A 72089-nucleotide genomic window follows, 5' to 3' on the forward strand; every position below is an offset into this window, starting at 1 on the left:
AGGTACAGTAGGGTTGAGGGTCAAGTCAATTGGGAGGTGAGTTTGAATGGAGAAAAACTGGAGGAAGTGAAGTGTTTTAGATATCTGGGAGTGGATCTGGCAGCGGATGGAACCATGGAAGCGGAAGTGGATCATAGGGTGGGGGAGGGGGCGAAAATTCTGGGGGCCTTGAAGAATGTGTGGAAGTCGAGAACATTATCTCGGAAAGCAAAAATGGGTATGTTTGAAGGAATAGTGGTTCCAACAATGTTGTATGGTTGCGAGGCGTGGGCCATGGATAGAGTTGTGCGCAGGAGGATGGATGTGCTGGAAATGAGATGTTTGAGGACAATGTGTGGTGTGAGGTGGTTTGATCGAGTGAGTAACGTAAGGGTAAGAGAGATGTGTGGAAATAAAAAGAGCGTGGTTGAGAGAGCAGAAGAGGGTGTTTTGAAGTGGTTTGGGCACATGGAGAGAATGAGTGAGGAAAGATTGACCAAGAGGATATATGTGTCGGAGGTGGAGGGAACGAGGAGAAGAGGGAGACCAAATTGGAGGTGGAAAGATGGAGTGAAAAAGATTTTGTGTGATCGGGGCCTGAACATGCAGGAGGGTGAAAGGAGGGCAAGGAATAGAGTGAATTGGAGCGATGTGGTATACCGGGGTTGACGTGCTGTCAGTGGATTGAATCAAGGCATGTGAAGCGTCTGGGGTAAACCATGGAAAGCTGTGTAGGTATGTATATTTGCGTGTGTGGACGTATGTATATACATGTGTATGGGGGGGGTTGGGCCATTTCTTTCTTTCGTCTGTTTCCTTGCGCTACCTCGCAAACGCGGGAGACAGCGACAAAGTATAAAAAAAAAAAAGAATATATATATATATATATATATATATATATATATATATATATATATATATATATATATATATATATATATGTGTGTGTGTGTGTGTGTGTGTGTGTGTGTGTGTGTGTCTGTGTGTGTGTGTGTGTGTGTGTGTGTCTGTGTGTGTGTGTGTGTGTGTCTCCATGGTTGTTTAATTTGTTTATGGATGGGGTTTTTAGGGAGGTGAATGCAAGAGTTTTGGAAAGAGGGGCAAGTATGAAGTCTGTTGGGGATGAGAGAGCTTGGGAAGTGAGTCAGTTGTTGTTAGCTGATGATACAGCGCTGGTGGCTGATTCATGTGAGAAACTGCAGAAGCTGGTGACTGAGTTTGGTAAAGTGTGTGAAAGAAGAAAGTTAAGAGTAAATGTGAATAAGAGCAAGGTTATTAGGTACAGTAGGGTTGAGAGTCAAGTCAATTGGGAGGTAAGTTTGAATGGAGCAAAAACTGGAGGAAGTAAAGTGTTTTAGATATCTGGGAGTGGATCTTGCAGCGGATAGAACCATGGAAGCGGAAGTGGATCATAGGGTGGGGGAGGGGGCGAAAATCCTGGGAGCCTTGAAGAATGTGTGGAAGCCGAGAACATTATCTCGGAAAGCAAAAATGGTTATGTTTGAAGGAATAGTGGTTCCAACAATGTTGTATGGTTGCGAGGCGTGGGCTATGGATAGAGTTGTGCGCAGGAGGATGGATGTGCTGGAAATGAGATGTTTGAGGACAATGTGTGGTATGAGGTGGTTTGATCGAGTAAGTAATGTAAGGGTAAGAGAGATGTGTGGAAATAAAAAGAGCGTGGCTGAGAGAGCAGAAGAAGGTGTTTTGAAGTGGTTTGGGCACATGGAGAGAATGAGTGAGGAAAGATTGACCAAGAGGATATATGTGTCGGAGGTGGAGGGAACGAGGAGAAGTGGGAGACCAAATTGGAGGTGGAAAGATGGAGTGAAAAAGATTTTATGTGATTGGGGCCTGAACATGCAGGAGGGTGAAAGGAGGGCAAGGAATAGAGTGAATTGGAGCGATGTGGTATACCGGGGTTGACGTGCTGTCAGTGGATTGAATCAGGGCATGTGAAGCGTCTGGGGTAAACCATGGAAAGCTGTGTAGGTATGTATATTTGCGTGTGTGGACGTATGGGGGTGGTTTGGGCCATTCCTTTCGTCTGTTTCCTTGCGCTACCTCGCAAATGCGGGAGACAGCGACAAAGCAAAAAAAAAAAAAAAAAATTATATATATATATATATATATATATATATATATATATATATATATATATATATATATATATATATATATTGGAAAGGATCACAATTTTGCGTGTGATCAAGATATTCCTATGAGTCCACGGGGAAAATGAAACACGAAAAGTTCCCAAGTGCACTTTCGTGTAATAATCATATCATCAGGGGAGACACAAGAGAGGAATATAACAGTCAGTTGATATACATCGAAGAGACGTAGCTAGGACGCCATGTGGTAAACATGCATGTTTACCATATGGCATCCTAGCTACGTAAATGCGTCACGGTTAGGATCGCTAACCGTTACACCTTAATGAATCTTTATGTTACATCTACGTTGTGCGTCTGACCCAGGCATAATATGCAAACCATGTTGAAGATAGTTTAATGCTGTGAGCGTAGAGAGAAGAAAAAGCATTTACAGTCGAACTGTCTTTTCATTTGAGACTTGCCTTCACTGGTGATGGACGTCAGTCGTAAGTACGGACGTCACGTTTGGCTCTCAGCCTCACTCAGGCTGTAACCTGAGCAGGCGCTGAGGAAGCTGACATTGACGTCAAAGTGATTAAATTTCCATGGGGCAGGAGAGACTGTGTGTGTGTGTGTGTGTGTGCAGCTGCCTTCTAACATGGTGAAGTTCGTGAAAAACCATGTTATTGTCTAAGTTCATGGGTGAATTTGTAAATCCATTTAGAAATATGTATCTCTCTGAAGAAGATATTTTGTAAAGCTTTAGAGTATTAAACTGAGAGGTGTATTGTCAAGTATTTGGATACCTGCAAGAAAAAAAAATGAGTTATTTAGGCTGACAGGAAAAGACTTATGAACTCGTGAAGTCTTAGCGTTTTTGGTAAAGCCAAGGATCAGTCTCACAACTCAGATGTAAATCCCTTCAAGCCTTCTATCAGGTATTAGGTTAATCAGAGGTGGAGGATGATCATTCGTACAAACAATAATTGCATGGAACATAAGTATGGTTCCCTACATAGTGATGTCAATAATGTCTCCTTATATGTGCTTATAAGCCAGTATAATGAAACCCTTTTTATATTCAGTTTCTGATCCATTATTTATTTAGACTGAGAAGAAACCACTTTTTTTTTAATATATATATTAGGAATAAATCAAGATGGATCATTTCGAATCAAAATCCTGACTCGGAATGTACATACGACCACTCCAGTAATCCTATTCATGTAAACTGTATGTTCGCCCACTTGTAGTCAAAAATGATATGTTTGTATTGATGTATATATGTATAGATATATGTGTACATATCATTCCAATTATTTTCTTATATATTTCAGGTTGTGTCAATGTATATAGATTCAATATTCTTGAAGATATGGTATTAGTATACGCTAGAATGTGAGCGGGATGTAAAGATGAAAACACACGCGAGTGGTCTTAAATCAGGCGAGTGTGACGTGCACAGCGACGCAACATGTAGTTTTAAACGTTTAGTACAAGACATTGGAGGAGATATTAGACATTAGAAGAGATATTAAGCATATATATATATATATCTATCCTGCACAGTAAAGACGAGAGGAAAATAGATGTAATGGCAGCAACGCTCTTGAAAACGAGCCTCCTCTGCGTTGATTTTCATCCTAGAAATCTCCTTGGAGTCACCTGTGATGGGCACGGGAGCGTCTTGATCACTTGTAAAGGAGTCGTTAAGCTTTTCAACGTAAGTGTTATTCTTATAGTTTGATACCGTAAGGATGCCATATCATTGCCTTCTTTTATGTAGCTTTGCTATTGTCTTGACTCTTACATACTCTCCTGTAGTGATTAAGGTCATAAGGATCCCGGTAATTGATCAGTTTAGCTCCGCATCGCTGTTAGCTCCTCAAGCTAGAAGCTTTTTTTGTTCTTGGCACGTTCTGTGTTTAGTGAAATACAAAAAACTGTTGTGAAGTCCGAGATGGTGTGTTACATTTTATGCATAGCTTGAAAATGAATATTCTATGCAGTAATTGCCGGCGGGATCAGTGTATTTTAGCTCTTCATTAAAACTAGCTTTGGGAAATGGCCACTCCGTTTTGAGGCACTTTAATATAATTCGTCGTGTACAGGACTGATGTATCTATTGTAACGAATGATATTTAATGTAGTAGTTTATCAGGGGAGCTGTGGGGTTTGATTGATGGGAAGAAGGTGATACACTTGTGGAAAATGAATAGATCATATGAAAGCCTCTTCTAACCTGCCTAGCAGTTGAGATGTAATTTACTGCCATGCATTCCAATTGAACTATGCCAATAACTCATGAAACTGCACCACCTACTAATTGAATAAGGTTGATTTTGCTTTGCATTGTTCTTGTAGTTTTAAGAGAGTACTAAGACATTTATAGAGCATGATTTGGAGCATTGTATTGAACAGTTACGTAGGTAATAGTGGTATATTTGACAAATTGTGTGGTTAAAATATAAGCAAGTAAAGCAGAAATCAGTAGGACCACTGAAAACATTGTCCGACCTTCCAAGCAGTCAAGGTTTATCATGCTGTTCATTATTCTAACTGAAACATACTAGTTACACCATTGATTGAGGGCTGTGAAAATGGTGCCAGATGTCAACAATCAGACAAAACAGCAAGTGCCCATGCAGTCCCTAGTAGCAGTTGAATGCAATCTTAGTATTTTTTTTTTTTTTTTTTTTTTTTTTTTTTTTTTTTGAGATGCTGTCAGTAGGCTGAACTAGGACATTTGAAGTGGTCATGGAAAACCAGAGAAAGATCTTGAAGTTTGGCTGTAGATGGGGCTTCAGTTTGCCAGTGCATTACACATGACAGCCAGGGAATAGTAAGTAAGTGAGCAATTCCTCTTCTTGGCACTGTCTTGCTCACGCAGAAAACTGTGAATAAATATGAAAAGAAATACTTCAGCTATCGTTTTGGCACTAGGTGAGGATTTTATAGGTTATTTCACTAGTGTATTACCTGCTTGTACATTATTTAATCACACATTTTCCAGATATACATAACCCTCACTACTGTAACTTTATTGAGTATTTTTTAGTAAGATATAATGCTTCACATCATGCTCTTCAGCTGTTATTTTATTCTTTAAACACTACTCGGTTTTCAAAGCTAATTGTGATGTTGACTTAGACTGGTAAAATACGAGCAATACACTATTTGAAAATAATGAATAAGAAACAACACTAGTAACCATCTTGTAACGGACTCTTATTGCTGAAAGTGCTTTTTTGATGCCTGATGCAGTGTTTGCAGAGGCTCCTACTTAAAGTTCCTCCTAACTACTACATCCTATGTTCCTACCTATTACCTCCACCTAATACTTCTACATAATGCTTATGCTTTTCACACCAGCCTTCAGTTTGGGGATTAGCTGACATGTGGTGGGAGGATTTTGAAGGAAGTGTCTTTCTTTCCTCTGAACACTCTCCTATTTCATACATGAATTTATTTCATATATTCGTGATATACACACTTCATGAAATGACTGTCATCAATGTTTTGAACTTGCCGTGTTTGTCCCATATTGCTGAAGATTTTTTTTATATATAATTTCAAAGAACGTAGCATAAGGAAGGGATTTTGAATTTGTTAGTAGTACAACAGATAATCAGAAATACCAGTCTTACTGAAACATTTAGAAAGTAAAATTGCTTATTTCAAATTTCACTAAACCTGTTGGAAACAATACCTTTTTCTTGCCAGTACGCTTGTAACTTTTATGTTACTGTATCCAATAACCTTTACTATTGTACTGATATTTCCCAGGTTCTTGATTGTAGAGAGCTAAGGAGTTGGACGACAAAAAGCTGGAATCCATTTACCGCACCAGCTGTGTGTGATCCATCATCAAACAAAATTGTAGCTGTCACCAACAACTCTACCCTATCTAAATGGAATCAAGATGAAGATGATGTTGACAAAGTCAAGCGAATCGTTGTTAGTATAATTTGTTAGTGGTTATGCTTGAATAATTTTGCTTTTAATTAGTCACTTTTTGTCATAATTCATGTTGGATAATTGTTTGCATTACCCATTTATTTCTTTGTGTATACTGTTGCTTTGATGAGAATATTACAAGGATTAATATACTGTACTGTCATAAAACTCTCTGTCCATGGTGGTTTTGATGTAGTAGAATGCAGTGCTTGATATTTTAATTTTGTTACAGAACTGTATGTTTATTGTCTTTTAACTCAAATACCACTAGAAAGTGGATGGTAATTTTGCCATAAGTGAGAACTTTGTCCCTTGGTGAGAGTGTTAGTACATTGTTGCAAATTGTGACAATTGAAATAAGTTTACAAGTACTTCAGATTTATTTTTTTATTTAGTATGCAGAGCAAATGACTGAGCCTTTAAGGAAAAATATACACTTAATTATTTTTTCTTTTACACAGTTATGATATTCTGTGGATAACTATCTAATAAGAATGTTTCTTCATCAGTTTGAAACATCAATTCTTCAGTTGTTGGTTTGTGGAGATACTGTGTATGTTGTTTTCACAAGTGGCCAAGTGGAAAACCTTAACACTGCTTTAGAGTCTCGGAAAAAAGCAAAGCCAGGATTCCTTGGTGAAGAGGAGTCTCTCAGCTATGTTCAAATTGTCAAGGATGCTGGGCTGATTGTAATGTTGGTGAAAGATAAGGTAGGAGATTTATTCACATGTATGTACAATCTCTTAAGAACTGGTTTATCTAAATGTAGGTAGGTATAATGTAGATGATGTGATGTAATGATGTTGAGAATCATTAGAAATTTAATGTCCTTGATCTTTCATGCATGTTTGATTATTCAATTTAGACAGATGAAGAGGGACTTTTATTGATAGTAGGGTCTTTCGTATCTTAAAGTTTCTAGAATTTTTTATGCTCTCCGCATACCTTGTTTTTTTGGTTTTTTACTCAACTTGTTTCATTTATCATCTTCACTATTACTATAGAGTTATATCTTCATATCTCTTTTGCATACATTGTTTCTTTACTCAACTTTTTCAATTATCAACTTTCTTACTGTAGAGTTATATTTTCATATCTCTTTTGCCTCCACTTGCTTATTTTCTTGTTTGTCCTCTTGTTAATTGGCTTCATATTTATTGATGAAATTCTGAATCATTGTAATGTCTTTCTTTGTTCTTCATTTTTATAATGGTGGCGGATCATTTTAGCTCCCATAATTGAGGAATAATTTATTGTTGCCTACCATTGGACCTTCAGTGAATTATGTCTCAAACAGCATGACTAAGTTGATGGTGCATATTCTAATTTAGGTCTTACATTTCTTGATAATTTTTCTGAGTATATTTTCCATATTATCCCTGGGGATAGTAGAGAAAGAATACTTCCCATGCATTCCTCATGTGTCGTAGAAGGCGACTAAAGGGGACAGGAGCCAGGGGGGCTAGAAACCCTACCCTCCTTGTATTTTAACTTTCTAAAAGGGAAAACAGAAGAAAGAGTCACGCGGGGAGTGCTCATCCTCCTCGAAGGCTCAGATTGGGGTGTCTAAATGTGTGTGGATGTAACCAAGATGAGAAAAAAGGAGAGATAGGTAGTATGTTTGAGGGAAAGAACCTGGATGTTTTGGCTCTGAGTGAAACTAAGCTCAAGGGTAAAGGGGAAGAGTGGTTTAGGAATGTCTTGGGAGTAAAGTCAGGGGTTATTGAGAGGACAAGAGCAAGGGAAGGAGTAGCACTACACCTGAAACATGAGTGGTGGGAGTATGTGATAGAGTGTAAGAAAGTAAACTAGATTGATATGGGTAAAACTGAAAGTGGTTGGAGAGAGATGGGCCATTATCAGTGCAAATGCACCTGGGCATGAGAAGAAAGACCATGAGAGGCAAGTATTTTTGGAGCAACTGAGTGAATGTGTTAGTAGTTTTGATGCACTAGGCCGGGTTGTAGTGATGGGTGATTTAAATGCAAAGGTGAGTAATGTGGCAGTTGAGGGAATAATTGGTGTACATGGGGTGTTCAGTATTGTGAATGGAAATGGTGAAGAGCTTGTAGATTTATGTGCTGAAAAAGGACTGGTGATTGGGAATACCTGGTTTAAAAAGAGATATATATAAGTATACGTATTTAAGTAGGAGAGATTGCCAGAGAGCGTTATTGAATTACGTGTTAACTGATAGGCGCGTGAAAGAGAGACTTTTGCATGTTAATGTGCTGAGAGGTGCAACTGGATGATCTTGTGAAGGCGAAGGTGAAGATTTGTAGGGGTTTTCAGAAAAGAAGAGAGAATGTTGGGGTGAAGAGAGTGGTGAGATTAAGTGAGCTTGGGAAGGAGACTTGTGTGAGGAAGTACTAGGAGAGACTGAGTAGAGAATGGAAAAAGGTGAGAACTAAGGACGTAAGGGGAGTGGGGGAGGAATGGCATGTGTTTAGAGAAGCAATGATGGCTTGTGCAAAAAATGCATGTGGCATGAGAAGCGTGGGAGGTGGGCAGATAAGAAAGGGTAGTGAGTGGTGGGCTGAAGAAGTAAGATTATTAGTGAAAGAGAAAAGAGAGGCATTTGGACAATTTTTGCAGGGAAATAATGCAAATGACTGGGAGATGTATAAAGGAATGGGGTAGGAGTTCAAGAAGAGGTAGTAAGAGGTGAAAAAGAGGGCAAATGAGAGGTGGGAGTGAGAGAGTATCATTAGATTTTAGGGAGAATAAAAAGATGTTTTGGAACGAGGTAAATAAAGTGCGTAAGACAAGGGAACAAATGGGAACATCAGTGAAGGGGGCTAATTGGGAGGTGATAACAAGTAGTGGTGATGTGAGAAGGAGATGGAGTGAGTATTTTAAAGGTATGTTGAATGTGTTTGATGATAGAGTGGCAGATATAGGATGTTTTGGTCGAAGTGGTGTGCAAAGTGAGAGGGTTAGGGAGAATGATTTGGTAAACAGAGAAGAGGTAGTTAAAGCTTTGTGGAAGATGAAAGCCGACAAGGCAGCGGGTTTGGATGGTATTGCAGTGGAATTTATTAAAAAGGGGGATGACTATATTGTTGACTGGTTGGTAATGTTATTTAATGTATGTATGATTCATGGTGAGGTGCCTGAGGATTGGCAGAATGCTTGCATAGTGCCATTGTACAAAGGCAAAGGGGATAAAAGTGAGTGCTCAAATTACAGAGGTATAAGTTTGTTGAGTATTCTTGGTAAATTATATGGGAGGGTATTGATTGAGAGGGTGAAGGTATGTACAGAACATCAGATTGGGGAAGAGCAGTGTGGTTTCAGAAGTGGTATAAGAAAAGCAAATGGATTTGTATGTAGCATTTATGGATCTGGAGAAAGCATATGATAGAGTTGATAAAGATGCTCTGTGGAAGGTATTAAGAATATATGGTGTGGGAGGCAAGTTGTTAAGAAGCAGTGAAAAGTTTTCATCGAGGATGTAAGGCTTGTGTTCGAGTAGGAAGAGAGGAAAGTGATTGGTTCTTAGTGAATATTGCTTTGCGGCAGGGATGCATGATGTCTCCATGGTTGTTTGATTTGTTTCTGGATGGGGTTGTTAGGGAGGTGAATGCAAGAGTTTTGGAAAGAAGGGCAAGTATGCAGTCTGTTGTGGATGAGAGAGCTTGGGAAGTGAGTCAATTGTTGTTCGCTGATGATACAGCGCTGGTGGCTGATTCATGTGAGAAACTGCAGAAGCTGGTGACTGAGTTTGGTAAAGTGTGTGGAAGAAGAAAGTTGAGAGTAAATGTGAATAAGAGCAAGGTTATTAGGTACAGTAGGGGTGAGGGTCAAGTCAATTGGGAGGTGAGTTTGAATGGAGAAAAACTGGAGGAAGTGAAGTGTTTTAGATATCTGGGAGTGGATCTGTCAGCGGATGGAACCATGGAAGCGGAAGTGGATCATAGGGTGGGGGAGGGGGCGAAAATTTTGGGAGCCTTGAAAAATGTGTGGAAGTCGAGAACATTATCTCGGAAAGCAAAAATGGGTATGTTTGAGGGAATAGTGGTTCCAACAATGCTGTATGGTTGCGAGGCGTGGGCTATGGATAGAGATGTGCGCAGGAGGATGGATGTGCTGGAAATGAGATGTTTGAGGACAATGTGTGGTGTGAGGTGGTTTGATCGAGTAAGTAACGTAAGGGTAAGAGAGATGTGTGGAAATAAAAAGAGCGTGGTCGAGAGAGCAGAAGAGGGTGTTTTGAAATGGTTTGGGCACATGGAGAGAATGAGTGAGGAGAGATTGACCAAGAGGATATATGTGTCGGAGGTGGAGGGAACGAGGAGAAGAGGGAGACCAAATTGGAGGTGGAAAGATGGAGTGAAAAAGATTTTGTGTGATCGGGGCCTGAACATGCAGGAGGGTGAAAGGAGGGCAAGAAATAGAGTGAATTGGAGTCATGTGGTATACAGGGGTTGACGTGCTGTCAGTGGATTGAAGCAAGGCATGTGAAGCGTCTGGGGTAAACCATGGAAAGCTGTGTAGGTATGTATATTTGCGTGTCTGGACGTGTGTATGTACATGTGTATGGGGGGGGGGGTTGGGCCATTTCTTTCGTCTGTTTCCTTGCGCTACCTCGCAAACGCGGGAGACAGCGACAAAGTATAAAAAAAAAAAAAAAAAAAAATATATATATATATATATATCAGTGATGGATTGCGCAAAAGATGCTTGTGGCATGAGAAGAGTGGGAGGTGGGTTGATTAGAAAGGGTAGTGAGTGGTGGGATGAAGAAGTAAGAGTATTAGTGAAAGAGAAGAGAGAGGCATTTGGACGATTTTTGCAGGGAAAAAATGCAATTGAGTGGGAGATGTATAAAAGAAAGAGACAGGAGGTCAAGAGAAAGGTGCAAGAGGTGAAAAAAAGGGCAAATGAGAGTTGGGGTGAGAGAGTATCATTAAATTTTAGGGAGAATAAAAAGATGTTCTGGAAGGAGGTAAATAAAGTGCGTAAGACAAGGGAGCAAATGGGAACTTCAGTGAAGGGCGCAAATGGGGAGGTGATAACAAGTAGTGGTGATGTGAGAAGAGATGGAGTGAGTATTTCGAAGGTTTGTTGAATGTGTTTGATGATAGAGTGGCAGATATAGGGTGTTTTGGTCGAGGTGGTGTGCAAAGTGAGAGGGTTAGGGAAAATGATTTGGTAAACAGAGAAGAGGTAGTGAAAGCTTTGCGGAAGATGAAAGCCGGCAAGGCAGCAGGTTTGGATGGTATTGCAGTGGAATTTATTAAAAAAGGGGGTGACTGTATTGTTGACTGGTTGGTAAGGTTATTTAATGTATGTATGACTCATGGTGAGGTGCCTGAGGATTGGCGGAATGCGTGCATAGTGCCATTGTACAAAGGCAAAGGGGATAAGAGTGAGTGCTCAAATTACAGAGGTATAAGTTTGTTGAGTATTCCTGGTAAATTATATGGGAGGGTATTGATTGAGAGGGTGAAGGCATGTACAGAGCATCAGATTGGGGAAGAGCAGTGTGGTTTCAGAAGTGGTAGAGGATGTGTGGATCAGGTGTTTGCTTTGAAGAATGTATGTGAGAAATACTTAGAAAAGCAAATGGATTTGTATGTAGCATTTATGGATCTGGAGAAGGCATATGATAGAGTTGATAGAGATGCTCTGTGGAAGGTATTAAGAATATATGGTGTGGGAGGAAAGTTGTTAGAAGCAGTGAAAAGTTTTTATCGAGGATGTAAGGCATGTGTACGTGTATGAAGAGAGGAAAGTGATTGGTTCTCAGTGAATGTAGGTTTGCGGCAGGGGTGTGTGATGTCTCCATGGTTGTTTAATTTGTTTATGGATGGGGTTGTTAGGGAGGTAAATGCAAGAGTTTTGGAAAGAGGGGCAAGTATGAAGTCTGTTGGGGATGAGAGAGCTTGGGAAGTGAGTCAGTTGTTGTTCGCTGATGACACAGCGCTGGTGGCTGATTCATGTGTGAAACTGCAGAAGCTGGTGACTGAGTTTGGTAAAGTGTGTGGAAGAAGAAAGTTAAGAGTAAATGTGAATAAGAGCAAGGTTATTAGGTACAGTAGGGTTGAGGGTCAAGTCTATTGGGAGGTGAGTTTGAATGGAGAAAAACTGGAGGAAGTGAAGTGTTTTAGATATCTGGGAGTGGATCTGGCAGCGGATGGAACCATGGAAGCGGAAGTGGATCATAGGGTGGGGGAGGGGGCGAAAATTCTGGGGGCCTTGAAGAATGTGTGGAAGTCGAGAACATTATCTCGGAAAGCAAAAATGGGTATGTTTGAAGGAATAGTGGTTCCAACAATGTTGTATGGTTGCGAGGCGTGGGCTATGGATAGAGTTGTGCGCAGGAGGATGGATGTGCTGGAAATGAGATGTTTGAGGACAATGTGTGGTGTGAGGTGGTTTGATCGAGTGAGTAACGTAAGGGTAAGAGAGATGTGTGGAAATAAAAAGAGCGTGGTTGAGAGAGCAGAAGAGGGTGTTTTGAAGTGGTTTGGGCACATGGAGAGGATGAGTGAGGAAAGATTGACCAAGAGGATATATGTGTCGGAGGTGGAGGGAACAAGGAGAAGAGGGAGACCAAATTGGAGGTGGAAAGATGGAGTGAAAAAGATTTTGTGTGATCGGGGCCTGAACATGCAGGAGGGTGAAAGGAGGGCAAGGAATAGAGTGAATTGGAGCGATGTGGTATACCGGGGCTGACGTGCTGTCAGTGGATTGAATCAAGGCATGTGAAGCGTCTGGGGTAAACCATGGAAAGCTGTGTAGGTATGTATATTTGCGTGTGTGGACGTATGTATATACATGTGTATGGGGGGGGGTTGGGCCATTTCTTTCGTCTGTTTCCTTGCGCTACCTCGCAAACGCGGGAGACAGCGACAAAGTATAAAAAAAAAAAAAAGATATATATATATATTTGTATGTAGCATTTATGGATCTGGAGAAGGCATATGATAGAGTTGATAGAGATGCTCTGTGGAAGGTATTAAGAATATATGGTGTGGGAGGCAAGTTGTTAGAAGCAGTGAAAAGTTTTTATCGAGGATGTAAGGCATGTGTACGTGTAGGAAGAGAGGAAAGTGATTGGTTCTCAGTGAATGTAGGTTTGCGGCAGGGGTGTGTGATGTCTCCATGGTTGTTTAATTTGTTTATGGATGGGGTTGTTAGGGAGGTGAATGCAAGAGTTTTGGAAAGAGGGGTAAGTATGAAGTCTGTTGGGGATGAGAGAGCTTGGGAAGTGAGTCAGTTGTTGTTCGCTGATGATACAGCGCTAGTGGCTGATTCATGTGAGAAACTGCAGAAGCTGGTGACTGAGTTTGGTAAAGTGTGTGAAAGAAGAAAGTTAAGAGTAAATGTGAATAAGAGCAAGGTTATTAGGTACAGTAGGGTTGAGGGTCAAGTCAATTGGGAGGTGAGTTTGAATGGAGAAAAACTGGAGGAAGTAAAGTGTTTTAGATATCTGGGAGTGGATCTGGCAGCGGATGGAACCATGGAAGCGGAAGTGGATCATAGGGTGGGGGAGGGGGCGAAAATTCTGGGAGCCTTGAAGAATGTGTGTAAGTCGAGACCATTATCTCGGAAAGCAAAAATGGGTATGTTTGAAGGAATAGTGGTTCCAACAATGTTGTATGGTTGCGAGGCGTGGGCTATGGATAGAGTGGTGCGCAGGAGGATGGATGTGCTGGAAATGATATGTTTGAGGACAATGTGTGGTGTGAGGTGGTTTGATCAAGTAAGTAACGTAAGGGTAAGAGAGATGTGTGGAAATAAAAAGAGCGTGGTTGAGAGAGCAGAAGAGGGTGTTTTGAAATGGTTTGGGCACATGGAGAGAATGAGTGAGGAAAGGTTGACCAAGAGGATATATGTGTCGGAGGTGGAGGGAACGAGGAGAAGAGGGAGACCAAATTGGAGGTGGAAAGATGGAGTGAAAAAGATTTTGTGTGATCGGGGCCTGAACATGCAGGAGGGTGAAAGGAGGGCAAGGAATAGAGTGAATTGGAGCGATGTGGTATACCGGGGTTGACGTGCTGTCAGTGGACTGAATCAGGGCATGTGAAGCGTCTGGGGTAAACCATGGAAAGCTGTGTAGGTATGTATATTTGCGTGTGTGGACGTATGTATATACATGTGTATGGGGGTGGGTTGGGCCATTTCTTTCATCTGTTTCCTTGCGCTACCTCGCAAACGCGAGAGACAGCGACAAAGCAAAAAAAAAAAAAAAAATACATATAATTACTTAATAATGAATATACATATACTTACTTGCCTTCATCCATTCCTGTTGTTACCCAGCACACAGGAAATAGCATTGCTACCCCTTCTCCAGTGAGGTAGTGCCTGGAAAACAGACAGAAGAGGCCACATTCGTTCTCACTCAGTCTCTAGTTGTCATGTGTAATGCACCAAAACCACAGCTCCCAATCCGCATCCAGGCCCCGCAGACCTTTTCATGGTTTATCCCCAGACGCTTCACATGCCGTGGTTCAGTCCATTGACATATTTAGATAATTCTGTCTCTCTCTCTCTCACTAAGCATTAGTAAATTATTTTCATCTCGTATTCCTCCTTGTCAGGCTCATGCATTATTTGATGAGCATTGTGTTTCAAGTGTGTCGCTTTACACTGTGCTTTATATCCATTACCTTTAATCACAAACGATACTTTTATATAAATATAAAATTGAGATTGTTCTCTGTAATACTGTAATTCATTTGTTTGTTTTCTATGGCATTTAATTGAGAGGGACAAAGCCCTGCATTTGCACAGATTAGTGAGGCCTGAGCTTGTGTGTCCTATACACTGGACTGATACATTTTCTCTAATTTCAGAACAGGTCCCACAAACTTTGTGTATTGCAATTGCAAGAAACTGTTTCCAGTTACTGCCACAGCTACAGTTTATCATTGGAAAATGCTCACCTTACTGGAGTCTGTGCACTCTCATCTTCTAAGTTGATTACATTGTGTAAGTATATAATTTTATAATTATACATTTTCACCATATTTACATTTATATATTTATATACATAATCAATGTTTCTCATGTCAGCGAGGTAGCACCAGGAAACAGACGAAGAATGGCCTCTCCACTCATAGACACGTATATATAAGTAAACTCCCACATATGCACGTATACATATATGTACATGTACACAGACATAAACATACGAACATACACACTTACATATTTATACTTGCTCGCCATCATCCATTCCCAGTGCTACCTTGCCTCAGAGGAAACAGCATCGCCACCCCCTGCTTCAGCGAGGTAGCACCAAGAAAACGGACAAAAAAGTCCACAATCATTCACCCTCAGTCTCTTGCTGTCATGTGTAATGCATCAAAACCTTGGCTCCCTATCCACATCTAAGCCCCACAGACCTTTCCATGGTTTACCCTAGACACCCCACATGCCCTGTTTCAGTCCATTGACTGCACGGCGACCCTGGTATACCACATCGTTTCAGTTCACTCTATTCCTTACAAGCCTTTCACCCTCCTGTATGTTCAGGCCCTGATCACTCAAAATCTTTTTCACTCCACACATCTCTCTTATCCTTACCCTCGATCAAATCACCTCACGCCACATATTGTCCTCAAACATCTCATTTCCAACACATCCACTCTCCTTCGCACAACCCTATCTATAGCCCATGCTTCGCAATGATATAACGTTGTTGGAACCACTATTCCTTCAAACACACCCATTTTAGCTTGTTCCGAGATAATGTTCTCGCCTTCCACACGTTCTTCAACCCTCCCCCACCCTGTGACTAACTTCCGCTTCCATGGTTCCATCCACTGCTAAATCCACTCCCAAATGACTAAAACACATCATTACCTCCAGTGAAGTGTTGTCCTCAAACATCTCATTTCCAGCACATCCACCCTCCTGCGCACAACTCTATCCATAGCCCACGCCTTGCAACCATATAACATTGTTGGAACCACAATTCCTTCAAACACCCATTTTTCCTTTCCAAGATAACGTTTTCGACTTCCACACATTTTTCAACGCTCCCAAAACTTTCGCCCCCTCCCCCACATCTGCTTCCATGGTTCTATCCGCTGCCAAATCCAATCCCAGATATCTAAAACACTTCACTTCCTCCAGTTTTTCTCCATTCAAACTTACCTCCCAAGTGACTTGTCCCTCAAACCCTGCTGTACCTAATAACCTTGCTCTTATTCACATTTACCCTCAGCTTTCTTCTTTCACACACTTTACCAAACTCAGTCACCAGCTTCTGCAGTTTCTCACATGAATCATCCACCAGCGCTGTATCATCAGTGAACAACAACTGACTCACTTCCCAAGCTCTCTCATCCACAACAGACTGCATACTTGCCCCTCTTTCCAAAACTCTTACATTCACCTCCCTAACAACCCCATCCATAAACAAATTAAACAACCATGGAGACATCACGCACCCCTGCCGCAAACCAACATTCACTGAGAACCAATCACTTTCCTTTCTTCCTACACGTACACATGCCTTACATCCTTGATAAAATCTTTCCACTGCTTCTTACAACTTGCCTCCCACACCATATATTCTTGATACCTTCCACAGAGCATCTCTATCAACTCTTATCATATGCCTTCTCCAGATCCATAAATGCTACATACAAATCCATTTGCTTTTCTAAGTATTTCTCATATACATTCTTCAAAGCAAACACCTGATCCACACATCCTTTACCACTTCTGAAACCATACTGCTCTTCCCCAATCTGATGCTCTGTGCATGCCTTCACCCTCTCAGTCAATACCCTCCCATATAATTTCCCAGGAGTACTCAACAAACTTTTACCTCTGTAATTTGAGCACTCACTTTTATCCCCTTTGTCTTTGTACAATGGCACCATGCAAGCATTCCGCCAATCCTCAGGCACCTCACCATGAGTCATACATACATCAGATAACCTTACCAACCAGTCAACAATACAGTCACCCCCTTTTTTAATAAATTCCACTGCAATACCATCCAAACCCACTGCCTTGTCGGCTTTCATCTTCCACAAAGCTTTAACTACCTCTTCTCTGTTTACCAAATCATTCTCCCTAACCCTCTCACTTTGCACACCACCTCGACCAAAACACCCTATATCTGCCACTCTTCCATCAAACACATTTAACAAACCTTTAAAATACTCACTCTATCTCCTTCTCACATCACCACTACTTGTTATCACCTCCCCATTTGCCCCTTCAATGGTGTTCCCATTTGTTCCCTTGCCTTACGCTATTTATTTACCTCCATCCAAATCATCTTTTTATTCTCCCTAAAATTTAATGATACTCTCTCACCCCAACTCTCATTTTACCCTCTTTTTCACCTCTTGCACCTTTCTCTTGACCTCCTGCCTCTTTCTTTTATACATCTCCCAGTCATTTGCCTTATTTCCCTGCAAAAATTGTCCAAATGCCTCTCTTCTCTTTCATTAACACTCTTACTTCATCCTTACTTCATCCCACCACTCACTACCCTTTCGAATCTGCCCACCTCCCACGCTTCTCATGCCACAAGCATCTTTTGCACAAGCCATCACTGCTTCCTCAAATACATCCAGTTCCTCCCCCACTCCCCTTACATCCTTTGTTCTCACCTTTTTCCATTCTGTACTCAGTCTCTCTTGGTACTTCCTCACACAAGCCTCCTTTCCAAGCTCACTTACTCTCGCCACTCTTTTCACCCCAACATTCTCTCTTCTTTTCTGAAAACCTCTAATATATATATAGGCTTAATTTCATGAATGCTATGTTGAAAAATTTCTCTATATTGTAATTTAACACAGCTTTTATCATGCAAGTTAACTCTTATTCACTAGTTATTTTTTTATTTTGGAAAGTGCAAATTAATTACTAGTGTTAGTGTTCAGAGCCATTTTTTATTTTTTTCAGAAAGACATTCTAGGTTCACGATATTCAGTTGTCTCATTTGTTAACAGGGTCTACAGGTAGGCTGCATATCTTTGATCTTCAGAATGAGCATCTTGAGAAGCCACCTGGACGGCAACTTGCGATGGAAACATCGATAGTGACTTCAAAAAATACCAAAATATTGGAGCTATCACAGAGCCATATTGCTATTGTTGGCTTGGATAAGGGAGATGAAGGTAATAGAGCATCAAATTATTCGTACCATTAGTCATAGTGGGAGATATCTTTGCTTTTAGTGCAGATTGCAGCAGTAGTCATGAAGTTTTTCTCAAGTTTGCTGAAATCTGTATGTTGTTCATGATTTTAACGGTTCCTGAGGTTCATGCAAATTTGAAACAATGGTGGGGGCCTTTAATGACAAGAATCCTGTTTTATTTCTTGATATTTTTCAGTTTCCATAATTTCTCTGTGGCATACATAACCATAGATCATAATTTGGTTCCTTTTTAATCTTAACAAGTGAGTGACTGAACTCATTATATGGTTTTACTTTCTTTTATCCGTTACAACCCTTCTAGGAAGCTTTCTGGCTTTTAAGGTGGCCACTAGACCCCAGTCAAATAGATATTTGAACCTAATATATGTGGTAGGAGATTAGGAGACATGGCAAAAAAGCTTATGTGTTAATAGAAATCTAATCAGTGTACTTCTTACTATTAGTTAATAGAAGTCTGTTATCCCAGCAGTGATCACTTTAAAGAATATTAGGGTTATGCATGGTTGGTTTAGATTAGGTCTTTTGCATTATTATTGCATTTCTTATAATTATATACTGTTTTATAAAAGAAGTACAATACTGACCCATGAGGCATAACCCTATCCAACCTAGCCTTATGTAACCTAACATTGTTAAACCCTTACAAAATGTTATTCCATTCCTGGTTCATCTCCCTCTGAATAAGAAAGAATCACTTTTTGCTCAAAGTATGGGTCTATATTATACTTTGTCATAGAAAATACCCAAAGGATGTGTTGGTGCAGGAGAGCATTGGGTGTATGGGAGATTGCCTAGGTTGGCAGCATAGATGCCCTTTATCTATGTAAATACACAGTAAACTTCCATTCTATTGGACTTTAGTGAGTCCAACTTCAGCTTCAAACAGACCTTCTGACCCCACAGGGCTAACTTTGGGATCTGAAAGACATTTTTTGAAATAGTCCTTCATTTATTTATATATTTATTTTGCTTTGTCGCTGTCTCCCGTGTTAGCGAGGTGGCACAAGGAAGCAGACGAAAGAAAGGCCCAACCCACCCACATACACATGTATATACATACACGTCCACACACGCAAATATACATACCTATACATCTCAACGTATACATACATATACACACACAGACATACACATATATACACATGTACATAATTCATACTGTCTGCCTTTATTCATTCCCATCGCCACCCCGCCACACATGAAAAAACAAACCCCTCCCCTTGCATGTGTGCGAGGTAGCACTAGGGAAAGACAACAAAGACCACATTCATTCACACTCAGTCTCTAGTTGTCATGTATAATGCACTGAAACCACAGCTCCCTTTCCACATCCAGGCCCCACAGAACTTTCCATGGTTTACCCCAGACACTTCACACGCCCTGGTTCAATCCATTGACAACACGTTGACCCTGGTATACCACATTGTTCCAGTTCACTGTATTCCTTGCATGCCTTTCATCCTCCTGCATGTTGCAAATATAATCTGGTAAATTGGAACAAGTTGGGATGTAAGAGACAAGTCCATTAGTTTTTGACCTCATTCAGGGATGCTGAGTGTCATGACATGTGACAAACCTCTTTTGCTATCTATCTGTCTATATCTCTGAATCCTATTCCGACTGGAACTTCCCTCATAGGGGTGGCCACTTCATTTCATTTTTCCTTTATTTCACTAATGATTTACCAATGATTTAATTGATCAGTATTTTCCTCTATGCATTTACATTTGCAAAGACAAATTAAGTAGATATATTAAGACATAAGAAGACATAGCTTGGTCACTGCTTATCAGTTTGTGATAAGCACTTCTTTGGGCAGTGCAAAAGCTAGCACATTGCCTGTTTTTTTTTTTTTTTTACACATTTTCTGTTATGTTACATGTGCCTAACCTTTTGTATTAAGTTATGGCAGACAAAAGTGCTGTCAGTGTTTTATATGCTAAGAGATCCTACTTACTTACATATGTAAGTAGGAGAGATGGCCAGAGAGCGTTATTGGATTACAAGTTAATTGATAGGCGCGTGAAAGAGAGACTTTTGGATGTTAATGTGCTGAGAGGTGCAACGGGAGGGGATGTCTGATCATTGTGGATCTTGTGGAGGTGGTGAAGATTTGTGGGGGTTTTCAGAAAAGAAGAGAGAATGTTGGGGTGAAGAGAGTGGTGAGAGTAAGTGAGCTTGGGAAGGAGACTTGTGTGAGGAAGTACCAGGAGAAATTGAGTACAGAATGGAAAAAGGTGAGAACAAAGGAGATAAGGGGAGTGTGGGAGGAATGGCATGTATTTAGGGAAGCAGTGATGGCTTGCACAAAAGATGCTTGTGGCATGAGAAGCGTGGGAGGTGGGTAGATTAGAAATGGTAGTGAGTGGTGGGCTGAAGAAGTAAGATTATTAGTGAAAGAGAAGAGAGAGGCATTTGGACGATTTTTGCAGGGAAATAATGCTAATGAGTGGGAGATGTATAAAAGAAAGAGGCAGGAGGTCAAGAGAAAGGCGCAAGAGGTGAAAAAGAGGAAAAATAAGAGTTGGGGTGAGAGAGTATCATTAAATTTTAGGGAGAATAAAAAGATGTTTTGGAAGGAGGTAAATAGAGTGCATAGGACGAGGGAACAAATGGGAACATCAGTTAAGGGGGGCTAATGGGCTGATAACAAGTAGTGGTGATGTGAGAAGGAGATGGAGTGAGTATTTTGAAAGTTTGTTGAATGTATTTGATGATAGAGTGGCAGATATTGGGTGTTTTGGTCGAGGTGGTGTGCAAAGTGAGAGGGTTAGGGAAAATGATTTGGTAAACAGAAGAGGTAGTAAAAGCTTTGCGGAAGATGAAAGCTGGCAAGGCAGCGGGTTTGCATGGTATTGCAGTGGAATTTACTAAAAAAGGGGTGACTGTATTGTTGACTGGTTGGTAAGGTTGTTTAATGTATGTATGATTCATGGTGAGGTGCCTGAGGATTGGCGGAATGCTTGCATAGTGCCATTGTACAAAGGTGAGTGCTCAAATTACAGAGGTATAAGTTTGTTGAGTATTCCTGGGAAACTATATGGGAGGGTATTGATTGCGAGGGTGAAGGCATGTACAGAGCATCAGATTGGGGAAGAGCAGTGTGGTTTCAGAAATGGTAGAGGATGTGTGGATCAGGTGTTTGCTTTGAAGAATGTATATGAGAAATACTTAGAAAAGCAAATGGATTTGTATGTAGCATTTATGGATCTGGAGAAGGCATATGATAGAGTTGATAGAGATGCTCTGTGGAAGGTATTAAGAATACATGGTATGGGATGCAAGTTGTTAGAAGCAGGTGAAAAGTTTTTATCGAGGAGTAATGCCATCTCAGTTAACTCCAGTGCCGTGATAAATATCATTGAATCTTTTATTACTGAATACACAAAGAATTATAACCTTAATATTAGTGAAGGTCTATACAAATTGGATAACTTTATTGATAGAATTTGTAAACAGTTCACCTACTTTTCCACATAATAAGTTTATGATACACTTCTTGTCTGTCTTGGACAATCACTTGTTTACCAAATGGCATCCTAGCTATGTCTCTTCATTGTATATCAACTGACTGTTATATTTTTTTCTTGTATCTCCCCTGATGATGTGGTTATTACACAAAAGTGCACTTGGGAACTTATCGTGTTTCATTTTCCCCATGGACTCATTGGAATGTACTTGATCACGTGCAAAGTTGTGATCCTTTCTAATATACCATACATAATTGACATATTTTTGTAAGTACAGTATCCTTGTTTTTTACACATTTACCTGCTTTTTTTTACGTTTAATTGTTGTTTATGTAGACAGAACTGCGTGAAAAATTATCAAATGACTTTATTGATGTCAAAGATATTAACACTAAACGCCATAGACATTGTATATTTTATTCTAGATCTAACATCAGTAGTAAACATATACATCGTGCCCAGATGGCAGACAGTGTATGCAGTCACTCTGACAATTTATGGGTGACTTAGTTGCATGATATTTTTTCCTCCTGTAGTGATAGACTGCTAGTGGCAACCTTAGCTTGAATTTTAGAAAAAGGTGGGAAAATGTAAACCATCATTTAATGATATGAGCAAACCTTTAAGTTCATTAGAAAACAAACAGATCAGTTTAAGTGTTAAAGTAATGTATGTAGATGGAACAGAGTTTTGCTAACTCTTCATTGATATAATGTTCACTAGTTATTGAGTTCATTCATGGCACTACCCTGCCACGCAGGAAATGTGTACGTATATGTACTTGTATGGGCATTCATGTATATATGTATGCGTGTGTGTATATGAGTGGATGGGCCGTCTGTTTCCTGGCGCTACCTTGCTGATGCTGGAAACGGCAATCTAGTATGATAAATGAATGTAAATGAATATTTTATGTCCAAGTTGCATTTTAAAGGATTTTGTTTTTTACTGACAGACTAACCCTACAGAAAGGTGAGCATTTCTTCTCTTTTAGATTTTGCCTTATCTATTTGTATGATAGTATTGCATTATTCATGCGAGGTAATGAAATGATGATGTCTTAAAAGTTATTAAAATGTTCTTCAGGTGGATTACTAGTTCTCTGGGACATTAAGTTTGCCATGGTGACTAGTAGTCGTAAGCTAAAGATGTACCAAAATCCTCCTCTGGCCTGGGTTTCATCAGAAGGAATAATAGTTGCAGAGGGTGGGTCATTAGCTCTCATCCAATACAGAGTTCAAGAATCAAACCTCGCAACTATGTTTGGTGCTAAAATATCAGGTGGGCTTTCCTTTTGGTTATTGCTGTGAAATATGTGATTATACTCTCCAACCACCTTGTGGCACAAGGATATGTGATTGTAAAGGTAAACTACCTGTTACACACTTATCGGAATTTAAGAATTGCTTATTAGATGAAGATGAGCATTTTACAATAAATGTTTAGGATATATAACACCCATATTTTCCCTTAAGCAGTTTACTATAGGCATATGTTACCTTAACTGTAGACCCTTGAAAACATTTTTGTTGGAAGCAGTATAATGCATATATTTTATGATATCTGCTAAGATTGAATATGAATGTTTTAGGTAAGTGACAACAGGCAAAGGCTTAAGACAACAAAAAGCAAAGCATAAATGAATAAAAGTAATTGTATTGCATTACTGTAGAGTGAGGAGTGCATCTTGGTAGTCATTAATGCTTTTGCTTCTAGGTAAATTTTCCAAGGTATTTGTTTAACCATTTTATTATTTTGTAATGTTCTCACTGTACTCCTATTTATGTGGGATATATCTGCAGAAATTGGTGACTGACTTTGGAAAAGTGTGTGAAAGGAGAAAGTTGATAATAAGTGTGAATAAGAGCACGGTTATTAGGTTCAGCAGAGTTGAAGAACAAGTTAATTGGGATGTAAATTTGAATGGAGAAAAATTGGAGGAAGTGAAGTGTTTTAGATATCTGGGAGTGGACTTGGCAGCAAATGGAACCAGGGAAGCGGAAGTGAGTCATAAAGTGGGGGAGGGAGCGAAGGTTCTGGGAACGATGAAGAATGTGTGAAGACAACATTTCCTCAAGAGCAAAAATGGTTATGTTTGAAGGAATAGTAGTTCCAACAATATTGTATGGTTGTGAGGCATGGGCTGTAGATAGGATTTTATGGAGGGGGGGTGGATGTGTTGGAAATTAAATGTTTAAGGACAGTATGTGATGAGGTGCTTTGATTGAGTAAGTAATAAAAGGGAAAGAGAAATGTGTAGAAGTAAAGAGCGTATGGTTGAAAGAGCAGAAGAGGATGTGTTGAAATAGTTTGGACTTGTGGAGAGAATGAGTGAGGAAAGGTTGACAAAGAGGATATATATGTCAGAGGTAAGGGAACAAGGAGAAGCGGGTGACCAAATTGGAGGTGGAAGGATGAAGTGAAAAAGATTATGAGTGATCAGGGCCTGAACATACAGGATGGTGAGAGTTGTGCAAGGAATAGTGTGAATTGGAACAATGTGGTATACTGGGGTCGACTTGCTGTTATTGGGCATGTGAAACGTCTAGGGTAAAGCATGGAAAAGTCTGTGGGGCCTGGATGTGGATAGGGAGCTGTGGTTTTGGTGCATTACTCGTGACAGCTAGAGACTGAATGTGGACGAATGTAGCCTTTTTTGTCTGTTTTCCTGGCACTACCTTGCTGAAGCAAGGGGTAGCAATGCTTTTTTCTTTAGGGCAGGGTAGTACCAGGAATTGATGAAGGCAAGTATGAATATGCACATGGCTCTACCATGAATATGTGCATTTATGGGCGTTCATGTATATATACAAGTATATGAATGGATGGGCCACTCTTAATCTGTTTCTTGGCACAACCTTGCTGATGCAGGAAATGGCGATCTGGGGATAGGGGATTAAGAATACTTCCCACGTATTCCCTGCGTGTCGTAGAAGGCGACTAAAGGGGAGGGAGCGGGGGGCTGGAAATCCTCCCCTCTCGTTTTTTGTTGTTTTTTTTAATTTTCCAAAAGAAGGAACAGAGGGGGCCAGGTGAGGATATTCCAAAAAAGGCCCAGTCCTCTGTTCTTAACGCTACCTCGCTAACGCGGGAAATGGCGAATAGTTTAAAAGAAAGAAAAGATTTAGTGATTACATCCATTCAGCTGACACATATTCTCAGTTTATGTCCACTGTGCTTAATTGACCAGAGGCATAACTTAACCATAATTTTTCATTTTTCACATTGTTCACAAAGTTGATACATCATACAAGACCAACATCTCCATTCAGCCATAGTTTTTCATTTTTCACATTGTTCACAAAGTTGATACATCATACAAGACCAACATCTCCATTCAGGCATCCATTTTCACCCGTATTACAACTTGTTTACATTTTTTTTTTTTTTTTTTTTTTTTTTTTTTTTTTTTTTTATATACTTTGTCGCTGTCTCCCGCGCCTGCGAGGTAGCGCAAGGAAACAGACGAAAGAAATGGCCCAACCCCCCCCCCCATACACATGTACATACACACGTCCACACACGCAAATATACATACCTACACAGCTTTCCATGGTTTACCCCAGACGCTTCACATGCCTTGATTCAATCCACTGACAGCACGTCAACCCCTGTATACCACATCGCTCCAATTCACTCTATTCCTTGCCCTCCTTTCACCCTCCTGCATGTTCAGGCCCCGATCACACAAAATCTTTTTCACTCCATCTTTCCACCTCCAATTTGGTCTCCCTCTTCTCCTCGTTCCCTCCACCTCCGACACATATATCCTCTTGGTCAATCTTTCCTCACTCATTCTCTCCATGTGCCCAAACCATTTCAAAACACCCTCTTCTGCTCTCTCAACCACGCTCTTTTTATTTCCACACATCTCTCTTACCCTTACGTTACTTACTCGATCAAACCACCTCACACCACACATTTTCCTCAAACATCTCATTTCCAGCACATCCATCCTCCTGCGCACATCTCTATCCATAGCCCACGCCTCGCAACCATACAACATTGTTGGTACCACTATTCCTTCAAACATACCCATTTTTGCTTTCCGAGATAATGTTCTCGACTTCCACACATTTTTCAAGGCTCCCAAAATTTTCGCCCCCTCCCCCACCCTATGATCCACTTCCGCTTTCATGGTTCCATCCGCTGACAGATCCACTCCCAGATATCTAAAACACTTCACTTCCTCCAGTTTTTCTCCATTCAAACTCACCTCCCAATTGACTTGACCCTCACCCCTACTGTACCTAATAACCTTGCTCTTATTCACATTTACTCTTAACTTTCTTCTTCCACACACTTTACCAAACTCAGTCACCAGCTTCTGCAGTTTCTCACATGAATCAGCCACCAGCGCTGTATCATCAGCGAACAACAACTGACTCACTTCCCAAGCTCTCTCATCCCCAACAGACTTCATACTTGCCCCTCTTTCCAGGTATAAGTTTGTTGAGTATTCCTGGTAAATTATATGGGAGGGTATTGATTGAGAGGGTGAAGGCATGTACAGAGCATCAGATTGGGGAAGAGCAGTGCGGTTTCAGAAGTGGTAGAGGATGTGTGGATCAGGTGTTTGCTTTGAAGAATGTATGTGAGAAATACTTAGAAAAGCAAATGGATTTGTATGTAGCATTTATGGATCTGGAGAAGGCATATGATAGAGTTGATAGAGATGCTCTGTGGAAGGTATTAAGAATATATGGTGTGGGAGGCAAGTTGTTAGAAGCAGTGAAAAGTTTTTATCGAGGATGTAAGGCATGTGTACGTGTAGGAAGAGAGGAAAGTGATTGGTTCTCAGTGAATGTAGGTTTGCGGCAGGGGTGTGTGATGTCTCCATGGTTGTTTAATTTGTTTATGGATGGGGTTGTTAGGGAGGTAAATGCAAGAGTCCTTGTTTACATATGAGTAACAATAATTCTTTTGGCATCTTTGTCTAAAATATTTTTGGAGGGTCATCAGATCACGCCTGTATCTGTGTCTCTTTTTACAATCTGCTTCATCCTGCACATTTAGCCGTACTGTCATATGTAGATCTTCAGCATCATATTGTTTTCCATAGGTTTTTCATGTTCATACCTCCTTGAAGGGTATTCATCCTTGCATCTTTTTCATGATTTCAGTATGCTACATGTCTGTCTTGTATTTTTTTTGTTACTTTGTCCCTTTTTTGTAATTCCAACTAGACTCTGGTGGATGTCTGTTTTCCATTGTTATTAACTTTTTGAAACCTAATACTCTTATTATTTAGCCTTCCCTATATAGTATCAGAGTTATGACAAGAAATTTACCATGCAAGCTGATTACATCCTGGAAATTCTTCTTGTTTCTTAGAGCTTCTTGTACACCTCCAATTTATTTCCCCCTTGTCTTATAAATGCTTGTCTTAATTCTCAAAATTCACAAGTCTTCCCCTACTGTCTTATTGCCAGATGTCAAGAGTTAGAGCTTGTTTACTTCCTCTTCCTAGGTCACACTTTACCCCATATGCCACTGTGTCCTGAAGATATTGAGCAACTCAAGAAGTGGCCAGTTCAGTGTTTAGTTCTCTCCCACAGCAGGACTTCGGAACTTTACCTTCTTAGATTTTTTCATACTGTTTTCTTTTAACAGGCTGATTGTTGTCTCATGATAGATGGATGTCACTTATCTCTTTTACCAACAGTCCCAGCCTCAATAATGGCACCAGTGACCATAGTTGGTTCTTCTTTTTTAAAAAAAGAAAAAGTTTGATCGTTTATCATTATATACATTTAGATTGCATCAAAATGCAGCATGATTTTATGAATAAATACAGTGATGATTTAGATGATTAACAGCAGTAGAAGATCATCTTAATTGAGTTGTGAAATATTATGATATCAATAGAAACAGATGAAACACAATAAATGTTATCTGGTATATTCTAGAAGCTATTCAAAATGATACCCTGACATCCCATAACCAGTCTTGATTTCATAGACCAGTTATACAGGGGTACTGTCATATAATGCTGGTGGCTTTCACTTTATACAGTGATAACATGTATGGATGTAGCACCAATGACTGCAATTTTTGACTGGATTTTTACCAGTCTGTCTTGTGATATGAAGTTTGTGCCTTGTTTAAGAACTGCACGAGGAAAAGAAATGGAAATCTCTCTTGTAGATTTGGAACATCTCTACATTACATTATTAAAGACTGGATTCCAGAATCACAAGGAATGAGCAAATAAATTAAATCATATACAGTTTTAAGTTTGATTTTCATTTTCATTTTATGGACTCCATGGTAAGCATTCCTGACCATGACGCATTCACAGGCCCTCCAGGGTTAAGCGCATAGGTTTAGATCCTGGTTGCAGCAGTCGGTCCAAAGTCAAACCAGCTGTTCATCCACCCCTCATGGTTGGTCGATAAAATAGGTACCTGGCTCTTACTAGGAATGAATGTGGCCTTTGTTGTCCTTTCCTAGCGCTACCTTGCATGCACACGGGGGAAGGGGGTGCCATTCCATGTGTGGCGGCGGGAATGGATGAAGGCAGCATGTATGAATATGTGCATGTGTATATATGTATATATCTGTGTATGTATATGTATGTATACGTTGAAATGTATAGGTATGTATATGTGCGTGTGTGGGCGTTTATGTATATGCATGTGTATATGGGTGGGTTTGGCCATTCTTTCGTCTGTTTCCTTGAGCTACCTCACTAACGCAGGAGACAGTGACAAAGTATCATAAATATAAAAGCATGTGAAGTGGCTGGGGTAAACCATGGAAAGTTTTGTGGGGCCTGGATGTGGAAAGGGAGCTGTGGTTTCGGTGCATTATACATGACAACTAGAGACTGAGTGTGAACAACTGTGGCCTTTGCTGTCTTTTCCTAGCGCTACCTCGCACACATGTGGGGCAGAGGGGGTTGTCATTTCATGTGTGGTGGGGTGGCGACGGGAATGAATAAGGGCAGATGGTATGAATTATGTACATGTGTATGTATGCATATGTCTGTGTGTGTATATATATATATATGTATACATTGAGATGTATAGGTATGTATATGTGCGTGTGTGGACGTGTATGTATATACATATGTATGTGGGTGGGTTGGGCCATTCTTTCATCTGTTTCCTTGCGCCACCTTGCTAACGCGACAAAGCAAAATAAATATAGATAAAATAAAATAGATATATAGGTAGCGTTAAGAACAGACGCTGAGCCTTAGAGAGAAAATCCTCACGTGGCCCCCTTCTCTGTTCACTCTTTTGGAAAAGTATAAACTGGAGGGGAGGATTTCCAGTCCCCTGCTGCCTCCCCTTTTAGTTGCCTTTTACAACATGCAGGGAATATTTGAGAAGTATTCTTTCTCCCCTATCCCCTAGGAAGACAGACAAAGAGGCCACATTCGTTCTTACTCGGTCTCTAGTTGTTGTGTGTGATGCACCGAAACCACAGCTCTCTATCCATATCTAGGTCCCATAGACCTCTCCATGGTATGCCCTGGTTCAGTTCATTGACAGCATGTCAACCTTGGTATACCACATTGTTCCAGTTTCCTCTATTCCCTCCACACCTCTCACCCTCCTGCATTTTCAGGCCACAATCACTCAAAATCATTTTCACTCCATCCTTCACCTCCAATTTGGCCTCCTGCTTCTTGTTCCCTCTACCTCTGATGCATATATCCTCTTGTCAACCTTTAATCACTCATTCTCTCCATATGTCCAAACCATGCCAACACACCTTCTGCTCTCTCAACCACACTTTTTTTTATATTACCACACGTTTCTCCTACCTTTTCACTACTTAATCAAACCACCTCACACCATTTATTGTCCTCAAACATTTCATTTTCAACACATCCATCCTCTTGCTTACATTCCTATCAATAGCCCATGCCTCACAACCATACCCATTTTTGCTCTCCGAGGTAACGTTCTCTCCACACATTCTTCATCGCTCCCACAACCTTTTGCCCTCTCCCCCACCCTGTGACTCGCAGATATCTAAAACGCTTCACTTCCCCCAACTTTTCTCCATTCAAACTCGTATCCCAACTAGATTGTCTCTCAACCATGCTGAACCTAATACTAATAACCTTGGTCTTATTCACATTTCCTCTCAACTTTCCCTTTTCAAACACTTTTCCAAACTCAGACACCAACTTCTGCAGTTTCTCACTTGAATCAGCCACCAATGCTGTATTATCAGCGCACAACAGCTGACTCACTTCCCAGGCCCTCTCATCCCCAACAGGTTGCATACTCGCCTTATTCCAAAATTTGTATTTACCTCCCTAATCACCCTGTCCATGATAAAATTAAACAACCATGGTGACTTCACACACCCTTGCTGCAACCTGACCTTCACTGGGAACTGGTCACTTTCCTCTCTTCCTACTCATACACTTGCCTTACACCCTTGATAAAAACTTCTCTGCCTCTAGCAGCTTACCTCATACACCATATACTCTTAAGACTTACGCAAAGCATCTCTTTCACCTTAATCATATACCTTCTCCAGATTCATAAATGCTACATACAAATCCATCTGTTTTTCTAAGTATTTCTCATATACATCCTTCAAAGCAAACCCCTTATCCACACATCCTCTACCACTTCTGAAACCACACTGCTCTTTCCCACTCTGATGTTCTGTACATGCCTTCACCCTCTCAATCAATACACTACCATACAATTTTCCAGGAATGCTCAACAAGCTTATGCCTCTGTAGTTTGATCACTCGCTTTAGTTCCCTTTACTTTTGAACAGTGGTACTTTACATGCATTCTGACAATCCTCAGGCACTTCACCATGATCCATACATACACTGAATATCCTTACCAACCAATCAACAACATGGTCACCCCTTTCTTAGTTACTTCACTTGCAATACCATCCAGACCCTGTCGCCTTCCCAAATTTCATCTTCCTCAGAGCTTTCACCACCTCTCTCTTCACCAAACCACACTCCCTGACTCTATCACTTGGCACACCACCCTGACCTAAACACCCTACATCTGCCACTCTTGTCATCAAACACAGTCAACAAACCTTCAAAATACTCACTCCATCTCCTCACTTCATCACTACCTGTTATCACTTTCCCCTCTGCTTCCTTCACCGATGTTCCCATTTGTTCTCTTGTCTTACGCATGTTATTTACATTCTTCCAAAACATCTTTTTATTCTACCTAAAGTTTAATGATATTCTCTCACACCAACTCTCATTTGCTCTCTTTTTTACCCCTTGCACCTTCCTCTTGACCTCCTGCCACCTCTTATAAATCTCCCAGTCATTTGCATTCCTTCCTTGCAGTATTGTCCAAATGCCTCTCTTTTCTCTTTCATTAACAACTTTACTTTTTCATCCCACCACTCGCAACCCTTTGTAATCTGCCCACTTCCCACCTTTCTCATGCCACATGCATCTCTTGCATGTTATCACTGCTTCTCTAAATACATCCCATTCTCACCTACTCCCCTCATGTCATTTGCTCACCTTTTGCCATTCTACACTCAATCTATCCTCGTATTTCCTCATACAATTCTCCTTTCAAAGCTCACTTACTCTCACCACTCTCTTCTCCCTGACATTCTCTATTCTTTTTTAAAAGCCTTTACAAATCTTCACCCTCGTCTCCACAAAATAGTGATCAAACATCCCACCAGTTAACCTTCTCAGCACATTAACATCCAAAAGTCTCTTGTTTACATGCCTGTCACTTAACACATGATGTAATAATGCCCTTTGACCTTGCCTTCTAAACTAACAAAAGAAGAAAAAGGTTTGCAATTGTTACACTTGTGGAAGGTCTTTCCTGTTTGGATTTTTCAGTCTCTCTCTCTATTTGAAGTTCAAGACTTGGAGAGAAACTGAAGTAAAAAGACTCCTCATTTAAAGTAGGCAGTGTGTTCCTGATTACTACTTTAAGTGAAGCTTTCTTAAACAAAGCCAAGTTTGCCTTAATGTCCATTGATTGAAATGCATTAGAGAAATTATGTTTTTATGTGTTTTAGGGTGAGGTTTCATCAGTTTCCTTTTAATTTTCTTCAGGTTTTCACAGGAAATATCAGTTTATTTATTATTTTTTTTTTTTTTCTTTATAATCTATTTCAGATTGTGTGTACTTAGAACAGGACCCTTTAGATTAGGAACCCCCATACAAGGTTATATTTGACTTGCATTGTTTCTTTTTCATCTTGACTGTATTTGGTCTTATCAGTAAACTATTTCTTTTTCAGAAGCAAAAGAATTTCCTTCTGAAGTTTGTCATAGCTGGGCAAAGATAAAGGGTATAGCACATCAAGATATTGTGCCAAAGGAGGCAACAGAAACTATTTGCTTTAATAAAAACAAGGAACTTTGCCAGATTATACAAGAACTGAATAAAGGATCTTTGTCTGAGAGCATGTAAGTGTTCATTTCCTAGATTGGTTAAGAAGAAATTGAGAGTTTTCATTGAGATTTAGGAAGTCATTTTACCCATGGATTATAAATACAGGGAAATGCAAAAATGTGAATGACTTTCATGATATAAATTTTTTCTGTTAGATTAAGATTTTCATGCTTAATACTTCATTAAAACTTTGCATTAGTGGAAAATAGAAAGTTAAGATATCTAGATTGGATAATTTTTCTGTGGCTAGTTCTTCTTATGGGGTAGCATGTGGAGCTGACAAGTAGTTGTCAGATTTTCTTGCCATAGTAAAACTGTGGTTTCACATCTTTGCATGATACTCCATCATGCATGCTTGCATTCTATTCACATGAATTCCCCTCATTCACCAGAGCTTGCACTGGACATTCTATTCTCCTTTGCGTGAGTGTATTTTACAGTTTCATCATCATCCTTACTGATTGCAACTACCAAATACCTAGACTGATTTACAACTTTTAATCTTCTCTGTTCACATGATTTTCATACTATAATGGTTCATTTCTTTCAGAAACAGGAATTCTGCTCATGCTCACATTTGTTTTCAGTGTCCTTTTTCTTGTATCACATAAGTGTTGTCTTCTGACAAAAAATTCTGGCTTTTTTTTTTTTTTCAATCCACCACAGTTCAACAGTACATCATAATCACCCCAAATCGTGTAGCCTTACTTTAGGTGTGCTTTTTCATTATTGGTATCGGACAGATCAGATCAGATGATTGTACAGTGTCAAGGTGATGTGGCATAATACCCCTTCAGAGAGGTACAGGAAATGATAATACCAAACTGTATTGGAGTAAAGTGTGTCTTTTATCCAGAAAAATACAGAGTGGTACAATGCATTATAGAAGTGCAACCTTATCTCTTTAAGGTTAGATTGTATTTTTAAGTTGGCTCAAAATGATTTGAGAAAATGTTTCCATTGTGAAATTATTTTTATTTGTTTATTTATTTTGCTTTGTCGCTGTCTCCCACGTTAGCAAGGTAGCGCAAAGAAACAGACGAAAGAATGGCCCAACCCACCCACATACACATGTATATATATACATGTCCACACATGCAAATATACATACCTATACATCTCAACATATACATATATATACACACATAGACATATACATATATACACATATACATAATTCATACTGTTTGCCTTTATTCATTCCCATCGCCACCTTGCCACACATGAAATAAAAAACCCCTCTCCCTCATGTACGTGAGGTAGCGCTAGGAAAAGACAACAAAGGCCACACTCGTTCACACTCAGTCTCTAGCTGTCATGTAATAATGCACCGAAAACACAGCTCCCTTTCCACATCCAGGCCCCACAGAACTTTCCATGGTTTACCCCAGATGCTTCACATGCCCTGGTTCAATCCATTGACAGCACGTCGACCCTGGTATACCACATCATTTCAATTCACTCTATTCCTTGCACACCTTTCACCCTCCTGCATGTTCAGGCCCCGATCAATCAAAATCTTTTTCACTCCATCTTTCCACCTCCAATTTGGTCTCCCACTTCTTCTCGTTCCCTTCACCTCTGACACATATATCCTCTTTGTCAATCTTTCCTCACTCATTCTCTCCATGTGACCAAACCGTTTCAAAACACCCTCTTCTGCTCTCTCAACCACACTCTTTTTATTACCACACATCTCTCTTACCCTATTATTACTTACTCGATCAAACCACCTCACACCACATATTGTCCTCAAGCATCTCATTTCCCGCACACCCACCCTCCACACAACTCTATCCATAGCCCACGCCTCACAACCATATAACAATGTTGGAACCACTATTCCTTCAGACATACCCATTTTTGCTTTCCGAGATAATGTTCTCGACTTCCACACATTCTTCAATGCTCCCAGAATTTTCGCCCCCTCCCCCACCCTATGATTCACTTCCGCTTCCATGGTTCCATCGCTGCCAAATCCACTCCCAGATATCTAAAACACTTCACTTCCTCCAGTTTTTATCCATTCAAACTTACCTCCTAATTGACTTGTCCCTCAACCATACTGTACCTAATAATTACCTTGCTCTTATTCACATTTACTCAGCTTTCTTCTTTCACACACTTTACCAAACTCAGTCACCAGCTTCTGCAGTTTCTCACATGAGTCAGCCACCAGCACTGTATCATCAGCGAACAACAACTGACTCACTTCCCAAGCTCTCCCATCCACAGCGGACTGCATACTTGCCCCTCTTTCCAAAACTTGCATTCACTTCCCTAACAACCCCATCCATGAACAAATTAAACAACCATGGAGATATCACACACCCCTGCCGCAAACCTGCATTCACTGAGAACCAATCACTTTCCTCTCTTCCTACACGTACACATGCCTTACATCCTCGATAAAAACTTTTCACTGCTTCTTATGAAATTAAGAAACTTGAAATCCATATTTAGCAGTCTATACCGCATTATTTTGTGTGTTGCTAGTGCTGTTACTTGAAAGAGCACCAATATGTATTTGAGGTCATCCATCAGGCAAGCAGTTAACCGTAGCATCACATTGCTTTGTCTGAATCACTTACACACAGCGTCGAGCAACCAAGATGATTCCCGGCATGAGAAACAAATCCTATGAGATGAGATTTATACAACTTGAATCTATTTAGCTTAGAAAAGAGTTAATGGGTGATCCAATGCAATTATTCAAAATGATCAAAGGCTTTGATAATCTTGAACTATCAAATTACCTAAGATAATTTGTCTGATTTTACTAGTAGTGGTGGATGCAAACTTGTAGAAAAACAATATACCTTGAACAAAACGCAGTACTTTTTCGTCAGCAGGATTGTTAACATATGGAACAATTTGCCAAGTAGGGTTGTTGAAAGCAGGACCATAGTTATATTAATAATAACTTGATACATATTTTACCTCAAGTCCACAACTTTCATGAATTGTGTCTCTATAGACAGAATGGTAAGTTGCAGGTTCATTTTGAATGCTCTGTATTCCTTTTAACTTTTACCACACTAATCTGTGAGTTTCTGTTATATTTCATTGTCACAAACAGCCTTTTAGGGTTGCAATGGTCTGTTGCTGTTTGTTTTCCTTTGTATTTTAATTCTTACTTTCATTGACTTCTTTATTAGATATGTTGAATGATTTATTGATTGGCTTTTACTGGACTCCACATGCTTTTGGTTCCTTACACCTCACATGAAAGAAATCACTCTTGGCTAGAATTTATTATCGTCAGTTCTTGAAAGGAACTTCTTGCTGTAGAGCAATCAATCATATCCTTGCTTCTTATTATGGTGCAGTCTTGAAGGAAGTTGCAGGGGCGCAATTATAGGATCCCTTGTGTTTTATATAGTACTTATGATAATTACCACTATATAACGTAGCCTAAGTTTGACTGGGCTTTGCCTGCAAGAGGTTACACCAAAGGTTAAAAGTCTTCTTATGCGAGGCTGCATGATTGAGAATACTTCAACAAAGAACTTGTTACTCCAAAGGAATCCTCATTTCCCTGCTGTTGGAAGTAGTACAACCTTGGGCTGTAGGAGCCTTTAGAAAGAGGTCCAGAGTAACACCAGAACTCTTTCACAGAAATTGGTCTTGAGGTCATCATGAATAAACTAATTAATAATGTATTCCATTATGCTGCAAGTTTCAGTTATATGAAGTCATATGCTTAGGAGGATTATTTATTTGTTTTACAGCTCTGTGACCCCTTTTATGGGGATCCTGTATCTCTGAGGCTGTACTTCATGCAGGATCAGGAAAATAGTGGACTTTTATGAAGTGAGAATGTTTAGAACTTCATTTTCATCCATTGACAATGATACAACCTAACTGAAGGTGACTTCTTGCTTATGATGGAACCACTAGTGGGCAGAGTTTTATGGAAATGGCAACCTTGAATAGACAGTTCAATCATTGGTTCCAATTTTATAGAATGCATCCAGTATTTTCCTTTTGTTATTCTTTCAATGAGATTGACAATTCAGTGTGTCTTACTTGGAAAACTTTAATCCACTGTAGGTTTTGATATTCAATACTTAACTGATTGCTGATAAGTCCATATCATGATTAAGTCCATGGGATAGATATAATATAAGTCCATATCATGATTATATCTATCCCTGGGGATAGGGGAGAAAGAATACTTCCCACGTATTCCCTGCGTGTTGTAGAAGGCGACTAAAAGGGGAGGGAGCGGGTGGCTGGAAATCTTCCCCTCTCGTTTTTTTTTAATTTTCCAAAAGAAGGAACAGAGAAGGGGGTCAGGTGAAGATATTCCCTCTAAGGCCAAGTCCTCTGTTCTTAATGCTACCTCACTAACGCGGGAAATGGCGAATAGTATGAAAAAAAAAAAATCTATCTATATCATGCCCACTCCCTCCAGGAACTCCCATCTAGGGGGTGGCCATGGCAAAAGCGTCTTCACTTATTCCTGTCCTTACATGCCTCCCTCACATACGCCATTCCACATATCTTCCACCATTTCTTTCCCTTCAGTACTTTTTCACATTATTTCCTCATGTCACAGAAGGTCTTCCTCTCAAGCCAGCCCCTTTAATCATATTGTCATACACTCATCTTGTGAACTCCTGTCTTGCACTCTTTTCACATGCCCAAGCCACCTCGAAGTATTACATTTCACCCACTCTCCCTGTCCACAATTCATTATCTCTCATACCAGAACTCTCGTAGATCCCCCCTATTTCAGTGATTTTCAAGTTGCATTCCTTTGACCAAGATAGTTGTTTTTTCTTTCTGCCTAACCCACATGTGGACTACTAGTATTCTGTCCACAAACATACAATCTCTCATTGCCACATAATACTTGACAGTGCTCAACTCGCACAACTCATTCTTTGTAACTAGGTTTCCTGCTATGAGCACTGTGCACTAACCTTGCCTTTTGGCAGAATGGTAGGAGCAATAGATAGTAGTAGTAGGTAGGAACATTAGACTGGAGCATTAGGTAGAAACATTTGGTAGAAGTAGTACTTAGGAACATTAGGTAGTAGTAGTAGGTTGGAACATTAGGCAGGAATCTTAGGTGGACACATTAGGTGGAAGTGGTCGGTAGGAATATGAGGAAGGAGCCTCTGAAAATACTTCACCAGAGTTACCCTCTGCCAGTGGCCTGTTAAGGGTGAGGCACTTAAGGCTAAGAAGTAGCAGTGAAGGTCACCAGTTATGGAGACTCTTTTGCCATGGCAATCCCCTTTAGGGAGTTCCTAAAAGGAATGAGCATCAGAGATTTAGATGGATAGATAGATGATAGGATAGTAGATATTGGGTGTTTAGGTCAGAGGTGTATATCAGTCTTGGCAATTAGTTTGGTGAAAAGAGAAGAGTTAGGAAAAATCATGCATCAAATAAAATGTGGCATGGCAAGGGGAACGAAAGTGAGTGTTCGAATTACAGAGGTATGAATTTGTTCAGTGTATCTGGTAAGTTGCCTGGAAGAGTGGTGATTGAGAGGATGGTGGTATGTTTCAAGCATCAGAATGGTGGACAGTGTTTTTTCAGGAATGATTGAGGGTGTGTGGATCAGGTGTTTGCTTTGAAGAATTATTTATTTTTTTTTTTTTATTATACTTTGTCGCTGTCTCCCGCGTTTGCGAGGTAGCTTTGAAGAATGAATGTCTGAAATATTTGGAGAAACAGGTGGATTTGTATATGGATCTGGGGGAAGTATATGAGAGGGTTAACAGAGATTCTTTGTGGTAGATGCTACAAATATTGTGTGGGAGAAAAGTTATCAGAAGCAAAGTGTTTTTATCAAGAGAGTAAAGCATGTGTGAACAGGATGAATGTAGGTGTGTGGCAGGTGTTTATAACATCACCATGGCTGTTTAATCTGAGGAAAGTGAATGTAGAGGTTATGAAAAGAGGAGCAGGTATGCAGTAAGCTGGGGTTGAGAGTGAGGGTGGCCAGGAGGTGAGTCAGTTGGTGTATGCTGGTGATACATACCTGGTGGCAGATTTGAGTGAAAAGCAACAGAAGCTGGTGTCTGAGTTTGGGAGAGTATGTGGAAGGATGAAGTTGAAAATAAAAGTGCATAAAAACAAGAATATGAGGTTCAGCAATGGAAAAAGACAGGTTATTTGGAGTGTGAGTTTGATTGGAGAGAACTTGGAGGAAGTGGAGAGATTTAGATACCTGGCAGTGGATATGGCAGCGAATGAAACCATGGTAGCTAAAGTGAACCATTGGGTTGGTGAAGAAGCAAACGTCTTGGGGGCATTGAGGACTGTGTGGAAGGAGATCACTTTCTTAGGTGCAGAGATGGGTATGTTTGATGGTATAGTGATCCCATTGATGCTCTATGGATGTAAGGCATGGGGTTTAGAGAAATTGTAAAGGATAGGTTGAATTGGAATTAAATGTTTTGGAGATAGTATGTGGTTTGAGGAGGGTTGATCAAAGAAAGGGAATTGTGGCAGTAAGAGGGAGTATGTATGACAGAGCTGAAGAGGATGTGCTAAAATGGTTTGGACATATAGAGAGGAGTGAGCAAAGGATGGCTAAGAGAGTGTGCGTCAGAAGTGAAAAGAACAATGAAAATTGGGAAACCAAACATGAGGTAGATAGATGGATTGAAAGATACTTTGAAGGCTTGAGGCTTGAACATGTAGGAGAGTGTAAAGCATGCAAGGTATGGAGTGAATTGGAGCACTGTAGTTTACAGGGGATGATATGTTGTCTTTTGGTTGAACTAGGGCTTATGAAGCAGTCATGGAAACCATGGAATGGTTTAAGTATAGATAGGGGGCTTTGGTTTTGGTGCATTATGCATGACAGCTTGAGAGTGAATGAGGCTATCTCTTCGTCTGTTCCTGGCATTACCTCACCAGCAACTAACAAGTATGAATATGTACATTTGTATATATGTATATGCTTGTGTATGTATATGTTGAAATGTATAGGTATGTATATGTGCGTGTGTGAGCATTTATGTATATACATGTGTATGTGGGTGGGTTGGGCCATTTTTTCATCTGTTTCCTAGCACTACCTTGCTAACGCAGGAGACAGCAACAAAGTATGATATATATATTATATACTTTTTGATAGTGACCAGCTTGACATAGGCAGAAACATACCCCAATCAAAGGCCATCTTGAATGAAGGGAAAGAAGGTAAGAAAAAAAATGTAGAAATTAACAGGGCTCTGCAGGTGTTTGGATGTCTGACTCTTGAAGGCAGAAATGGTATAGGAAGAGAGAAAGATAAAAGGAAGAAGAGAATTTCATAGTTTACTGTTCAAGGAAGGAAGCTGATACTGTAATGGTCAAATCTCTATAACTGTTTATATGAACTATCCCTGGGGATAAAGGAGAAAGAATACTTCCCGCATATTCCTTGCATTTCGTTGAAGGTGACTAAAAGGGGAGGGAGTGGGGGGCTGGAAATCCTCCCCTTCCGTTTTTTACTTTTCCAAAAAAAAAAAAAAGGGAACAGAGAAGGGTGCCATGTGAGGATATTCCCTCTAAGGCTCAGTCGTCTGTTCGTAACGCTACCTTGCAAATGTGGGAAGCTGCGAATATGTATGAAAAAATTAACTAGGCAGTTTTCAGCATGCAGTTGCAATGTTTAGTTAAATGCTTGTACTTGAAGAACACTTCCTTTAACAGATTTTAGTTGCTTTTTTCAGACTTGTAGCTGATGTCGTAAATCGTCTGATTGAAAAGAAGAGACTGCTACTCCTGAATGAGACAGTGACTACATTCTGTGATATTCCTGAATCTTGTCTCATTGATGTCCTCGACTTTTACATGCACTGCAAAGATATGGAATTTGAAGGCCTTTGCGAGTACCCTCACCTGCAAATGGAGTTTGAACCCATGGAAGAAGATGCAGATAGTAAGTGTTGATGTGTTGATTTCATTTGATTACTAATAAATTATTAGACCATAGATCCTTTGTTAGCTAGTACCAGGAAAAGACAAAGAAAGACTGCACATGCTCACATCCTTCATGTAACAACTAAGTAGAATCATTGTAGACCAAATAGGTAAAAGAGAGTGACTTATGAAAAGTAAGTGGTTTACTTATGTTGTTTTAAGAAGGAAAATTAATGTTGATTGTTTCTAATTACAGAAATCGTATGTCCATTCAGCGCTGCCAAGGCACACTTTATAAACAGAGTTTTAAAAGAACCCTTCACGAATGCCCAGTTACTGATATATCTACCAAGAATTTCTTTTGATCACTCACTTATCCTTATTCAGTATCTCAATTACTTGATAGTAACTGGTGAGGTAAGTTTATTAAATCAAAATTCTTCATGTAAATCCTTCCCTGAATTTAAAGAAGTGAGCATGATTGTTCTGAATTCCTGTGTTATTTTGTTATGATACAAAGAATACTTCCCAAGTATTCCCCCATGTCGTATAAGGCGACTAAAGGGGGTGGGAGTGGGGTGCTGGAAAACCCCCCGCCCCCCCTTCCTTGTATTTGAATTTCTTAAAGGGGAAACAGAACAAGGAGTCATGTAGGGAATGCTTATCCTCCTCAAAGGCTCAGATTGGAGTGCCTAAATGTGTGTGGAAGTAACCAAGATTGAGAAAAAAGGAGAGATAGGTAGTATGTTTAAGGAAAGGAACCTGGATGTTTTGGCTCTGAGTGAAACAAAACTCAAGGGTTTGGGAATGTCTTGGGAGTAAAGTCATGGGTTAGTGAGAGGACAAGAGCAAAGGAAGGAGTAGCGCTACTCCTGAAGCATTTGTGGGAATATATGATAGAGTATAAGAAAGTAAACTCTAAATTGATATGGATAAAACTAAAAGTGGAAGGAGAGAGACGGGTGAATATTGGTGCCTGTGCACCTGGTCATGAGAAGAAAGATCATGAGAGGCAAGTGTTTTAGGAGCAACTGAGTGAGTGTGTATGCAGCTTTGATGCATGAGACCGGGTGATAGTAATGGGTGATTTGAATGCAAAGGTGAGTAATGTGACAGTTGAGGATATAATTGGTGTACATGTGGTGTTCAGTGTTGTAAATGGAAATGGTGAAGTGCTTGTTGATTTGTGTGCTGAAAAAGGAATGGTGAATGGGAATACCTGGTTTAAAAAGAGAGATATAAGTATATGTATGTGAGAAGGAGAGATGGCCAGAGGGCCTAATTGCATTAAGTGTTAATTGATTGGCGTGTGGAAGAGAAACTTTTGGATGTTAATGTGCTGAGAGGGGCAGCTGGAGGGATGTCTGATCACTATCTTATGGAGGCAAAGGTGAAGATTTGTAGAAGTTTTTAGAAAAGAAGAGAGAATGTTGGGGAGAAGAAAGTGGTGAGAGTAAGTGAGCTTGGAAATCAGACATGTGTGAGGAAGTACCAGGAGAGATTGAGTGCAGAATGGCAAAAGGTGAGAGCCAATGACGAAAGGGGAGTGGGGGAGGAATGGGATGTATTTAGGGAAGCGGTGATGGCTTGCACAAAAGATGCATGTGGTATGAGAAAGGTAGGAGGTGGGCAGATTAGAAAGGTTAGTGAATGGTGGGACGAAGAAATAAGATTGTTAGTGAAAGAGAAGAGAGAGGCATTTGGGTGATTTTTGCAGAGCAGTGCAAATGACTGGGAGATGTATTAAAGAAAGCAGCAGGAGGTTAAGAGAAAGATGCAAGAGGTGAAAAAGAGGGCAAATGAGAGTTAGGGTGAGAGAGTATTATTAAATTTTAGAGAGAATAAAAAGATGTTTTTGAAAGAGGTAAATGAAATATGTAAGACAAGAGAACAAATAGGAACATCAGTGAAAGGAGCGAATGGGGAGATAATAACAAGTAGTGATGAATTGAGCAGATGGAGTGAATATGGTGTTTTGGTCGGGGTGGTGTGTGAAGTGAGAGGGTCAGGGAGAATGGTTTGGTGAACAGAGAAGAGTAGTGAAAGCTTTGCGGAAGATGAAAGCTGGCAAGGCAGCGGGTTCGGATGGGATTGCAGTGGAGTTTATGAAAAAAGGGGGGTGACTGTTTTGTTGATTGGTTGGTAAGGATATTCACTGTATGTATGGATCATGGTGAAGTGCCTGAGGATTGGTGGAATGCATGCATGGTGCCATTGTATAGAGGGAAAGGAGATAAAGGTGAGTGTTCAAATTACAGAGGTATAAGTTTGTTGAGTTTTCCTGGGAAATTATATGGGACGGTATTGATTGAGAGGGTGAAGGCATGTACAGAGCATGAGATTGGGGAGGAGCTGTGTGGTTTCAGAAGTGGTTGAGGATGTGTGGATCAGGTGTTTGCTCTGAAGAGTATATGTGAGAAATACTTAGAAAAACAGATTGATTTGTATGTATCATTTATGGATCTGGAGAAGGCACATGATAGGGTGGGTAGAGATGCTTTGTGGAAAGTTTCAAGAGTATATGGTGTGGGATGTAAGTTGCTAGAAGCAGTGAAAAGTTTTTACCGAGGACGTAAGGCATGTGTACGAGTAGGAATTTCGGTTTGCAGCAGGGGTGCGTGATGTCACCATGGTTGTTTAATTTGTTTATGGATAGGGTTGTTAGGGAGGTGAATGCAAGAGTTTTGGAGAGAGGGGCAAGTATGCAGTCTGTTGTGGATGAGAAGGCTTGGGAAGCGAGTCAGGTGTTGTTCACTGATGATACAGTGCTGGCAGTTTTGGTGACTGAGTTTGGTAAAGTGTGTGAAAGAAGAAAATAGAGAGTAAATGTGATTAAGAGCAAGGTTATTAGGTTTAGTAGGGTTGAGGGACAAGTAAATTGGGAGGTAAGTTTGAATGGAGAAAAACTGTAGGAAGTGAAGTGTTTTATATATCTGGGAGTGGACTTAGTAGTGGATGGAACCATGGAAGCAGAAGTGAGTCACAGGGTGAGAGAGGGAGCAAACTTTCTGTTAGCGTTGAAGAATATGTGGAAGGCGAGAATGTGAGCTATAGATAGGGTTGTAGGGTTGTGCAGAGGAGGGTGGATGTGTTGGAAATGAGATGTTTGAGGACAGTATGTGGTGTATGGTGGTTTGATTGAGTAAGTAATGAAAGGGTAAGAGAGATGCGTGGAAATAAAAAGAGTGTGGTTGAGAGAGCAGGAGAGGGTGTGTTGAAATGGTTTGGAAACATGGAGAGAATGTGTGAGGAAAGATTGGCAAAGAGGATGTATGTGTCAGAGGTGGAGGGAAGAAGGAGAAACGGGAGACCAAATTGGAGGTGGAAAGATAGAGTGAAAAAGAGTTTGAGTGATCGGGGCCTAAACATACAGTGGGGTGAAAGGTGTGCAAGGAATAGAGTGAATAGGAACGATGTGGTATACCGGGATGGACGTGCTGTCGATGGATTGACCTAAGTCATGTAAAGCATCTGGGGTAAACCATGGAAAGGTCTGTGGGGCCTGGATTTGGAAAGGGAGCTGTGGTTTCGGTGCATTACGCACGACAGCTAGAGACTGAGTGTGAACGAATGTGGCCTTTTTGTTTGTTCCTGGTACTGCCTCGATGGAGAGGGGGATGGGTGGGAATGCTATTTTGTTTGTGATGTAAGTATGGATATGCACATGTTTGTATATGTATATGTCTGTGTATGTATATGTATATATACATTGAAATACATATGTATGTACATGTGGGTGTGTGGACGTTTATGTATATACATTTGTGTGTTGGTGGGTTGGGCTATTCCTCGATTGTTTCCTTGTGTTGGTGGGTTGGGCTATTCCTCGATTGTTTCCTTGTGTTGGTGGGTTGGGCTATTCCTCGATTGTTTCCTTGTGTTACCTCGCTAATAAATAAATAACAGTACAGTGTATGTGTATTTTTATAATGTTGGTATTTATGTATGTTTTTTAATTGTGTGTTCATTCTTTTTATGCCAGACTGCTTTTTCTGCTTTAGTGAGGATGCATCAGAAACAAATGAATAATGGTCCGATTTACAAGCATCTACTTTTTAGCTGTCATGTATTATGCACTGAAACCAAAGCCAGTTATCCACAGCAATTCCCTATAGACTATTCCATGGTTTACCTGGACCACTTCCTGTGCCTCTTCCATTACCCCAGCTAACTAAAAGAATATCCTGTCCTCTACCTTTAGAGAAGTCCCTTCGGTGGTAGGCTGTTGACAGCAGCCGCCTAGGTTGGTACTGTCGTCCTGACTGAGAAGCATTAAAGTTGTACCAGGAACTATCTCACACCTTTCATGTTAGGAATACTGTTTGTACTTTCTGTTTAATCAGAATGAGACTACTGGGCTAGTCCTGCCATCTTTTCCATACAAGCACCATACAGCTATTCAAACCTCACTTGTTTTCCATATAAGTTCTCTTGCTATCCTGGATGAACATTTGCCTTCAAATATAATCACAATACAGTCTAACAAGCCTGTAACCCTAGTCCCTGGCATCATGGAGTGTCAAGAATATCTGGGTTCCTGCCTGACTCTACTGCCTGTGAGAAGGAGGGCTCAGACAGTAGTAGTACCTGCCCATCCCACAATCTTTCCAGCTCGATAGACCTGCCTCTTTTTTTTATTCACTACAGACATTTGTGGTTGCTCTAGTAAACCACTCTTCTGTTGAACACCATCTGTCTAGTACCTCTTTGAATATTGTAATTTCCTCTGAGACCCAGTTGTCCAATAAGGTTCTCACTAGCGCATTTCTCATATCCGACTATAATCTTCACCCAAGTTTCCAGGTTAAAAGTAGTGTCTGTACCTATTTCAGTGTCAAAACACATATTGCACACCTTATGGACCTTGAGGCCCCAAGCATTGATGTTATCCGGCTCAAGGTCTATCTCCCATCTACTAAGGTCTTCCTGTGTTTCATGTAGTGCTATCCTAATTGTACTGATTTTATATCTGTCTTCCACTATCTAAACTCCTGCTGTGAGGCCATGACATCCTCTCTCCCGCAAGGCAAGATCCTTTACCCAGGAGATTTCAACATTCACCTTAGGGAATCATTGAATTTCTCCCATGCAGATGGGAGGGGGATTGCAGCCCTCATATGTTCTATTCTCAGTGATCTAGACCAAATTATCACCATCCCCACCCATATGTCTTGACTGCTGTAACCACTCTCATAATATTCTGGATCTATTCTTCACCTCTTTATTCTTCACGCTGTAGCAGCACAACCTCCACAATTGGTTCATCTTACCCTAGTCTTGTAAGTGTTTCTATTTTGATGGAATCTTCCTTTCCAGCAGCCCCTTCTCAACATAAGTATTAGCACCTTCACAAAGCTGACTGGAATAGCTTGCAAAAATGATTTTTTTGACTGTAAATTACTGTCTCTTCTGTGGTGACACCTTTTGTCTCTGCCAAACACGGACCAGAGATTATTGTTGCCAGAATGGAAGCATTTGTCCCCTTTTCCTCCAAGACTTCTTCCAACCTTTGATTCAACTGTTCCTCTTCTAAGGCCGTTCAGGCAAGGGATCTGACTATTGGGTTTGGAAAAGCTCTCCTTCCTCTGACACTCTTTCAGCATTTACCAGTGCCCATGATCACTGCGAGTACGTTATCTGTGAGGCAAAGCAGTCGTTTCTTCAGAGCAAATGTGGTGGCATCTCTTCATGCACTAATAGATTTTTCTGGTCTTTATATAAGGCACATGAGGTATTCCAGGAATATGTAGGGAGATGTGCAGTAATTTGGAAGGATTTTTATCACAAACAAATGTGATTGCTTGTGGTTTTCATCAGTAATATGCATTATCTTGAAGACTTGACACAAATGTGATTGCTTGTGGTTTTCATCAGTAATATGCATTATCTTGTAAACCTGACACAGATGAAAGAATTATTACATAACATGATGCCTCAGACCTCATACAGGCATTCTTGCCCACTGCATATATACTGACCATTATATCAAAAAAAATTAGTCTGTAGTTTCTGGAAACAATGCATGGGATGCCACTGCAAACAATAAAATGGCTGCTTTTGTATATGTATAACCCAGCTGCAGTGAACAGAGAAAAATTACTGAGGCATACACTACTCAGCCACAGTGAACAGAAAAACATTTACTAGAATGTATATGCCCATCCATAGTAAAAGGGTGAAGAGAAGATTAGACATGGTTAGATATGATGTTAGATAAATCCAAGATAGATGACTGCACTATTCATTGCATGTTATGAGATGAGCAGCATTTGTGGTGGAAGGATCACATTTTAAGTACTCATCAGTACTCTGACAGATAGAGAAAAGTTTAAGTATTTGACACATTTAGATGAGGGACTAGCATGTTTGTATGGAATAAATCTGGTATAAAAATGTGAAAAATAGTCTTTAGATTCACTTTGCCCATATTTGTTAGTGTCTCAGACAGATGCCTGTATAGAAAGATTGAGACAAACCAGTCTGATGCATATGAGGGAAAATATAACCATTTTCTTGTGTATTGTAGCTGTCATCACTTTATATGACACTGAAGATAGGTGTTTATTACACCTCCATTCTTTGTTATGTCAGATCAGACAATGAAAGCAATATATTTACCTTAAAAAGATATACTGTAGCAAAATTTACATTACTGGCATTTCTGCTGATTGTTATTCTTTTTTCTTCTTGAATTATTAAAATGTTTCAAACTGACCCACAGGCAGAGGTTTGCCCAGCAGAGGAAGTGACAGTACCCACATTGTATCAGGTCAGCACTTGGCTCAGCCTTTTGCTGGACACCAATTACCACCAATTGGTTATGACGTCCCAGGTCAACATCCACCGCTTGCTTCTATCCTGCTTTACTCAGGTGACAAACGTGGTAAGTGTAAGGTCATTTATAGTATTCGTGAATTTTAACCTTGATTTGAAAGTCATTGTGGTAAATTCAAGTCGTCCGTGATATGGACCACCATGGTGTAGCGGTTAGTTCCTGACTGTGATGCATTCATGGGCCACCCAGGGTTCGGTGCATAGGTTCTAATCATGGTTGCAACAATCAGTCCACAGTCAACACAGCTATTCATCCACCTTTATTTGTTGTTCGATGAAATGGGTACCTGGCTTAGGGTAGGATATATGTATATTTTTTTTTTTTTTTTTTTTTTTTTTCCCCCGGTCTCCCGTATATTTTATTGTACTTGATCACCATTTCCTGCATCAGCGAGGTAGCACCAGGAAACAGACGAAGAACAGTCCATCCACTCGTATACACATATATGTACATCTACGCCCATACATGTACATATACATACATATACATATCAACATATACACATACATATACATATATACACACACATACATATTCATACTTGCTTGCCTTCATTCATTCCTGGTGCCACCCCACCCCATAGGAAACAGCATTGCTACCCCTGCTTCAGTGAGGTAGTGCCAGGAAAACAGACAAAAATGGCCACATTCGCTCACACTCAATCTCTGACTGTCATGTGTAAAACCACAGCTCCCTCTCCATATCCAGGCCCCACAGACCCTTCCATGGTTTTCCCCAGGCGTTTCACATACCCTGGTTCAGTCCATTGACAGCCAGTCGACCCTGGTATACCACATCATTCCAATTCACTTTATCCCTTGCATGCCCTTCACCCTCCTGTATGTTCAGGCCCTGATTTCTCGAAATCTTTTTTACTCCATCCTTCCACCTTCAATTTGGTCTCCTGCTTCTTGTTCCCTCCACCTCTGACATATATACCCTCTTTGTCAAGCTTTCCTCACTCATTCTCTCCATATGTCCAAATTGTTTCAGCCCACCCTCCTCTGCTCTCTCAATCACACACTATTTGTTCTTCTCATCTCTTACCCTTTCATTACTTACTCGATCAAACCACATATTGTCCTTAAACATTTCATTTCCAACATATCCACCCTCCATACAACCCTATCTATAGTCCATGCATCACAACCATGTAATGTTATTGGAACTACTATTCCTTCAAACATACCCATTTTTGCTCTCCGAGATGATATTCTCTTCTTCCGTACCGTTATTTCCAACATATCCACCCTCCTCCATACAACCCTATCTATAGTCCATGCATCACAACCATGTAATGTTATTGGAACTACTATTCCTTCAAACATACCCATTTTTGCTCTCCAAGATGACGTTCTCTTCTTCCATACATTCTTTACATTCTTCATCACTCCCAAGACCTTGGCCCCCCTCCCCCACCCTGACTCACTTCCACTTGCTGATGTGTTGCTACAAACACTGTGTATGTACATTGTTACATATTACCTCCACCTCTTACTGTAAAGGATGTATAATCAGACCATAGGCCCATTAAAACAATACTGGAATAATGGCTTCTGTTAACTGAGAGATTTGGGCTAGACACAGATTCCCTTACCATCTGGCTAATATGTGACAGCTGATGGCCGTAATTATATACACACTTTTTTGTAGTGGTAAAAAGTTATCCACACACGCACATATACATACCTACACAGCTTTCCATGGTTTACCCCAGACGCTTCACATGTCTTGATTCAATCCACTGACAGCACGTCAACCCCGGTATACCACATTGCTCCAATTCACTCTATTCCTTGCCCTCCTTTCACCCTCCTGCAAGTTCAGGCCCCGATCACACAAAATCTTTTTCACTCCATCTTTCCACCTCCAATTTGGTCTCCCTCTTCTCCTCGTTCCCTCCACCTCCGACACATATATCCTCTTGGTCAACCTTTCCTCACTCATTCTCTCCATGTGCCCAAACCATTTCAAAACACCCTCTTCTGCTCTCTCAACCACGCTCTTTTTATTTCCACACATCTCTCTCACCCTTACGTTACTTACTCGATCAAACCACCTCACACCACACATTGTCCTCAGACATCTCATTTCCAGCACATCCATCCTCCTGCGCACAACTCTATCCATAGCCCACGCCTCGCAACCATACAACATTGTTGGAACCACTATTCCTTCAAACATACCCATTTTTGCGAAAATATATTTACAATAGCAAAATTGAACATGGGCTCTCTCTGAACATGAATAATACAATTTACTCTTAATGCGTTGAGCTCTCTCCATCTTACTTCACAAATCTTTGGTAAATATACTTGCTTCAGTTTTATGACACAAGTATATGAAATAACTGAGATGTGTACAGATTGACATTATAGTTGTACCCAACAGCGTTGTATTACATCTTTCCTGTAGGCCATTTCTAGAGAAAGAGGGTTCTGGGCCTCTTTACAGCTTGTAAACAAATGCCATTACTTTTTCTTTTCTTGAATACAAATGCTTCCTATTACTTCCTTGTCTCTTACATATTTTTTGCTCCTATATAATATATAATAATAGTAGAAATATTCACCATTGATATATTTACAATCTAATGACAAAATTTCATATTGTAACATTTGATGATAAGATTCTTCAAAAGAATCTAATGTACTCTGGATAATGTAACTTAGAAAACCGAACGAATCGTTCCTATCGTTCCTTAAAGAAAACTGAATAAGATATAATGGATATCTAAAACAATTTTTGGTAAAGATGGGAGATAACTGTAACAACATGTGCGTTGGGAGAATGGTTGGTTTGACCCTTTGAGGTTTATGGTGGTGGAGTGATTGGGCGTAAGCTAGAGTGGTAAGTTTTTGAAGAGTTTGGATCCTGAAGATAGCAGTGATACAGGGTGATAGAAGGAGAGGGAATTGGGTAGCTTTAAGGTTTTATAAGGGCTTTATGGTGGCATATTTCCAGGAGTTTGGGATTTTGTAGTGTAACCAAGGGTGGTTTAAGAAATCGTGAATGCTTGGATTGCAGTTGATCCAAAGTGTTTATTGAAGTTTCACATACTCTCAGAGTCTCTTAGAAGTGAATTTTTTAAGGTTTTGATGACTTTGTGATGTAGCAGCAGGAATAGATAAGACAACTTGATTTGCTCACATTCACTCTAGTTGTCTTGTATAATGCACTTAAACCAGAGCCTACCATCCACAGCTAACCCCCACAGACCAGTTCTGCTGTTTCATCTAACTGCTTCAAATGCCTTGGTTCAGTCCACTTACTGCACATTAGCCTTCCTCCCTGTATATCAGATCTCTAAAGTTTGCTGTATTGCATGCGTGCCTCTGACTTACCCTCCTAAATATTAAGGCCCTTCAAGCTTCAAGCTTCTTTCACTCCATCAAATTCCTTCTTTTTCTCCCCATAGATCATCACTTTACTCATCCCTTCAACATGTCTAAACCATTTCAGCACATTTAAGTCAGCTTTTTCGATCATTATATACACAGTGTACTGTCTACATCTTATTCATTCCATCATCCAAATGCATGCCATACTCTCATTTGAAAATTATTAATCAAAGGACTTTGATTTAATGCCTTCATTTGGATACTCTTTCAGTGGTTGTATGTTTGTTTCTTACAAAAATAAGAGTACATGGATGAAAGAACATTTGGTTGGAAGAGAGAATATGCAGAAATGTGCAGAGCTTATAGTTTGCATGAAGTCATTTGTGAGCCATCCCATAAGGAGTGAAGGATATTTTGATTGCTTGGTACATATTAGATATGGAAATATGATGTCAGGATCTCTTAAAACAAAAAGCACTTATGAAGGAAATTTATAGCCAGATTAGAACGCTTAAGATATGAAGACAGTGGAAAGTGAACCGTCATTAATTAGGCAGTTGCAAGATTATCTTTTATACTTCCCTCCACAAAGTTTGGGATTCTATCTTGAAATTCCATGTAATTTTAAGTATTCTTAGCATTAGTCACGTAGTTTTCGAGTGTGAAATATTTGTATTCCTTACATGCTGCAGATACAGGTTTCATGATTCTTATCCAACTGTGAGTTTAAACACTGATGGTTCGTAATGTTGCATGTTCTTAATCTAAGTGATAATTTTTTCCAGGAAACATTGGTTGTTATGTTCATTTCTAAGGTTTTTGCAGGACTTTGTAGGTCTTTAGCTTAGGTTCAGTGATTTCCATCTCAACAGCTCAAGTTCCTGGAAGGAGTAGTGGACATGGAGCCTCTTGTAGACCGGATTGTGAAAGCCAAGAGTCTGTCAAAGCACACACATACTTCAGCTGTGTACTCACTTGAACATCTTTCTGTTGTCTAATCCATTGATTTTTTAGTTGATAGCATTAACATTAGGACTTGTGATTTTTTTTTTTGTGTGGAGAAAGAATTCAAAGCCAACATAAACTGTGAGGTACCTTCATGTTTTGTATATGCTTATGAGAGTTCGGCTCAAGATATTTTTTATAAAAATTTGTTAGGTGATGTATGTAAAGTAATAATGCAGAAGAAATAATTACACGAAGACTTGTTAAAGAGCAAATAAAGATTACATTCTCTTGGAAGTGGTCTTAGTACCCATCCTAAGAAGGATTAGTGCTTTCTATTTTCTTGTGTGATTGCACTGAAATGTACATGATAGATCATGAAAAGAATTCTTTCCACCATTTGTATGCCAATTTGCACATTGAGATGTAGTTTTTTCTTTGCATTTCTTCAGTGTCAAACATAGAATCCTTACGCACAAGTAGTTTACTCACATGTTGTCAGCAACTCTCCACACTTTTCAAGATACAAAACATAGAATCCTTATGTATAAGTAGTTTACATACATGTTGTCAGCCACTCTCCACACTTTTCAAGTTATATCAGCACCCTATTGTGCTGTTTTTATTTTGAAATTGCTCTAAATGCAGTTTCATTGTTCATAGTCATCTCTCTTAATTTTACATCATCTAAGCACATCCATATTAACGATTTATCTTTGCAGCTGTCAAATGGACTGATTTTTTTTTTTTTTTATGAAATACTGTTTTGATCATGAACTGATTACAGGCAGGACACTTTTAATATATGTATGTGTGGACAGTAGACTAAAGGTTTCAGATGCTGAAGTATAACTGACTAGTGACTGTTAATTGTATGATGTGCTTTAGTAATATTGTCAGTGATCTGTTACAAAGTAGTAGTTGGTAAGCAGCCACCAACTAGGGAGGTATATTACTGGTAGCTATCTTTTCTTTCTACCCCATCCACATGTGGACTGCTGGCATTTTGTCCACAAGTATATAATCTGTCCTTTTCGTACATAACACATGACAACACTTGACTCACACAACTCATTCTTCATAACTCAAAATTTTTCTTTGGTGAGTGCTATTCACTATCCCTGCCTTTTGGCAAAATGGCAGGAGTAATAGAAAGTAGTAGATAGAAACATTAGACAGGAGCATTAGGTAGAAGTAGTCGGTAGGAATATTGGCTGGGAGATAAGGTAAAAATATAGGATGGAATGCATGGTAGACACATTGGGTAATAGTATTTGGTAGGAACATCAGCTTGGAGCCTCAGAAAAACACCACTGTAGTTGTCTCTACCAATGGCCTGTTAAGGGTGAGGCACTAAATACAAAGAAATGGCACAGGAGTTCACCAGTTATGGAGACTTATTTGCATGGCCATCCCCTCAAGGGAGTTCCCAAACGGAGCAGGCATCAGAGATATAGGTAGATAGATGGTACAAGGGTAAATAGAAAATATTCAAGAAGATACTTGCTCCTGAAACAGGAGTGGTGGGAGTATGTGATAGAGTGTAAGTAAGTGAACTCTAGATTGATATGGGTAAAACTGAAAGTGGATGGAGAGAGATGGGTGATTATTGGTGCGTATGCACCTGGGCATGAGAAGAAAGATCATGAGAGGCAAGTGTTTTGGGAGCAGCTGAGTGAGTGTGTTAGTAGTTTTGATGCACGAGACCAAATTATAGTGATGGGTGATTTGAATGCAAAGGTGAATAATGTGGCAGTTGAGGGAATAATTGGTGTACATGGGGTGTTCAGTGTTGTAAAATAGAGATGGTGAAGAGCTTGTAGATTTATGTGCTGATAAAGGACTGGTGATTGGGAATGCCTGGTTTAAAAAGAGAGATATACATAAGTATACATACGTATGTAAGTAGGAGAGATAGAGCGTTATTGGATTACATGTTAATTGATAGGCACGCGAAGGAGAGACTTTTGGATGTTAATGTGCTGAGAGGTGCAACTGGAGGGATGTCTGATCATTATCTTGTGGAGGCGAAGGTGAAGATTTGTCGAGGTTTTCAGAAAAGAAGAGAGACTGTTGGGGTGAAGAGAGTGGTGAGAATAAGTGAGCTTGGGAAGGAGACTTGTGTGAGGAAGTACCAGGAGAGACTGAGTACAGAATGGAAAAAGGTGAGAACAAAGGAGATAAGGGGAGTTGGGGAGGAATGGGATGTATTTAGGGAAGCAGTGATAGCTTGTGCAAAAGATGCTTGTGGCATGAGAAGTGTGGAAGGTGGGCAGATTAGAAAGGGTAGTGAGTGGTGGGATGAAGAAGTAAGATTATTAGTGAGAGAGAAGAGAGAGGCATGTGGATGATTTTTGCCGGGAAATAATGCAAATGACTGGGAGGGAGATGTATAAAAGAAAGAGGCAGGAGGTCAAGAAAAAGGTGCAAGAGGTGAAAAGATTGCAAATGAGAGTTGGGGTGAGAGAGTATCATTAGATTTTAGGGAGAATAAAAAGATGTATTGGAAGGAGGTAAATAAAGTGTGTAAGACAAGGGAACAAATGGGAACTTCTGCGAAGGGGGCAAATAGGGAGGTGATAACAAGTAGTGGTGATGTGAGAAGGAGATGGAGTGAGTATTTTGAAGGTTTGTTGAATGTGTTTGATGACAGAGTGGCAGATGTAGGGTGTTTTGGTCAAGGTGGTGTGCAAAGTGAGAGGGTTAGGGGGAATGATTTGGTAAACAGGGATGAGGTAGTGAAAGCTTTGTGGAAGGCAGCGGCTTTGGATGTTATTGCAGTGGAATTTGTTAAAAAAAGGGGGTGACTGTATTGTTGACTGGTTGGTAAGGGTATTTAATGTATGTATGACTCGTGAGGTGCCTGAGGACTGGCAGAATGCTTGCATAGTGCCATTGTACAAAGGCAAAGGGGATAAAAGTGAGTGCTCAAATTACAGAGGTATAAGTTTGTTAAGTATTCCTGGGAAATTATATGGGAGGGTATTGATTGAGAGGGTGAAGGCTTGTACAGAGCATCAGATTGGGGAAGAGCAGTGTGGTTTCAGAAGTGGTAGAGGATGTGTGGATCAGGTGTTTGCTTTGAAAAATGTATGTGAGAAAGACTGAGAAAAGCAAATGGATTTGTATATAGCGTTTATGGATCTGGAGAAGGCATATGATAGAGTTGATAGAGATGCTCTGTGGAAGGTATTGAGAATATATGGTGTGGGAGGTAAGTTGTTAGAAGCAGTGAAGAGTTTTTATCGAGGATGTAAGGCTTGTGTTCGAGTAGGAAGAGAGGAAAGTGATTGGTTCTCAGTGAATGTTGCTTTGCGGCAGGGGTGTGTGATGTCTTCATGGTTGTTTGATTTGTTTATGGATGGGGTTGTTAGGGAGGTGAATGCAAGAGTTTTGGAAAGAGGGGCAAGTATGCAGTCTGTTGTGGATGAGAGAGCTTGGGAAGTGAGTCAGTTGTTGTTCGCTGATGATACAGCACTGGTGGCTGATTTGTGTGAGAAACTGCAGAAGCTGGTGACTGAGTTTGGTAAAGTGTGTGAAAGAAGAAAGCTGAGAGTAAATGTGAATAAGAACAAGGTTATTAGGTACAGTAGGGTTGAGGGACAAGTCAGTTGGGAGGTAAGTTTGAATGGAGAAAAACTGGAGGAAGTTAAGTGTTTTAGATATCTGGGAGTGGATTTGGTAGCGGATAGAATCATGGAAGCGGATGTGAATCATAGGGTGGGGGAGGGGGTGAAAGTTCTGGGAGCATTGTAAAATGTGTGGAAGTCAAGAACGGTATCTTGGAAAGCAAAAATGGGTATGCTTGAAGGAATAGTGGTTCCAACAATGTTATATGGTTGTGAGGCATGGGCTGTAGCTAGAGTTGTGTGGAGGAGGGTGGATGTGTTGGAAATGAGATGTTTGAGGGCAATATGTTGTGTGAGGTGATTTGATCGAGTAAGTAATGAAAGGGTAATAGAGATGTACGGTAATAAAAAGAGTGTGGTTGAGAGAGCAGAAGAGGGTGTTTTGAAATGGTTTGGTCACATGGAGAGAATGAGTGAGGAAAGATTGACAGAGGATATATATGTCAGAGGTGGAGAGAACGAGAAGTGGGAGACCAAATTGGAGGTGGAAAGATGGAGTGAAAAGGATTTTGATTGATCGAGGCCTGAACATGCAGGAGGGTGAAAGGTGTGCAAGGAATAGAGTGAATTGGAACGATGTGGTATATTGGGCTCGACGTGCTGTCAGTGGATTGAACCAGAGTATGTGAAGCGTCGTGTAAACCATGGAAAGTTCCGTGGGGCCTAGATGTGGAAAGGGAGCTGTGGTTTCGATGCATTATACATGACAGCTAGAGACAGTGTGAACGAATGTGGCCTTTGTTGTCTTTTCCTAGCGCTGCCTCGCGCACATGTGGGGGAGGGGGCTGTCATTTCATGTGTGGCGGGGTGGCGACGGGAATGAATGAGGGCAGACAGTATGAATTATGTACATGTGTATATATGTATATGTCTGAGTGTATATATATATATGTATACGTTGAGATGTATAGGTATGTATATGTGCGTGTGTGGACATGTATGTATATACATGTGTATGTGAGTGGGTTGGGCCATTCTTTCATCTGTTTCCTTGCGCTACCTCGCCAACGCGGGAGACAGCGACAAAGTATAATAAAAAGAATATATAGAAATAATTGCTGAGAAACTTATATTTAATGAAGATGATATGAAGGGGTTCTAAGTTTGTTGTTTATTCTGATTATTTCTTAGGTGGGTATCTTTGATTACAACCATCCATTTCCATGCACACAGGTATAGCAGATACCTAAAGAGAATTATAGAAACTTCTGCTGAAGAAGATGCATATTAATCTGATAGTTACACAAATGATGCATTTGCTGTTATGTCCATAATGCAAATTAGATTTTGGAAGAATAATTACCAAGTTAGCATTACTAAGTTCGCTCATAAAGTGATCAAAAAGTCCAGTGAAATAAAAGAATCATGTTTATGTTTTCCCATACCTAATCACTATTTCCCACATAATAAGATAGTGCCAGGAATAGGCAATGAACAGCTTTATTTTTTCACTTTCTCTTTGTAGCTGTCATTCAAAATGCACGACAGTCAGAGTACTTTATCCACAGCCAAGGCCCACAGATTTTTCATTATAACCCCTAACCGCCTTATTTGCCATAGTTCAGCCCATCGACTAGGTATCCCCTCTGTATACCGCATTACCCCATTTCACTCTATCCCAAGCCCACCTCTCACCCTTCTTTATCATCTAGGCCTGACAGGTCAAAGCATCTCTTCACTTCATTCTATCATCTTTGAATCAGTCTCCCTTTTCCCTGTGCTCTCTCCACTTTTTTCTTTTCCCAGTCACAGACAAAAGTCTACATCAAGGCAAGGCCATAATTGAAATATGCAAAGGCTGATGAAATGGAAAAAGAGGAGACAAGGGAAAATATAAATGGATTTTGGAGGAAGTGAAAGCCTGTCTTTTAAAATGTACCTTGTCATAGTTATTGGGAAAGACATGAGAGGGGTAAGTATATCAAAGCTTCAAGGTGAAGATCTATTTCATTCCATCCCATCCATGCCTTTCACCCTCCTTAATGTTCAGACTCCAGTAACCCAAAGGTTCCTCCTTTCCAGCCTTCCATCTCCTTGGTTTCTTCGCTTATACTTCTAACATGTAGATCCATTTAGTCTTTTTCTGCTCATCCTTTTCATATGTCCAGTACATTTCAGCGTGCCATGGTCAGCTCTCTGAGTCAGATAGCACCTTCTACCACACTTCATTTCTACACATTTGTTCTTTACAAAAGTAACCCAACACACACAACATATTTCCCTCAGGCAATCATTTCTTACAAGTCTGCATTTTATTCTTACAAGTCAACTTCCTTCCTTTTGCATTCAAGGCCCAAGACTAGCATCCTCACAACACTGCAAGGATTACTGTAGCTTTAAACAGAACCATCTTTTCCCCAAGACAATGACCTTTCCTAATACTCCATAATGCATCAAAGACCTAAGCCTCCACTCCTTTTCTTTGACATACTGCAGCCCCCATGGTTCCGCCCATTGCCACATCCGCTCTTAGATACCTAAAGCACTTCACTTTCTCCAGGTCCTCCTCATTCAAACTTACACTGAAACAATTTCTTTGCTGCACTACACTACCATACTTTTCTTTGTATTTACTCTTGACTTTTTTCCTTTCTCACGCTCCCAAACTCTCTCAACAGTTTGTAAAGTCTGTTATCATACATCTACTCTCGCCTTAGTCACCACCCCATCCATGAATATGTTAAAACAACCACAGTGACATCTCACATCCTTGATGAAGACCCACCTTCACTAGAAACCACTCACCCTCCTCCTTTCCCATTCACACACAAGCCTTACTATCCCAGTAAAGACCCCACACTTCATTCAGTAACTTTCCATTTACCCTATATATTCAGAACACCTCCCACAAGGTCTCTGTGTCATCCCTCTCATACACTTTCCCCAGATCCATAAGTGCCACATATAGCTTACCCTGCCTCTCCTAGCATTTTTCTCACAAACTTTTCTTGGCAAAAACCTGGTGCACACAGTCTTTACTTCTCACTGTTCCTCCTCTGTCAGAAGTTCTATTCGTGTCACCATCTCTTCTATACATATACCTTACCAGATACTCAACAGACTTGTACTTCTGTACTTTAGCTTCACATTATACTTCTGTACTTTAGCTTCACATTAGTCTCCCTCACTCATACAAACTAATTAAAAATTCATTTTGCTGATCTCCAAGCACCTCATCTTGATCCATGTAAGTGTTTGATAGCCTGACTAACCAATCAACAAAAGTGTCCTTTTCTTGAGAAACTAAACTGCAGTTTCATCCACTCCAGCTGCCTTGCCATGCTTGATCATGTAAAAGGCTTTCACTTCCTTTTCATCTTTTCATTTTGCTATTTGCCAGGACTTTATCTGCCAGCCTGTCTTCAAATATATTCAACACTTCAGAACCCCCACTCATCAGATCGCCTCTTCTTTGCCTCCAACTACTTTTCTATCTTCTCCCTTAACTGTCATTCCCATTTGTTCTCTTGTTCTCTTCATGCCAGTTGCTTCCATCCAAAACACACTCTTATTCTTCCAAAGTTCATCAATACTCACATCCCACTTCTCATTTGCTCTCATTCTCAGCAATCATACCTTTCTCTTGACCTCTTATTGCTTTCTCTTCCAAGCTGTCTGCTTTTAAGAAATAGGGAGTTGTGGTTAGGTGTCACACTTTCTTTTCTTCAGAACAGTTTGCTCTGTTTATACACAGGATTGATTCTTCCTGGTATGGAGGACTGCTTTTACACCCAGGATGGTTCAAGCAATGTAACCTTGCTTAACAGAGTAGCGTCAAAAACAGTCCAACTTATAAAATTTCCCAGGCTATCTTCAAAGCTTGACCCTCTTGTTCTCTGCCACAATGTTGGTTCACTTTCCCTTTTGTGTAGTTATTACTTTGGTTTTGCTCTTGAGAGGTGGCTGCTTGTATGCATTCACCACTAGTTAGACATGTGATGCTCAGCCAGCTGCTGTCACATGATTACTGGCGACTCAAGGGTGGGCCATTTTGATAACTGTTTGTTTCCCTACACTCAGAGCTTTGGAATTCTCTATCTTCTTGTCTTTCCCAATAACTATGACCTGTCACATTTTAAAAGACAGGTTTTTCACTTTCAAAATTCATGAATACTTTCCCTTGTCTTTTCATTATTTATCCCTTTATCCTCCGTACATTTCAATAAGACCTGGCCTTGGTGTGTTCTCATGTCTGTGACTAGAGCATCCAATTTTAAAAGAAATAAGAAATAAATAATCTTTCACTCTTTCCTTGCAAATCTTTATATTTCTTTCAATAGCAATTTAACTTCATCCCATAGATCACTATCCTTTCTCATATGTCCACATCCCATTTACCAAATGCCCTTTGTTTCACATGTACATATAAGCCCTGCTTTCCCAGATATCTTCTGTTCATCATCCATTCCTGTTGGCTATTTTACTTTCAACTTACTCCATTATTCATTCAGCTTTATTGGTATCTTTGCACGGTGGCCCCCTCTTGAAGCTCATTCACTTTCAACACATCTATGACCCCACATCATTTTCTCTTTTCCAAAAGCCACTACAAACTGTCCCACACTTTCACCATGAAATGATCAGACATTCCACCAGATGTCCCCTCTTAGAATGTTCATATCCAGCATTTTCTCTGCATTCCTGGCAGTTAGTATGTAATCCAATGCCCGTTGATCCCCATCTGCATATGTACCTCTGTGTGCATTTTTTAACCAATTATTCCCAGTCACCCAGTCCTCTATCAGAACATTTCAGCAATAAGCTCATCTCATTTAGATTTACACTTGGGACACCATTTGTGAGTTGTACTCTTTCTTTCCTCTCCCAAGCTTAATATTGATAATAATAATAGTAAGATAGTAATACCAATAATTAATGATAACAGTAATAATGATAATAACAGTTTTTTGAGTAAATGCATGCATTATAGAGTACACAATAAAGAGACAATGAGATTTTGGGAAGGGGAAATGGGGTATTAAAAAGATAGGCTTTACATAAACATGATAGACTATTGGAGACTATTCAATGTAGGTGGAATTATGTTGCTTTTGTCACATCATGAGTTCATGCGTTTGTGATGCCAGACCTCAGCTTGTGGGAAAGAGACACCTGTTTGTACAAAATGATAGTGATGAGGATGGTACAGCAGCTTCTTTCTAAGCTGTCAGATGAGTTCCTGGTGATGGTTGGAGAGAGCTAGGAGTGAGTTCAGTGCCTCTTGATGTGTGGCATAAGAGGGACTGAGTGTGAATCATTTGTAAGTGACTCTACTTGGGCTGTGAAGTTGGCAATCCACTTTTTGTCCTTTTTTGTAAAGAGTGTCGGCCTGTATCTTTAGTGTGAAAATAGATTAGAGGATAGTGTTGAACGCTTTGTTCAAGTCTGTTTCATTGAAAACTGTTTGGAAGAATGGCTGTAGTGGATTGAAGCCATCCAGGATGTGTTGCTTAAAGTTTGTGAGTAGTGTGGTAGTGCAGGCTAAAGAAGTGATGGGTGGACAAAAGTAGGATATGTTGTTTGTTTCTATTATAGATCACTTTTTCCAAGGTTTTGAATATTGTTGATAACCAATTTGGTGCAGTAGGAGACGGGAGAGTTGGGAGATTTGGAGGGTTTCCAAATATTTAGGATTGTGTTGAAGGTATCTGTGTGTGCTTGGATTGCTGCTGGGCCAAAGTGCTTCATGTGGGAGTTTGATAAGTTGTTTGAACCAGTTCCAAGGAGAGTCCATTGGGGTTTTGATCGAGTTTGCGAGTGTTAGTGGGAGTGAAGAGTGGATTTTGTGTAAGTTTTTAATGAGTGTTCAGGTAAGGAGTGTGTTAGCATGTGGCTGATTCTTTATTAGTCTTTCACGAATGTGTTCTGTGTGTTCTTTGAGAAGGGAAGTTCTTATTTCGAGGTTAGAAATGCTTGATGTGCAGGACTTGGGGTGGAGTGATTCCCCCCCCCCCCCCCACACACACACACACACACACACACACACACACACACACACACACCAAACAGAGCTAGGTCTTGTTGGTTTTGTAGCTCTTGTTAAGGAGTGCAAGTTTCAATCTGCTTTACAGTAATTTGGTTGGTGATGGTGGTGTGTAGAGCTTGAATCTGCTCCATGGTTTGTGTGTTGATGGTGTGTGGGTTTAGCCCGAGTGTGTTACTTTTTATTTTATGAGGTCTGCAAGTTGGGTAAAGAAGTTTGGATCGAGTTGTTTAAGGTGACCATGCTTGATGAGTTTGAGATGGGACATCACGAGGCCTGTGGATGGGAAGTTGTGTAAGGTGAGGGTTTTATATTGTTTTAAATGCTGGCCAGTTTGCTCTTCCATAGTTTTGTGTATGTTTTCGTATTGGCTGAGTAAGTTGGATGGGTTATGTGTAATGTACCAATGATAGTTAGGTTTTTTCAGAGGAGAGTTCATTTAAGGAGCACCCAAAAGTGGCCCTGGTGAGCAGAAGCTTATGTGTGTATACATACTTTCCCTGCCATAGCCTTTGTTAATAACATCTCTACATAGCTGCTCTAGGATCTTTGTGATGTCTTTGGGCAGTGAGAGCAGACTAATTGTACTTCATGGCCCTACGTAGCAGTGGCCATTGGAGTGACAAAATGAATAACAAAATTTGTATAGAATTAAACTGAAAAGGGTTGTAGTCGGTCACGTTAAGAAAACTTTTATTGATCGATTATTTTTTATTTTAGAATATATATATATATATATATATATATATATATATATATTTTTTTTTTTTTTTTTTTTTTTTTTTTTTTTTTTCATACGATTCGCCATTTCCCGCATTTGCGAGGTAGCGTTAAGAACAGAGGATTGGGCCTTAGAGGGAAAATCCTCACCTGGCCCCCTTCTCTGTTCCATCTTTTGGAAAATTAAAAAAAAAACGAGAGGGGAGGATTTCCAGCCACCCGCTCCCTCCCCTTTTAGTCGCCTCCTACGACACGCAGGGAATACGTGGGAAGTATTCTTTCTCCCCTATCCCCAGGGATATATATATATATATATATATATATATATATATATATATATATATATATATATATATATATATATATATTTATTTATTTATTTTGCTTTGTCGCTGTCTCCCGCGTTTGCGAGGTAGCGCAAGGAAACAGACGAAAGAAATGGCCCAACCCACCCCCATACACATGTATATACATACACGTCCCCACACACAAATATACATACCCATACATCTCAATGTACACATATATATACACACACAGACATATACATATATACACATGCACACAATTCACAGTCTGCCTTTATTCATTTCCATCGCCACCCCGCCACACATGGAATAACATCCCCCTCCCCCTCATGTGTGCGAGGTAGCGCTAGGAAAAGACAACAGAGGCCCCATTCGTTCACACTCTGTCTCTAGCTGTCATGCAATAATACCCGAAACCACAGCTCCCTTTCCACATCCAGGCCCCACAGAACTTTCCATGGTTTACCCCAGACGCTTCACATGCCCTGATTCAATCCATTGACAGCATGTCGACCCCGGTATACCACATCGATCCAATTCACTGTCTTCCTTGCCCGCCTTTCCCCCTCCTGCATGTTCAGGCCCCGATCACAAAATCTTTTTCACTCCATCTTTCCACCTCCAATTTGGTCGCCCACTTCTCGTTCCCTCCACCTCCGACACATATATTCTCTTGGTCAATCTTTCCTCACTCATTCTCTCCATGTGCCCAAACCATTTCAAAACACCCTCTTCTGCTCTCTCAACCACGCTCTTCTTATTTCTACACATCTCTCTTACCCTTACATTACTTACTCGATCAAACCACCTCACACCACATATTGTCCTCAAACATCTCATTTCCAGTACATCCACCCTCCTGCGCACTACTCTATCCATAGCCCACGCCCCGCAACCATACAACATTGTTGGAACCACTATTCCTTCAGACATAGCCATTTTTGCTTTCGGAGATGTTAACTAGTCTGTGGTCTGCATATGAAATGGAGCTTGTTCATCTTGAATATTAAGTGACTCGATGTTCTTATGGTAAAGTTTCCCCATTATGGAATTGCACCAGTACTTGATGTTTTACTTTATGGGTTGACATGATTGGGTTTTTCAGTGCTATATACTTATGGTTATAGTTTAATATGTGCTTTTACGTGCATTTAAATATTTTTCCCATTTTAAAGCATGGTAGATTTTCACTAGTATTTGTAACCATAAACTACGTATATGTGGTTTCCAGTCATAATGGTGTGTTGATATAAAGAGATTATGTTTGAAGAAACGGCCCGTGTGTCTTCACAAGCACAAGCTGTCAGAAAACTACTTTTTTTTCACTAAAAGTTCACCTGAACGTGAAAGCTGGTCGTGATTTGTTTTCTAAGAAAATACCTTAAAGTACTTGAATGAAAGAACACAGCGTGTTAGGAGCTGCCTCAAAACTAAGTACAAAGGGTCTATACCGGTTTTGGTAATAATACCACTGATGTTATAGTTGGGTTTTGTTTTACAGTGCAAGGAAGAGATAGCCGGAGAGAAAAGTTGGGTAATGGCTCCCAAGGTTCAACTCAAAGGCTCTAATAGCTCATGAGATCTGTGTTGATCTGATTATCTTGAAAATATTAACCAAAGTACTTAGATAACTTCAGCAGTATTTGGTCGTTGTTGATATAAACAACTTTGGAACTATTTTCTTGTTCAGATGAATGAAAACTTCAGGTGCCAAACCAGTTGTTTTTAGAGAACTTATATAATATGAGGCATCATCAAATAAAAGCAAATTAATTATTAATCTTTAATGGCTTTTGACAAAAGATTATACTTCTCAGACATAGCTACACTGCCCAACTTAGCAAATTCATACTGTACTTACAAACTTCCTTCCATGAACTTTCGCAGTTTTCAAACAGTCATTTAACAAGGTTCATTCAAAACAAAAAAAAAAAAAAATGCGAGTTGTACAAAGTCACTAAGCAGTGTACATCTCGATAGCGAAAATTCATAAACACTGTACTCTAAAAATTACAGAATGTAAGCAGCATACATCTTAAAATTCATGAACAGTGTACTCTTAAGATTACAGAATGTATCGGTGAATTGGCACAACATGCTTTTAACAGCTGTGTCAACTTTGTACATACAAAGCTTATTTACAAACTTATGCCAGCCACAGCTTGCAGGAGGCTACGATGGTTTTGCCTGTTGGCGTGCAATTCTGGGCATCACTCGCAACTTGACTACATATGAGTATTGTTACGTCACACACGAGTAACTTATATTTGCAAGATCAGCCGATACAAGACATAGAGATGTATACATGTAAGAGTACATAGGAAATGGTGAAACAACAAAAAAAATGATGGACTACAAAACATTCGATCATTTAAATGATGCACGCTTATGTTTTCCCTATTACTGAATGCTCTCCTTTGAAGATGACGACTGATCTCTGAAGTTGCCAGTTCTTCCTTGAAGCAGGTGCTTGATTCTTCACCGAAGCTGAAGTTAGGTTCCCTCTGGTGATCCCAGGTACTTCCATCCTGCGGGCTGACTTATCAGTGGCATCGTGGACCAGATTCGGCTGATCGCCGCTGGTTGGCTGTGCCCTAAGCTTTGGGCAAGTAAGGAATGCAAATGCAAGCCACGGCGGGCTGCAGTGTACCCACAATGGGTGAACGTGTCCCAGTGAGGAGAAGTTTGATCAGACAGCGGCGCTGGAAGACCGGAGTCTCTTTCTCCCTCCGACCGTTGACCACGAACTACGCCGCGGTCACCGGGCGAAGTCTGGCGACACCAGAGCCACAGAGTGCCTACAGATCAGCAGCTTCTGGTGTTTGGTCCCCTCAATGGGCGTGGCGACCCTGACAGGGCACAGATCACAACACCCAGTGCGTATTACGACGACTGGGTACACAGTTCAGTTTCATTGGTCCTCGGTAGACGTGATTGTGACGCCCTGTCATTTTGTGCCCTAGGCACCGTTGAGCAATCATGTCCGCCTTCTGGCCTCGGTACATCTTCTCCGTCGTGAAGCTGACGGAGGCGCAGGTGAAGGTGCACAGTTCGCCGTTCCTGCCGTGGACGCGCTTGAGAGAGTATTCTTCCCCAACCTCGCAGTCCACCACTCGTATGTCAAAGGTCACAGGAACCCCTGGGCCATCGTTCAAAGGATTGCACTCGCACCCATCTGTGGAGAAAATAACATCTTAGCAATTACATCCAAGTTTACGAAGAAAATCTACATATAAATGACTACACAGCACTGTAAATTACTTTCCATTTCATTACTGAGAATTTCCAAGCCTCAAGTAAGCATATGTATTATCTTTCATTGGAGATCAACCAATTATCACCAGCTAATTATCAGCCTGGCCAAGTAACAGACATGCTCCTACAAGCAGTTCTGTGGCATATGTTCTAACTAAAACAATATGTGAAGGAGTATGGAAAATCTTGGTGTTCATTTTATAGTTACTTTCAAAAATTACCAAATAAGCAAGACTGTACATAGTATTAAGAGGAGAAACTTATGTAAAGCGGCCAGCCTAAATTATTTTCGACCCACCAGTTTGGAACGTCTATCTTAGTCTTACCAATAATTAAATAATGATCGAGACAAGAACACAGATTGCTCGTTGGTGGGTTAGTTTTCATCTTTGGAACTACACCTCTCTGGTGCTATATATATGGTACTGTTGAGCCAGGCCAAGTCTATTCATGAAAGTTTGAAAATTTTTATCACCATGCTTCTCCACAAACTCTGAAAAGTTTGCCACTTCTACTAACTTTAAAAAGTTTGCATGGAACGTCAAAATCCATACTTCCAAATATAGCTGACAACCTGACGTTCTCTGCCCGCTGCAGGAACATGTGCCTTCCCTTCCCACCTAACCTAACCCCGAGAGGCTGCCAACAGCCGCCCTCAACACGTGATCAAGACTGTCTTACCTGAGCTGCTCTGGTTCAGTCGTCTGGACTTGGTGCCGTAGATGACGTACTGGGTATCATCTTCGGACACAATGGAGCCTTGAAACCACGTCCCTTCCTCGTCAAAGCAGAGGGTTGCTACCCCCTTGATTTCTACTTGAGGTCCTCCCATGTTCGTAAAACACATTGTTAAGTGCTGGAGATGGACGGGGTGAGTCACAAGACTGATTGCCCTGCGGAGGTACGCGGCGAAGTGGCGTTAGCGGTTCTGCCGTACAGCGGGGGCTTCGCTCGCTTGCCGGAGTGTTGTGACTTTTCACTCAAGATGTAATCACCTTCAAACTTGCGGAAATTGGTCCTTCACTATAGCCTCGATTCACAAACAATTGAGTTTATATCTGTTATTCTTCTTAACAAAAGGTTTACCGTTCACTTGGACACAAGTAACTGCAATGATAATGTTCCGACTTCTTTGCTCGTTGTGTGTCTACTGCCGGGAGATGTGGAGCGTCGGGCTATTTATTCACAGCGTGAGGGGCGCAGCCACGCGGGGCGTCCGGGCCGGAGACTAGCTCGGATTGGTCACCACCTGAGTGACGTCAGAGCAAATCGGACCGACCACTGGTAGGCTAGACGTTGAGTCAAGTCCTGCAAAGGAAACGAATAAAGTTGATTATAACCAACGTATTGGAGTGCAGGAGCGGTATTATGGCATAGACCGGGGTAAAGGTTAAGTTCCTGACTTAAAAGTTCCCTGTGATGATATAAAACGTTCAGCTGACAGTGTTCCTTACAAACTACGCAATACGTAATCCTTTCCTAGAAGCTACGTGAAATGACTAGGCCGCTCCCTATTATTCCCTGTTCTTTGTTTAACGTTAGCAGATATGAGACCAATATATATATATATATATATATATATATATATATATATATATATATATATATATATATATATATATGTGTGTGTGTGTGTGTGTGTTTACTTCAAGGGGTTACTTAAGAGAACCCTAACGGACGCTAATATATGGAAATGATTATATATTCCGCCTTAAAGGAGTACTATTATAGTCAATTTAAACCGACCAAAGAAAAGGTACAAAAGTCATGATATTCGATACTATCATCGGGTTATACCTGAAACTTGAGTACAGTGACCCCTGCTGTATCATAAGCGTTTCGGTGAGGAGGTCCAGTTTCACGGATGATCGGGAGAACAAAGTTTCGAGTCGATTCAAAATCTTCCGGAACTGCTACAGTAACGATATCATGACGCGGTTTTCATATGTTTCCGGGGAATTAAAATTCTTATCAAGTGCTCGCATTTGATCGACGTCAGGCATAAAAACCCACCGTCGGATTTCATTCATTTCTAGAGACCCGTAGTTTTTTTCTCTTTATGATGAAGGTTCCAGTCACGGGCCCACATTGAAATGTAGAGAGAATTATGAAACGGAAAAAGAAAAGACATGGGAAAGCCTTTACGAATTTTGGAGAGAGTGAGAGACTTAAATAATTGGGAAAGACATGAGACGTTGGAGACTTCCAAAGCTTCGACGTGTAGGGAAATGTCGATAGATGTTTGATTAAATGTCCTAAGACGGACCTGATCGAAAAACTTCTGAACCCCGTCTCTGTCATCGTAGACAAAGAGTTCGGTACAGCTTTGACCAAGCGTGTCCGAAGCTCTGTGCCTCTGCCTGTCGAGGCAGAGGGTTCGTTACAGCTTCGATCAAGCGTGACCCAGTCTCTCTGCCTGTTGGAAGAGAAGGTTTGGTACAGCTTCAGTCAAGCGTGACTCAGGCTTTGTCTCCGCCTGTCGAGACAGAGGACTCGGTACAGCTTCGACTACTTGTGGTTCTCCGTCACTACTTTATTTATCGCATGAGTCGCTTGATCAACACCTGGAGTAACACAAGTGTGGTCCGTTGCTCGTCGTATTTCCGGATGGCAATATCTACAATTTATCGCAAGCAGACGAAAAATGTTTCGAGGGTCACAAGACACGTATATCCCACGAGACTGCTGCTTATAACCAGCCTTGAACAGAGTTAAAGGAAATAGCATGACGCAATACGAGAAATTACTTAGATTGAGATAAGTGAATCACTGACTAATGATATGTATTTATCAGAGGAAAACAACATTTGAAGACGTAGTGTTGTTCCTGTATGTTGACGTAATCCAAGAACGGAGTGCGAGTCGCCTCTTATAATCGTGGAATGGTTTACGTAGAGGCGACATTTGCTCACAGTTTAGGAATTCTTTCATGTTTACACAAGAGCATACGTGTTGGCTTACATCACAGAAGTTTTTTTTTTTTTTTTTACTGATAGATGAACTTATGTGTTTGTTTACAAGCGAACCTGTTTACATGTACAAGCCGGGCGGTTTGTTTTGCTACTGAGAAGTCTTTTACAATAAGCAAAGCCTATGTGTTTGTACTATCAAGCTTTCTTGTTTGTTTTACAACGCAACTGTGTTCTTTCACAGCCTACGAGTCCTTCATATACAAAGGAAGTCGTTTGTTTGTATATTTCAACCTTTTTGGAGAAGGTGGGTGGGTGAGGTGGCACGGACAACTGAATGTCGTAATCAAGACCACCTTGTTTACGTCATACATATATCTCAATTCATCGACCATCTGCTGGGGTAGGGTAAACACCTGGGCCGACTGCCGCGACCAGAATTCAAACCTGTATGGGGCGGGCTCGACCCGAGGCGTCCCCTGAATATACACCATGGTCGTCGCAACTAACCGTTGCACCATAAGCCTCCTTTTTGTTCGGTTACGACGGAGACGAAGAAGGCTGCTGTTGTTGTTGTTGAAAAGAGTTTGGTTGGCTGAGTACTTAAAAGCCTTTCACCTACCAGGGTCATTCAAGGCCATTAACGTCAAGCTGCTACGTACATCCACCAACCGAAAAAAAAAAAAAAACTTAACCGCCTTCTTCAGGTGTTGAGGATACGTACACATATACTCGCCGTATAGGTGGCTCTCATACTCACCGTTTAGGTGGCTCATACTCGGAGATAGTTTGTGGCTCATACTCGGAGATACAGACAGTTTGTGGCTCACACTCGGAGAGACAGACAGTCTGTGGCTCACACTCGGAGACTTGATTTCCCTAACCTAACCTGGCTTGGCATAGAAGCCCGGCTGAGCTAAGGCGTGTTGCCCCAGCTATTATTGCCAGCTCAGTTGCCCATCCCTGGGGGAGACACCTGCCCCCACGACCATACCTGAAGAGACAGCTGTTGCCGCGACCAGCCCTGGAGAGACAGCTATGGCCACAAGCCATGGAGAGACAGCTGTGGCCACGATCAGCCCAGGTGAGACAGCTGTGGACACAACAAGCCATGGAGAGACAGCTGTGGCCACGTTCAGCCCAGGAGAGACAGCTGTGGCCACAGCAAGTCATGGAGAGAGTTGTGGCCACGACTTAGAGACGGCAATGCCCAAGACCAACTCTGGAGGGACAGCTATGTACATGGCCAGCTGTCTCCGGACAGCTATGGCCACACCATACCATGAAGAGACAGCTGTGGCCACGATCAGCCTTGGAGAGGCAGCTGTGGCCACGATCAGCCTTGGAGAGGCAGCTGTGGCCACGATCAGCCTTGGAGAGGCAGCTGTGGCCACGACCAACCATAGAGAGAGAGAGTTAGGACCACGATCACCCTGGTGAGAGAGAGAGAGAGAGAGAGAGAGAGAGAGAGAGAGAGAGAGAGAGAGAGAGAGAGAGAGAGAGTATTCACATAGAGTCATGCAATCTGTATGTGTAGTCAAGTATTATGTGAGTCTTGGAGAACGTGTGTGGTGTGATGGATGACCAGCAGTCCACGTGTGGATGACGCGGATAAGGAAAGACAACAATTACTTTGGGCCAAGTGAAGAAAAAAAAAGGGAGTGAAACTAGACAGCTACCGAAGTTCCGGCTCTCTTACTATCGTTAACGGGAGCCTTCTTCCCCATGACCCCAGGCGGGTAGTAGTAGTAGTACCGGTAATATATATATATACCTCCCTCGTTAATGGCTAATTACCGCCTGCTATCGAGAGAGAGAGAGAGAGAGAGAGAGAGAGAGAGAGAGAGAGAGAGAGAGAGAGAAACAAGCCACTTTTGATAACTACTCAACCCAAGGTTGTTTGGTCCAGACTAATCACAGAGTTGGACGTACTTTGAAAGATTTTTTTTTTTTTCGTACAGACTATGAGTCACCACGGGCCAGTCCCGAGGTCGGACTCGCATGGGTTCGAATCCTGGTACGGCAACCCAACCCAGGTGTTCATCCTTCCCTCAGGGATGGTCTATAATGGGTACCGGACCACGACTTCGGTGTAATTGCCTATGTCTTCTGTACGGGGAGGGAGGTTTACGTGTGTGTGTGTGTGTGTGTGTGTGCGCGCGCGCGCACAAAAGATGCAATACGTATACACAAGGTTGAGAGAGAAGGCAACACGAGGGTAAAACCCTCTCTCACCCTTACACACAGTTGGTAATCACAGCAGTGTATTAACAAACTAGACCACTACAAACTTGTGTCAGTGTTAAACTTCAACATTGATAAAAGTAATGAACGTACAGGCAAATGACGTACTGTATGGAGAGAGAGAGAGAGAGAGAGAGAGAGAGAGAGAGAGAGAGAGAGAGAGATCGTCCCTACGAATTTTTTTACCATTTGCCTAAGCTAACACTACGTAGGGCTTACTGCTAGTGTGTGTGTACCTGTTTATTTACGATGAGAGAGAAAGAGACAAATCGGGGATTTTCAAGTAATAATGATATAGATCAATGGGAAAGACAAAGGGAGAAAGAGAATTCGATATAAAAACAAGAAAGAAAAAAAATTGAGGGAAAACCAGTAACACTAATTGAAAACTGACCGCCTCACATAGGCCGTGGGTCGTACCCGCCTCCCACCATCACCCGGTGCGACCCCACACTAACCGTAATCGTAGTGGCGTTCGCTACACCTCCCCTCCTCCCCGCAGACCGCGCCACCCTTCCCTCCCGCCGAATATCCTCGTTGATTAGACGTCCCGAAGGGAGGATCTGACGTCACGGATGACGCGCGAGAGCCATCTTGTAGCAAGTAGGTATGGCCGGAGTCTACTGGTCTGGTCGTCTCCAGAACTGGTTTGAGACGGTTATTTGTGTGAAACAAGGGCGTCACGGGGTGGGTGTGTGTGTGTGTGTGTGTACTTTGCTTGTTTTTCGCGCGTGGGTGTTTCGTGCCTGTGTGTTTTGCATGTTTTTGTTGGGTTTTTGTGTCACTTTGGTAATCTATCTTTGCTGTTTTAGGTGTTTTAATGTTATGTGTGAGTGTGTGTGTGTGTGTGTGTGTGTGTGTGTTTTCGTGTTCGGTGGGGAATTAGCTTCGATACTAGTGAATGAGGTTCGTTGTAGCCACTGACCTTCAAGTTAATGATCACCCTCATAAATTGGGTGGTCAGCTTCGTTAATCTGGTGGTGGCTAGTGTAAGGTAAGAGAAGGTTTGGGGCCACTTTTGTACATTTGATGAGCCAAGTTTTTGAGTATGGTACCTTAAATTCATGATTATAATGACCATTTTTCGTGAATTTCCGATGCGAGACGAGGTGTTCTACTCCCGGATATAGATACAGGCATTGTAAACCTGGATTGTACCATTTGCTGATATGAACAGTTGCGCCTTTGTTTGTTTCCAGATAACACTAGCGATTAGACGCACAAGGAAGACAACGACACGAGAGACAGATGAAGGGGAACTTAGAAGACATACAAGTGTTTGAAGCACAGGACTGTGTAGGGTTGACCAAAGATGGATCTGTTCATCTTTAGCACGACGTTACGACCCTAAAGCACGATGGTACGACCCTTAAGCACAATGGTACGACCCTTGAGCACGACGGTGCGACCCTTGAGCACGATGGCACGACCTTTGAGCACGACAGTACGACCCTTAACCACGACAGTACGACCCTTGAGCACGACAATACGACCCTAAACCACGACAGTACGACCCTTGAGCACGACCTCGCGACCCTTAAGCACGATGGTACGACCCTTGAGCACGACAGTACGACCCTTAAGCGCGGTGGTACGATCCTTGGCACTGAGCACTGCGGTATAATGCTTGAGCAAGACATTACAACCTTTGGTATGATGGCCTGCCAAGCCGTCGTACTCAAGTCGTTCACCATTTCATTTCTCCTGTTTCTTGTGTCTTCTTTCCTTCCTTCCTTCCTTCCTTCCTTCCTTCCCTTCCTTCCTTTCTCTCCTTTACTTCCTTCTTTACATCTCTCTTTCCCTCCTTAGTCATCATTTCCCTTACCTTCGCCTTCGATCCCTCCATCTCTCCCTTGACACTACCTTCCTCACCCATCACCATCCCTCCCTCCCTCCATCCCTCCCCCTCCTCTCCCTCCATCCCTCCCCTTCCTCTCCCTCCACCACCATCCTCCTTCCTTCCCTCTCCAACATGATATATCCTGGGTATATGACACAGACTCGTCTCCGGTACGTAACCCTGAACTC

At 40.9% G+C, this 72089-nt stretch overlaps 2 protein-coding genes across 3 annotated transcripts in view; one reads left to right on the forward strand and one right to left on the reverse strand.

Moving 5' to 3' along the window:
* Positions 1–3484: 3484 nt before the first annotated feature.
* LOC139750195 (nucleolar protein 11) lies at positions 3485–51306 on the forward strand. The gene is made up of 11 exons (XM_071664620.1): positions 3485–3798; positions 5862–6032; positions 6542–6742; positions 14840–14975; positions 17963–18130; positions 22728–22922; positions 31866–32034; positions 39703–39911; positions 40149–40309; positions 46614–46775; positions 50941–51306. The coding sequence occupies exons 1-11, from the start codon at positions 3670–3672 to the stop codon at positions 51064–51066; spliced, it is 1827 nt and encodes a 608-aa protein (XP_071520721.1). The 5' UTR covers positions 3485–3669; the 3' UTR covers positions 51067–51306.
* Positions 51307–63422: 12116 nt separating this feature from the next.
* The window catches only part of LOC139750198 (uncharacterized), a 71107-nt gene continuing 62440 nt past the window's right edge, over positions 63423–72089 (reverse strand). For both annotated transcript variants that reach the window (XM_071664623.1, XM_071664622.1), the window contains exons 2-3: positions 65590–66216; positions 63423–64828 (exon numbers count right to left, since the gene is read on the reverse strand). In XM_071664623.1, coding sequence (XP_071520724.1) covers positions 64518–64828; positions 65590–65755 — 477 coding nt within the window. In that variant the 5' untranslated portion in view covers positions 65756–66216 and the 3' untranslated portion in view covers positions 63423–64517. The remainder of the gene's footprint in view (positions 64829–65589; positions 66217–72089) is intronic.

Source organism: Panulirus ornatus, chromosome 9 (genome assembly GCF_036320965.1).
Source record: "Panulirus ornatus isolate Po-2019 chromosome 9, ASM3632096v1, whole genome shotgun sequence".
Classification (NCBI taxonomy): domain Eukaryota; kingdom Metazoa; phylum Arthropoda; class Malacostraca; order Decapoda; family Palinuridae; genus Panulirus; species Panulirus ornatus.

Bases quoted from the DNA above. Each gene is read 5' to 3' on its own strand.
- LOC139750195 (XM_071664620.1), top strand. From the start codon at position 3,670: ATGGCAGCAACGCTCTTGAAAACGAGCCTCCTCTGCGTTGATTTTCAT. The intron at 6,743-14,839 runs GTAGGAGATTTA...CTCTAATTTCAG, and splicing joins TAATGTTGGTGAAAGATAAG to AACAGGTCCCACAAACTTTG. The intron at 40,310-46,613 runs GTAAGTTTATTA...ACTGACCCACAG, and splicing joins ACTTGATAGTAACTGGTGAG to GCAGAGGTTTGCCCAGCAGA.